Source organism: Hippopotamus amphibius, chromosome 17 (assembly GCF_030028045.1).
Source record: "Hippopotamus amphibius kiboko isolate mHipAmp2 chromosome 17, mHipAmp2.hap2, whole genome shotgun sequence".
NCBI classification, from domain to species: Eukaryota; Metazoa; Chordata; class Mammalia; order Artiodactyla; family Hippopotamidae; genus Hippopotamus; species Hippopotamus amphibius.
In genome coordinates, this window is record NC_080202.1 from 40575708 (window position 1) to 40644461 (window position 68754).

The 68754-nt window shown below is 53.8% G+C and overlaps 4 protein-coding genes and 1 pseudogene across 5 annotated transcripts; 1 reads left to right on the forward strand and 4 right to left on the reverse strand.

Annotated features, from left to right (window-relative positions):
• Positions 1-1978: 1978 nt before the first annotated feature.
• On the reverse strand, positions 1979-6520 carry LOC130840048 (keratin, type I cytoskeletal 13-like). The gene is made up of 8 exons (XM_057715083.1): positions 6002-6520; positions 4839-4921; positions 4153-4309; positions 3807-3968; positions 3591-3716; positions 3276-3496; positions 2643-2665; positions 1979-2304 (listed from the first exon to the last, which is right to left on the reverse strand). Exons 1-8 carry the CDS (start codon positions 6473-6475, stop codon positions 2228-2230), a joined length of 1323 nt encoding a protein of 440 aa, XP_057571066.1. The 5' UTR covers positions 6476-6520; the 3' UTR covers positions 1979-2227.
• A 7141-nt stretch (positions 6521-13661) lies between these two features.
• Positions 13662-18289, reverse strand: KRT15 (keratin 15). 2 transcript variants are annotated; one of them, XM_057715144.1, is made up of 9 exons: positions 17883-18289; positions 17585-17810; positions 16658-16740; positions 16418-16574; positions 15782-15943; positions 15571-15696; positions 15175-15395; positions 14707-14732; positions 13662-14032 (listed from the first exon to the last, which is right to left on the reverse strand). In XM_057715144.1, the coding sequence occupies exons 1-9, from the start codon at positions 18110-18112 to the stop codon at positions 13953-13955; spliced, it is 1311 nt and encodes a 436-aa protein (XP_057571127.1). In that variant the 5' UTR covers positions 18113-18289; the 3' UTR covers positions 13662-13952. The 2 variants fall into 2 exon arrangements, with proteins under 2 accessions (XP_057571127.1, XP_057571126.1); XM_057715143.1 differs by having other exon boundaries at positions 17585-18288.
• Positions 18290-23509: 5220 nt separating this feature from the next.
• On the reverse strand, positions 23510-32250 carry KRT19 (keratin 19). The gene is made up of 8 exons (XM_057715150.1): positions 32231-32250; positions 30445-30511; positions 26741-27237; positions 25121-25203; positions 24736-24892; positions 24270-24431; positions 24032-24157; positions 23510-23897 (listed from the first exon to the last, which is right to left on the reverse strand). Exons 3-8 carry the CDS (start codon positions 27158-27160, stop codon positions 23643-23645), a joined length of 1203 nt encoding a protein of 400 aa, XP_057571133.1. The 5' UTR covers positions 27161-27237; positions 30445-30511; positions 32231-32250; the 3' UTR covers positions 23510-23642.
• A 29880-nt stretch (positions 32251-62130) lies between these two features.
• LOC130840070 (keratin, type I cytoskeletal 14) lies at positions 62131-66725 on the reverse strand. The gene is made up of 8 exons (XM_057715142.1): positions 66000-66725; positions 64647-64729; positions 63926-64082; positions 63600-63761; positions 63392-63517; positions 63076-63296; positions 62940-62983; positions 62131-62391 (listed from the first exon to the last, which is right to left on the reverse strand). The coding sequence occupies exons 1-8, from the start codon at positions 66555-66557 to the stop codon at positions 62297-62299; spliced, it is 1446 nt and encodes a 481-aa protein (XP_057571125.1). The 5' UTR covers positions 66558-66725; the 3' UTR covers positions 62131-62296.
• Positions 66726-67924: 1199 nt separating this feature from the next.
• Positions 67925-68754, forward strand: part of LOC130840076 (reticulon-4-interacting protein 1, mitochondrial-like) — a 2951-nt pseudogene continuing 2121 nt past the window's right edge.

Below are 68754 nucleotides of genomic sequence, written 5' to 3' on the forward strand. Positions count from 1 at the left end.
GACGAGAACTAAGCCACACCTCGTTCCACAGTTGGGGTGAGATCTGGGATGAGTGGATGGCGACACCTTTCCCCTGGCTAAGCCAGATGGGCAGGTCACCTCTGAGCGACCACTGTGGACTAAATCAACTGCCCGGAGCCCAGACAGGCTTGGGGTAGAGGAAGAGGAGGAAGATGATGAATGAGGGCAGTGACTATAGGGGAGTGGGGGGACCTGCAGGGGGAGGGTGAGATGAGGAGGGGGCAGAGAAAGGGCAGTTGGCCAGAGTGGCAGAGCACCCCCTACCCTCTGGCCTACAACCCATGACAAAACTCAGATGGCATCTGAGAGGCACTCCTCCAGTTTACTCACTGGTCTCTCTCCTCAATAAGCATTGGCTGAGCCCCAGCAGCCCTGCCCCCTTGGCGCACACAGGCAACAGTCAACACCCGGGTAGGTGGATGCAGATGTGCGAACACCTGAGTGCACCCCACTCTCTCTGGGCGCCGCAGAGGAGGGGGTGTCCGTCTCAGTTAGATGGTTGAATAAAGACCTGGTGGTCCAATAAAACAAAGAGAACAGGGAAGAAAGGTCAGATCAGACCACGGTCACTCATTGAACAAGGGCTGAGGGGTCTAGCCACATGGCTGGGTCACTGAGAACAGTTTGGAGTGGCAGGACCTCAGGGTGGGCCGGGGGAGGCTAGTGTAGAATTCAGGGCCAGAGAGAAGCCAGACGAGGCCACGCGCCGGTGTCCTCCTGGCTGGTGAGGAGTCTGGGTTTTCCTCAGCGCCCTGTGGGGAGCTATTGCAGCATCTCTAAGCCAAGAGTAGGACTTTCCATTTCCAGCAATGGCCCCGGCTGGTGCGTGGAGCACAGATGAAGGGGGAGCTGAAACGAGGCAGGGAGGCCAAGGAGGCCATGGCAACCTTCCCAGCAAGTTAAGACTGGGCAGGTGTTGAGGACATTACAATTAAAACAGCCTCCATGGGAGGGACTTGGGAGGGGGCTAGAGAGAGGGAGCCAAGAGGACTCCCAGTCTCCTGGTTTGGATGTCTAGGTCCTCTGAGATGGAGGACCGGGAAGGCCCAGATGTGGGAGAAGGAGGGATGCTCCTTCAGACTAGTGGGTCTGAGGAGGTGATGGCTGGCTCACTTGGGTGTGTGAGACTGGAGCAGAAGAGAGGGGACTCGATGGAGCATCATCGGGACATACTAGTAATCGTGACCACGGACATGTGCCAGATGGCCCAAGGAAGGGTGGGGTGAAGAAGCAAAAGAGACGAGTGCCTACGTCAGAATCCAGGGCACCCATCCCTGTGAGGAGTAAGCGGGGCCAGAGCAGGCTGCACGTGAGCTGGGAGGTCCAGAGAAGCAGGGGGAACAGGGGTGCAGAGGGGAGGCCGGGAGGAGGGTCAGCACCAGCCCAGGCTGAGGTCACTCCTTGAGCCGTGCATCTGGTCACCGAGTGGCTTGGAATGGCAGGACCTTGGGGTGAGCCGAGGGCCGGGGGGACTGCAGGTCAGGGGGCCCAAAGGAAGCGTTCTCTGCAGGAAGCAGGGAGGCAGTGATTGAGGCTGGGGTAATTGTCCTAGGCCTCCTTCTCCCTGAATCAGCCCCGCACGAGCCCGTTGCATCCTGCCCCAAGCCCTCTGTACCGCTTTCCCACATCACCCCATCACTTGACTACCAGAATCCCGTTGCCGCCTTATTACTGGATGTCCTATGGGATGTTGAACTGGCCCAAGTGCCCCTACATGTCCATATTAGCAGGGCACCATCGTCTGTGGGGCGCCTGTGTTTGTCATTATCGTACCTGTGGCTGACGGTCGGCCCGGGTACATTGTGTCCCTCCCAGCTAGGGGCTCTCTGGGCCAGGCCTCGTCGGGGTGGGCTGCTCAGCCCGCCCAACCTCACCCACACCCCACCACGCCCCGTCAGGGCCTCGGCAGGTGCCACCCTCAGAAACCAGGCCAGAATCAAAAATACATTTGCAAGAAGATGGGAAACTTTATTGAATGAGCCTTTCTTTTCAGTAGAGAAGCAGAGGGGTCAGAGGAGGCAGGTCAGGGAGAAGAGGAAGCTGACCTGGAGAGAAGGGCAGGGAGTGGCCGCCCTCGGGAGAGTGGGGGCCGGGAGCAGAGTGGCTGAGCCTCGGGTCCTGCAGTCCCTCCCTCACTCCTGCAGGGAACGGTCAGCTCTCTCATCCTCTGGGTGCTGAAGACAGAGGGAGGGGCTGCCAGGCAGATTTAAGGCTTAATTTCTGCAGTGCGGCGAGTGGAGATGGTGCTGCTAGAAGAGATGGTGGTACCATGGCTGACGTTTCCTGGAGATGGAGGAGGCAAAAGACCTTCAGGCTGGAGAAGACCCATCTCAGGCCAACTCGGGCCCCCCAGGAGGGGCCCAAACCCCTAGTGGGTCTGGTGGGGGGGAGGGTAGTTGATGGGGACTCTGTTATTGTCTGGGGGACTCTTTCCACGACAGCCCCATGGGTCTATGGGTCAGAGCCACCTATTTTGAAAGGAAAACTGAGGAGCAGGTAACCACTTCTGCTCCAGCACGGTTCCCCTTCCCTACACTGGGGAGCCCAGCACTGCTGCCCTACCCGCCCGCAGGGCCATGGACAGGAGCCCGATTGCCTTTCCCTCTGGATAATTTCCTTACCTCCTGTGGTGAAGCCAGTCAACCTGGGAGAGAGGAGAGAGACAGCCATGAGCGGTAGGCAACCAAGGACAGTGGCCTACCTGTGCTCAGGTGGAACTGCTCAGCTCACCCCTTGGAGCCCCTGAGTTGGGCTCTTTTCCCAGCTGTGCCCCCAGCCCACTGGACAGCTACACCATGTGACTTCCAGACCTGTCCTATCTATCCGTCTGCCTGTGAAGCCTCAGGAGGTGACATTATTGGGCATTTGCTGGAAGTTTTGTTCTCCCTCTGCTTCACTCGACCCCCTACCCCTCCCTTAAGTGCACAAGAATGGCCTGATCCCTGCAAATAGTCTGAAGGCAGTTAAAACCCTATTTTAATAGCTTTTTTGGGCTGCCCTGAATCTAAGCTAGTAACTATCCAATGTGAGATATTTTCTCCATGGTCCCCAGTCCTACCAGTCTAAGCCAGAGGCCCAAATTAGAAAGTTAAAGGAAATGCCCCTGTAGTCTGATGCCACAGGACAAGCAGGAAGCTCTGGTCCTGGATCTCGGTCCAGGCAGTTTAAGTTCAGACAGATGCCCTCCCCTTCCAGACACAGGAGCCTGATCCCTATGGCCCGGGGGCCCTTAGTCACTTTCCGACGTGACCTACTTGGAGTCCTGGCCCTCCAGCAGGCTGCGGTAGGTGGCGATCTCCTGCTCCAGCCGTGTCTTGATGTCTAGCAGCATCTTGTACTCCTGGTTCTGGCACTCCATCTCGCTGCGGAGCTCACTCAGCTGGGCCTCGATGCTGCTGATGAGGCCCTGGATCTGCTGCAGCTGCAGGGCGTAGCGGCACTCCGTCTCTGCCAGCGAGCTCTCCAGCCCGGCTTTCTGGTGGGGGCAGCGGAGGAGAAGGTCTGAGGGGTGCCGGGCCAGGGGGTGGGGCCTAGAGGGGGCAGCCTCTGGGCAGGGGCAGCAGGTGTACCATGCTCAGTTGGGACTGCAGCTCGATCTCCAGACTCTGGAGCGTACGCCTGAGCTCCGTGATCTCCGTCTTGCTGGTCTGGATCATGGCCGTGCTGGAAGTCACCTCCTTGGTCAGCTCCGCACTCTGAAATTCAAGCAGAAGCAAGGTGGTGGAGGCGTCCAGCTGGAAAGCCCAGGGCATCCCCTGGCTCAGCAAGGTGAGAGGGCCAGGTACCTTGGTGCGGAACCATTCCTCGGCATCCCGGCGGTTCTTCTCTGCCATGGCCTCGTACTGCTCCCTCATCTCCGCCAGCACACGGGTCAGGTCAATGCCTGGGGTGGCGTCCATCTCCACGTTGACCTGGCCGACCACCTGTTTGCTGAACTCCTTCATCTCCTGTGGGGATGGAAAAGGAAGACGCGTGCAGCTCCTCAGCCCACCTCTCCTCGGCTCTGAATGCTACTGGAATGTCCTGGAAAGTGCTTCCAGGTCCCACAGTGGAGGGCAGAGCCTGGCTGCAGAGGGCTCCCCGTTCTCGCTGAAGGTGATTCAGCCATGGCAAGCACAGCCCCCCTCTCACCTCCTCGTGGTTCTTCTTCATGTAGGCCAGCTCCTCGTTCAGACTCTCGATCTGCATCTCCAGGTCCGTCTTAGTCAGGGTCAGCTCGTCCAGCACCCTGCGCAGGCCATTGATGTCGGCCTCCACGCCCTGGCGCAGGGCCAGCTCGTTCTCATACCTAAAGGATTTTTTTAATTGAAAAAACAACATAGAAATGACATTAGGAGTTTGGGTTTTTGAACACAGATCACCTGTTTTCCTTACTTAGCCCTGCAGTAGACCCTTCTCTGCTTCAAAGGAAGGAAGGAGAGAAGAAGGAAGGAAGGGAGGGAAGGGAAGGGAAAGAGAGAGAGAGAAAGAAAGAAAGAAAGAAAGAAAGAAAGAAAGAAAGAAAGAAAGAAAGAAAGAAAGAAAGAAAGAAAGAAAGAAAGAAAGAAAGAAAGAAAGAAAGAAGAAGAAAGAAAGAAAGAAAGAAAGAAAGAAAGAAAGAAAGAAAGAAAGAAAGAAAGAAAAGAAAAAAAGAAAGAAAGAGAAAGGAAGGAAGGAAGGAAGGAAGGAAGAAGAGTATTAGACACTCGCCTACCCCCACACTGGACTCTGCTACTTCCCCAAGACCTTCACTCCTGGGACGCTCTGATTACATTGTTCAGAGGAACATTTGTCTAAAACAAGAACTGCTGGGAAAGGAATGAGGGAAATAAACTCACTTGAGCCTGAAGTCGTCGGCAGCCAGTCTGGCATTGTCAATCTCCAGAACGATCCGGTTGTTCTCAATGGTGGCCGCCAAGATCTGCAAGACATGGAAGGTAACCACGGGAGGGTCCACGAGCTTGGGGAGCAGGACTGAGGAAACAGGTGGCCGTCAGATTCTGCCTATTCCCTGCTCCTGCGAACTGGGACAGGGCACTTCCCTCCAGGCCTTGGTTCCTCTTCTGTAAAGTGAGAAACAGGACGGGTCCCACCCCCCCCCCACCCAATTTGTTCTGTCACTCCGGCATTCTATGTCTGGTCATGGTGGGGAAGATCCGGAGGTGCGTTTCAGGGGAGCGACCCCACAACATCCGTGGTTAGTCGTGTCTCTGCAGCCTCAGACTGGCAACCTCTCGAGGCCACTGTCTTAAGAGGCTTCCTTCTCCTTAAGATCATGACAGAATCAGCCTGGCTCCCCACAGTTCATAATAACATCACCGAGGTTAGCCTCCCCTCTCCGCAGGGTGGAATTCCAACAAATATCCCCATCCGTTTGAATTTCTTATCTAAACTTTTGTGTTCCAGAGTACTTAAAATCCACCCCACATAGCTGGGACTCGGCCCAGGCAGGTGGATTTCTGTCCCAACAAGCTGGCATTACAGTGTGATGGACAGGCCTCGACGGAGGGAATCTCAGCTTAGCACTGCCGAAGCCTCTGCCTACATCTCCACCCCCTGGTCGCGGTCAGTTGAGAACGCCAGTGTCAAGGAGGCCCCTACAAAATAAGCTAGTGTTCCCAAACCAATGAATGAATGTGTATTCCTTTGTTGATTTTAGCCATTCTCAGTGGCTTTTAAAACTGTCACAGTTTCCAAATAACCCAGTGGATTAGAATTATAGAGATCAAGTCAGTAATAACATAACTGTTTGGAAAGCAGTAAAAAAAATGTTGGCATGAGTAAGAACAATAAAAATGAATAATGGGAGAAAACGCACAGCATGAGAAAGCCCATTAGGAATAGAGACACTTGATAGGTAGTAATAAACTAGACTGTCACCCGAAGGAAGGGTAAGAATTCCGTCCACACAGCATCTTCTGGTCCCTGAGGACCCTGCTTTTCCTGGCTATGGCAGCTCTGCCCGGCTCAGAGGAAACCTCCTCGACCTGCAAGGGCTCACCTTGACCCGGAGGTCGTCGATGGTCTTGTAGTAGGGGCTGTAGTCACGCTCCGGGCTGGTGGGGCTCTGCTTCAGATGCCAGTCACGGATCTTCACCTCCAGCTCCGTGTTGGCCTCCTCCAGGGCACGCACTTTCTCCAGGTAGATGGCCAGGCGGTCATTGAGGTTCTGCATGGTGATCTTCTCGTTGCCAGAGAGGAGGCCGCCATCGCCACCGCCAAAGTCACCAAAGCCACCACCGAAACCCCCATAAAAGCCACTTCCAAGGCCACCTCCAAAGCCACCCCCAAAACCGCTACCAGCCCCTCCACCGAAGCCGCAGCTTAGGCCACCCCCAAAGCCCCCAGCTGATCCCCCAGAGACAAACCGAGTTGAGCAGGTAGAGATACTGCGACCTCCTCCCAGCTTGCAGGAGCCACCCCCAAAGCCACTTCCACCGTAGCTGGCGGAGGAACTCTGCAGGCGACAGCTCATGGTGAGAGCGAGATGGGTAGAGAGCACGTGCGGTAGGAGTTTGACTTGGCCTGGCCGGAGACTGTGGCTCTTCCCCAGAGTGCATGCCTTTTATACACCTCCCAGGGGGTTGGACGGTCGCCCCATCTTTTCTCCTCCCTTCCCCACCCTCTGACTGGTGCCAACTGCACATCTGTTTCCCATAAGCTCAGTTACCTCCATTCTCCAGGGTGGGTTGTGCCTTTGGGGGAAGGGGGGCCTTTTTTTTTTTTTTTAATCCTTAACAAAAGGGATGATTCAGAGGGAACAGTGTTCTACTTGAGACTACCCTTTGACAACTGAATTCTGTCTCACCTCTCCACTTAGGGAACTCACTCCCATCGGCCTCGCCCAATATTACAACGGGGACTGAGCTGCACAGCTCTGCCAGGGAGCCTCTGCAGAGGAAAGGTGGCTGCAAAGCGGCCCCGTGTTGTCACCTCAGCCCTCTGCCTCCCTTCTTCCTATTTCTACAAGTTCTGACTGGAATGTTCTGCATCCTTCTCAGCAGTCCATCTACTTCAGTGCTTCCAGCAACGATGATAAACTGCTTGGTCCTATAGCATCAATGACCTTGAAGGTGTTTAGGCTAAAAAAAAAAAAAAAAAATGGCTCCAAGACCATCAGATAAAGTCATGGTGCAAGGAACCTTAGAGACCATCCAACACAGCCGGGGAAACTGAGGCACAGAAAGAGCAAGTAGCCCTGGACGTGATTGTAGCTGACACCCTCAGAGCCCTCACCGTATGCAGGCAGTGAGCCAAGAAATGTATAGTGACTGCCTCGTTTAATCTTTGCAGCAGCCCAGCAAGGGGGGGTCCTCCTATTGTCCCCATTTTACACAGGAGGAAACTGAGCCTAATTAAGAGCAGAGTCAGGACTGAAACCCAAGTCTAGTTCTGTCTGACACTAAGGCTCATTTTTTAGGTATGTTTTTCAGAAGCTGTCCAATTTAATGCATTTTTACCCATGTATGAAATTTTAAGCATGTGTTCACTTGTGTAACCACCACCCAGAACATTTCCAGCACTCTGTAAAGCTCATTGTACCTTTTCCCAATCAAATGCCCCCCATACCGTGCCCCTAACATGACAATAATTCCAACTCTGTCACCATAGATATAGTCAAACCTCCTCAGCCAGCAGCTATGTTTCTCCCCAAGAGATATTTGATGGGGTCTGGAGACATTTTGGGTGTCACCACTGAAGGATGCTACTGGGATCTGGAGGATAGAGACCAGAGATGCTGCTAAATATCCTACCATGCACGGGACAGCCCCTGTCACAAAGAATTCTCCAGCCTGGAAGGTCAGGAATGTGGAGGTCGAGAAGCCCTAGGTCAGGCTGGCCCATAGGTTTAGTTACTCCATCACAGCGGCAGGTGCCAAGGCATGGCCACGTCCAGAAAGGAAGTCTTGTAATACTAAGCAGGGCTCTTTCTAGCCCCCCAACCACATGCCACCTGCCTCCACTTGTGGATGTTTGACCAAGGGGCCGCGTAGAGGATGCGACCCAGAGCCTGAGGCCAGGGTCTCTACCGAGCAGCCTGAGATGCAGCTGAAATTCGGGGTCTGCTTAGGAAGCCGGCCAGAGGAGGCGTCACCACTCAGGTCGAAAGAAAAGAGCCTTGAGCTGGCCTCTCAGAAGCCTGGGATTGAAGGAGAGGTTCCAGGGCTGAGAATGGAGGACCCTGGACCCAGGCTCCAGCCTCCACTCACCAAGGGGGCCAGGGTCCCTGTGAACAGCCTCCCAGGAGCTGCCTTCTGCGCACAGCAGCCTGAGGGGCTGGGTGGGATGGCCAGGGGCTGGGGTGACGTGGCACAGGCTTGAGGTTGTCCTGGAAACCCCTTCACTGATTCAGCAAGACCAGAAAGGAAGGCTCTGAGTCAGGGCTTTCTTGGCCTTTGTTTTTGTGGGTGGGGAAGTAGGCCTGGGTCTCCCCCAGCGGGTGTCAGCATCAGGGAGAAAGCCAAGACCACAGGGAGTCCAGAGAGTCAGCGTGACCCCTGACCCTGCCCGGCCCTCCTACCCCAAACTGATGGCTCAGCTCTCTCTCTGAAACAGTGTGATTCAGCCCAAAGCAGGAGCCCTCGCTCTCTCAGTGGGGATCAAAACTGACAAGAAGGTGATTAATGGAACCTGTCAGGCCTGGAATGATGATCCTCCCGGGGCTGAAGAGCAGGTTCAGCCAGCGCCTCTTAGAGGAACAATAACCACAGATCCTCCAAAGCCCCACGGTGGCCAGGACATGCCTCTCTCACAGGGTCAGGGCACGGCCTCTCCCCACCCCTCCCGTGCAGAGTACATGATACCTCGACACAGGAATGCCTCCTCTGACCCAGAGTGAACCCCAGGGCCCACGGGGCCAGGGGACACATGCCTGCCCTCCTGGAGGGAGCTGGGCAGAGACCCATCCTGGGGACCCAGTTTCTCTTCTCCCAGCCCTGGTCCAAATGGGGCAGGACAGAGTGCTGGGGCTGAGGCACTGCTCACATGTCTAAAGCTTCCTTCTTTCCTTTCTGGCAAAAACACACTAAATTCAGTCCCCTCCCCTATAACATGGTACCAGGGAAGGGGAGGGAAAGCCCCATTTATGAGTAACCCCTGCAGAGGAGACTGAGTTTAACAGGTTGTCACTGAGTCTGCACAACAACAGGAGAGGGGTTTTGTTGACCCCATTTTATAGCTGAGGCAGCTGAGGTTCAGGGAGGCTAAGTCACTAGTCCAAGGTCACCATGAAGTCAAGATTTAAACTGGCCTCTGGCTCTCTCTACCCTACCAGTTGGTGTCTTGGAGCCTTGCTGTAAACTCGGTGTCTGATCCCTGAGTGTTCCATTCTCTATACGTTGTTAAGATAATAAAATAACACTAGCTAACTTTTTTCTACACTGTATGAAACACTCTACGTGTGTGACTTCATTTGGTCCTTGAAACAACTCTACTATTTTTATCATATCCTTTTTCCAGATGAGGAAATGAAGGCCCAGAGAGGTTAACTACGTTGCCCAAACTTGAGTATGTCAGAGCCAAGATTCAAACCTCTGGCTCCAGGGTCTGCACCCTTAACCACTGCATGGTCAATCCCTTTCAGGCCAGTGTTAGCACCATCCCATCCAGAGGGTCTCCATTGTTGCCCTCTCCATTCTCAGGCCTCCTGTCACCCAAGACCTAGCTGGTGGATGGTCCTGCATCCCACAGTGGTTAGGCCTCTGCAGCTGATGGCCTGATGATCAGCCTGATGTGAGCTCCAGAGCTCAGGTGCTTATACGGGTACTTAACGTAGAATGTCAAAGCCTAAATTGTCGTGGGAACTTTCCCATCCAGCCCCCTCATTTCCCATGTGGGGAAACTGAAGCCCAGAATGCCAAGCCCCAGGACAGTGGGAAGGGAAGAGAAATGCATGAATTTCTGGCTGTACCACTGATTCGCTGTGGGCCTTACGTCGAAATGACCTCTAAGTTTCCTTCAGCAATGCCCTCTGAGGTGCTGGTTCTCAAAGACTTACCCAGAGTCACCAGGTTGTTCACCTGCAGAGCTGAGGCCTAGACCCCATCCCCCAGCTCCTAACCCAGGGTTCCTTGCTTGAATCTTGGATCAGGCTCCTCCCTCCTTCCCCCTCTCCCAGGACCACAGGGGGCCTGCAGCCCAGGCTGAATGACCACCTCCCAAAGGGTCTTAAGGCTCCCCCACAGGGACAGGCCTCTTGTGAAAGGCAGACTCTTCCCAGACAGTGGAGCAGGGCCCTCTGGGCAGCCCTCCACCTTCAGAGACACCAGCTTGACACAGCAGTCCTCAGGAGCTCCTCCAGGCTAGCTTCGAGGCCTCAGGGCCTTATATTTCTACATACCCAGCTTTTTAAAATCCCTTTTATACCACCAGGGCTCCTCAGAAACCCAGTGAGGCCAGCAAAGGCTTTGAATTAAGTGGACCTGTTTCAACCCTAGGTCTGTCATAGACTGGCTGTGTGACCTTGGGAAAGTTACTCAACCTTTCAGTGCCTCAGTGACCACAACTGAAAAACAGGCACAAGATGAGTTAGTATTTGAGAAGCACCTGACACACAGGAGCTCCCAGCAGGTGGAAGGTTCCTCTTCCCTCCCTGTTACAAATGAGGAAAACGCAAGCTTCTCATTCTTAGATGACCTGTTGGAGAATTCTTCTGGGCCCCCCGCCTCTGCCAGCTCACTGTTTTGCCTCCCTCTCTGGTTCCTGCAGCCAGCACGGCACCTGCAGCAGCCAGACAGGTGACAACTGGTGGCATTCCTGTCTCATTTCCCCCACTCAGTCTTACATTCCCTGAAGACAGGGGCTTTGTCAAATATACCTCCGAATACCGCTCCTGGTACAGGGGGGCTCTGGCTCACTGCCTGGGAAGCTGTTTCAGAGACACACTGTCTGCTGGCTTTAGGTGAGAAGGAGTATCTAGCAGGAACGGCAACCAGTGGGGTCACCCCACTTCCAAATCTCATGGGAGAAGCTGCCACCTCCTTATTTCCCCTCGTGCCACCAGCTGCCCACAGAGGGACAGGTGACCCCCAGGTGGGCACATGCCCAAGACATGGGTGAATGTCCAGAGCCATGTCTAAGGCATGAAAGAGCAAAAGAGAAGAAAGTTCATGCACTCGTGCAACAGATATTTATTGAGCTGCCCCTCTGAGGACTCAGCAGTGCAGGGAGCAGACACAGCCCCTGCTGTCACAGATCCCACAGCCCAGGCTCCCCTCTCAGGTCCCAGGATGCAGAGCAGCTCACAGAGAACCTCAAGATCATCTTGTCCAATCAGACGCCTACATTTAAAGATGCAGTAACTGAGAGCCGGAGGGGGATGGGGCCAGTCAAAGTCCTCAGGGAGAGAGGGGTGGGCATGCCCCACTCCTGCTCTGGAAAGGCCAGCCTAAACACAGGACATGCCCACAACCCTAATCCTTAGACCCTAAGATGCCCTCTCTGTGGAGAGGAGGGAGGCCTGCTGCCTGCTTCCTGGATTGGTTGGAAACCCAGCCCCACCTCCGTCCAGGGGCAGGCAGGAGGTGGGTCGTCTCTGCCCGAAGAGGATTTAAGGGCTCAGCCAGGCATGTGCTATCCCTGGGCGTGGGCATCTCACTCCAGGGTCAGGCAGGGGACAGGACTTGGCAAGTTCCAAGGGCCTCTCTAATAGTCCATCCCCGAATCCCAGCAGAGCAGGAACAGGAGCTCCGGGGAGATAGAAGCAGCCTCCCCTTCCACCACCCCCCACCCCCAGCTCAGTGTCTGGCCCAGAGAGAAGGCTCACTGGATGAGGGCTGAGCCCCTATGCCACCCTACACCTTTGCAGATGTGGTTATTTTTGCAAGCAAAGAAGACTCGTCTGTGGCTGTTTAGAAGGCCTGAGACCTCTCAACAGAGGCCCGGAGGTCAGCGAGGCAGGAGCAGCGGCCCAGCCACAGTGGGGTTGGAGAGTTTCCAAAAGGAGCCTGGCTGATCCCAGAATGCCTGGGATGTGGCACCTGGTGCTCTGGGCTTGAACCACAGCATGAGAGACCAAGATCCCACGTGAGGACAGCGTTTCTGACTGACACTTGAACAGGCTGCCCCAGAGGTTAAGAAATGGGTTTCAGACCAGCACACCCTCCAAGGAAGGTGTTGCCAGCTTCTGTCACCCTCGTGGCATCAAGGAAAAAGCAAGGGTCTGGAATCAGAGAGACCGTACCAGACCCAGTTTCACTGTTTCCTAGTTTGTGGCTTCATTCAAGTGACCCAGCTTCCCTGGGTCTCAGGTTCCTCTTCTGAAAACTGCTGCTGATATCTGACCTCCAACTTCAAAAGCTGTCAGGAGAGTAAATAAGATGCCGTCCACTGAATGCCCAGCCCAGAGCCTGGCTGGGTGCAGACGCTTAATAAATTGCCTTTCCTGCCTCCAGCCCCAGGGAAATCTGGCCTCGAAGTGTGTACTCAGAAGACACATTCTAGATTAAACCTCCCTCAGAAAGAATAGGTGCCACCTTCTCTCCACTCAAGGTTGCTGGGTGAGGAGTTATACCCAGTGAGAGTCCCTACAGGGGACCTCTCCGAAGGCCTGGCCCTCCTCCCACGTAATCTAATTCTCAGGAGCACAGCAGCACCTCCTACCTGCTTTTCCCAGCAAAACAAAGAAACCAGTTCTCCCTCTCCCCCAAGTCCTCACCCAAGCCCAGCCCAGCCACAGACACCCAGAGTTCTCCACTTCCTCATTCCCTGCCCTCTATCAGGGGCTATGAATCCCAGAGGAAACAGCCCCAGACCAGAAGCAACAAATCAGGTGTGCGTGGATGCCTCTGCTCTAGTGAGCCCTCGGGTGGAGACTGGGAACAGAGGAGCAGAAGCAGGATTTGGACAGAGAAAGCCAAGTAGGGATTGGTGTTGCTTTGGACTTAAGCTTGGAGAAATCAGGGAGGGCTTCCTGGAGCTAGTGTCTTTCCCTCTGGGCACTTTCAGTGCCTTGTGGGGAGACAGCAGCTTTGTGGGGGATGGGGACCAGCTTTGCAGGGGGGCAGAGATGGGAACTGGCTCAGCCGCTCTGGAGCTCAGGTGCGCCTGGCTGCAAAAGATGGGAGGCTCAGGGGGTACATGTGGTGAGGGCCAGAAGCAAGGAGGAGGGTCCTGGCAGTGAGCTGGGAAGAACCAGGGCCTGGTCTCCTGGAACAAGTCATACAGGTGTGGGGCCCTGCTGCTTACTCTCCATCCACGAGGCCTCTGGGCAAGTCATCAGCCTGACTTCCTCATCCATAAGCTTCTCATCTTATCTCTAAATTCCCTCATCTCTAAGATGGAATAATAAATCCTGACCACCAGCAGTTGTATTAAATGAGACCCGTGGGTAGGGCTGCCTAGCCCAGTGCTAACCACACAGTGGTGAACCAGAGCCAACTACACAGTCAGCCATCTGGTAAAGTGACTAGTCCGGGCGTCCGGCTCTGTGCTAGGTATGCCACACTGCCCTGAGGAACCCCATCTCCTGCTTCCGTGATCACTAAATGGGGTAAGCCAGACAGCAAGTCATCTGAGCCGCCTCACTTGTCCCAGGCACCCCAGGTACCCCAAAGAGTGACGGTGCAGGGAAGAGGTCAGAGTCGGGGGGAGATGGCAGCCCACGGGCCCTGGGCTTCCTTGGAGGCACCACCAAGAAAAACTGGACATATCTTGAATATTTGCAAAAGGAAAAGCAATTCTTTATTGCATTGACATGGTACAAACCATGAGCTTCTTACACAATACAGCTGTTTCTTGCACTTCCCTGCTCTGCAGGAGGTGGGAAAGCTAGAGGGGGGTGGGGCAGAGCATGCGAAGCACCCAACTAGGAGACGAGGGACCCCTGGACCCTCTGAAGGCAGGGCCTGGAGTTTGCTTCTCCAGTCCCTCCGGAAAAGCTGTCTGCTCAGCCTGGGGTGTGTGGGGGTGGCGGGGGGCGTCTCTCCTGCACTGGGCACTTAGATCTCTCTGTTTCAGGAAGAAACCACCTTCCCATCCACAGACTCCTCAACATTGATGCGGACTTTGCCGCTTCCGTCACCTCCCAGGGAGGCTGTAGAAAGAAGAGACAAGCTTTAGAGTGGGAGACCCTCCCTGGCCTCCCTTCCAAGGGGGCCAGGACCTTGGCTTAGCTCTGGGAGAACTAGACAGCACCCCTGAGGATGGCCATTGGCCAATCCTTCCAGAGTTGCCAGGAGGACTGGTGCTGAATTATTCATCAAAGAGATGGGTGGTGGCAGTGGCAGGTATGCCCTGCAGTGAACAAGAATGTCAGGGTTTTTAAGCTGCACATAAACAGGAAGTAATCATGGGCATCTTACCATAAGTGCATGAAGGTGGGGTGGGGGGCCGGGGAGTATGCCCTGGACAAAGCGTGCTGATCCTGGAAGGTTCTTAATAAATCCTCAACCCCAACACTACCCGGGCTGATAGAGGGTCCCACTGGGGAAGAGGCTCCTGTTGGAATGGGCATGTCCCCACCCTACTGGGATGCTTGGCCTCTTTCACCTTCCTCCCCATTCCAAGAGGAATTGTGGCTTCCACAGCTCCCCCCCACACCCCCCGCCAACTCAGAAAGAGTTAAGTCTCTTGGACATCTCTGACGGTCCAGTGGTTAAGACTCCACACGTCCACTTCAGGGGCCATGGGTTCAATCCCTGGTTAGGGAACTAAGATCCCCTCATGCCATGTGGCATGCCCCCCCCAAAAAAAGGGTAAGGCTCTTACCTTCTCTGGTACCAATGCTAGCCATCCTGAAAGAGAGGGAGAAGCAGGTATAAACAAAGGACAAAGCTCAGGTGTGCCTACAGGGAGACAGCGAAGCCCTCATACCACCCCCACCCCCACATCTGACTTCTCTAAAGGCTGGGGCATCCTGAGAGCCCTCCACACCAGCCACCCCCAAGCAGGTAGATTCAGATCTATAACACCCCACCTATTTCATTCAGGAAGTGGAACCAGCATCAAATCCAAGACCACTAGCCCAATGGCTATCATTTACAGAAGACACACAGGTCCAGAGAGGTGACATGACCTGCCCAAGGTAACAGCCAAAGACCAGAACGCGGAGTCCAGAACCTCTTACGCCTTGTTCTGCTCTCTTTTCACTGTACATGCTGCAGTGCCCTTAAGATGACTCTCCACCCCAACCACAACTGGCCCCTCCCTCACTCCCCTCTGCACCCAAGTCCCTGCCTGGCATCCTGGCCCTCCAACAGGCTGCGGTAGGTGGCGATCTCCTGCTCCAGCCGCGTCTTGATGTCCAGCAGTATCTTGTACTCCTGGTTCTGTGCCTCCATCTCGCTGCGGAGATCGCTCAGCTGAGCCTCGATGCTGCTGATGAGGCCCTGGATCTGCTGCAGCTGCGTGGCGTAGCGGCACTCGGTCTCTGCCAGCGTGCTCTCCAGCCCAGCTTTCTGGTGGGGCAGCAGACCAATAGACATCACATCAGGCTAGACAGGAAGTGGTCGAGGGCATAGGGAGAGGGTGAATGGGTTGCAAGGAACGCCCCCAGAGGGAGCTCAGGAACTCCAAGGCTTATGCAGCTTTGGAGGGCAGCAGAGGCTGGGGTGGGTGGGGCGGGAGCCAGACCATGCTGAGCTGGGACTGCAGGTCGATCTCCAGCCCCTGTATCGTGCGTCTCAGGTCTGTGATCTCCGTCTTACTGGTCTGGATCATCTCTGTGTTGGAGGCCACCTCCTTATTCAGCTCCTCTGTCTGTAGGACACACACAAGACAAGTGAGCTCCATGGGCCTCCCAGGAGCTCAGGGAGCTGGGGCAGGGCTGGCAGGTCAGGCCCACCTTGCTGAAGAACCAGGCCTCTGCATCCCGGCGGTTCTTCTCCGCCATGGCCTCGTACTGCTCCCTCATCTCCGCCAGCACGCGAGTCAGGTCCACGCCCGGTGCTGCGTCCATCTCCACGTTGACCTGGCCAGCCAGCTGGTTGCTGAACTCCTTCATCTCCTGCGGGGTGGGTGGGCCCCATTCAGAGACAGAGGGCAGAAGCCAGAGCTGAGTCTGGGGTCTCTCGTGCCAATCCTGGCTCCATCCCTAACTCACCACGTGACCTTGACTCTGCCCTGTACACACGCCAGGCCCCTGTTTCCCACTGCACATGAAGAGGTTTGATCGCACGGGCCCCTCAGTTCTAAGGGTCTCTCCTCCTCTCTAGGTCCTGCCGAGGGAGGACCTCAAGACAGTAGGGCCCTTGTGTGAGCTCACGATGCAAATCAGGGCAGCAGTGCCCACTGGCCACCTGGCCTGGCTATGGATCAGAAAAGTAAAGGGGTCTGGGTCGAAAGTGCCCCTTCCTCTCCATGGGGACTCCTGTGTTGGGGGCATGTATATCTGAACCACGAAGCCCTTCAGCCAACTACGAGGGGGCCCCAGGGGCCCCACTCTGCCTCCCACCAGCTCCAGCCCCTGCCTGGCTCTCACCTCCTCGTGGTTCTTCCGGAGGTAGGCCAGCTCCTCGTTCAGGCTCTCGATCTGCATCTCCAGGTCGGTCTTGGCCAGGGTCAGCTCATCCAGCACCCTGCGCAGGCCGTTGATGTCAGCCTCCACACTCTGGAGCAGGGCCAGCTCATTCTCATACCTGAAAAGGAAGCAGGAACCCAAGTGAGGAAGGGTGAGGGGTCTGGGCTGCTTGAGTTGCAGAAGGGAGCAGAGGGAGCGTACTTGAGTCTGAAATCGTCTGCAGCCAGCCTGGCGTTGTCGATCTCCAGGATGACCTGGGAGTTTTCGATGGTGGCCGCCAGGATCTGCAGGACACAGGAAGCTGGTGTCTAGAGGACCCCTCCCCCTTGCCTGCTGCTCTCCCCACCTGCACTCCGGGCAGGACCGGTCACTGACCATCTCCCCTCTGACACCAGCAACGGAAGCTTGTAGGGCCCCAGAGCAAAATCCAGCCTCTCCTTGAGTGCCCACTGCTTGGTCTGCCCCACACCACCCTCCTCATCTCCAGGACATTAAAGACCAAGGAGCCAGGGTTGCAGGGGACCCCCTGTGGGAACTGCCTGGCCGGGAGCAGGGTGCCCTCTTGGGGATTCTCCACCAGCCTCCCATGTGGACAGCTCGTGGTCACTGGTCTCCCGCACACCTTAACACAGCCATGCATCTACAGAACATTCCAGTCAGTGGGAAACTGGGGGGCAGCTGCAGAAACTGGCGCAGGTGAGTCAAGGGTGAGTGAGTGGCCGGCAGAGCCTGCACCCAGTTCCGGGTCTCCTAATGCCCGACAGTGCTTTTGCCACCCAAGACATTCAAAGGATGAGGCAGGCAGTCCTGGCATGCAGGACTCCTAGAACCTGAGGTTCATCTCTACACCCCCCGTTCTTGCAAAAAAAGAGCAAAGGAACGCTCTAGGCAGAGCCCTGCAGGGTGTGACCGCTGCCCCCACCTTGCCCCCTATTGGTCCAGACCAGATTCCCAGGATCCCCAGCACGGCCAAGTTGAGTGGATGTGTGTTGGCACCCACACCTGGAACACATTCCCCAAGCTCCAAGTTTGCCGAGGTTCCACATCATCACCTGGGCAGAAAAGGATTTCCCCCAGGCAGCTGGCACCCAGCCACCTGCTCCCCACTCCCTGACACCGAGGACTCACCTTGTCTCGGAGCTCTTCTGTGGTCTTGAAGTAGGGGCTGTAGTCGCGCTCCGGGCTGGTGGGACTCTGCTTCTGGTACCAGTCGCGGATCTTCACCTCCAGCTCTGTGTTGGCCTCCTCCAGGGCACGCACCTTCTCCAGGTAGATGGCCAGGCGGTCGTTGAGGTTCTGCATGGTGATCTTCTCATTGCCAGAGAGGAGGCCACCATCGCCACCGCCGAAGTCACCAAAGCCACCGCCAAAACCCCCACCAAAGCCACCTCCAAGGCCACCTCCAAAGCCACCTGCAAGGCCACCTCCAAAGCCTCCACCCAAACCACTACCAGCCCCTCCACCGAAGCCACCCCCGTAGCCCCCTGCTGAGCCCGAGGAGAGAAACCTGGCAGAAGAAGCTGAGATACTGCGGCTCCCACCTCCCCCACAGAGACTCCCCCCACCAAAGCCTCCTCCCCCAGCCAGGAGGGAACCCCCCCAGGTAGAGCCACCCCCAAATGTGGAGGAAGCAGTCTGCCGAAATGTGGTGCTCATGGCCAGGCAGCAGCCCCGCGCTCTCCGCAGCAGGAGCGAAGCTGGCGGTAGGCTGAAACCCAAGGGCTGAGCCTGTCACCCCCAACCCCAGGCTCTTTATATACGCCTCCCAGGCTGTTGTGGGACCGTGTCTCCTCCCCCGAAGGGAAGCCAACTCCTTCTGCGTTTCTGACAAACACCGCTGCCTACACACCTCAACATAGCTGGTGTGGGGTTTTTCTTTCTTTTCTTTTCTTTGCTTTTTTTTTTAATGCAACAAAAGAGATGATTCAGAACGAATGGTGTTTTGCCCCGGGCCGTGGTTTTAACACTTGGATTACAGGTTCATCTCTACACTCCAGGAAAAAACCCAAAGGAGCAAATGCGCATCACGTCTGCCAGGCCTCCTCCTGCACTGTTAGAGGCTCAGGCCAACTCTGCCCTCAGCTGGACTTCGCTGTCCGCAGCCTGGGACCCTCTCCCCTAGGCAGCCAGCTCCCCAATCTCAGTGTGAGAGTCCACTTCCCACCGCTGTCTTGTGTGGTCCCTCTCTCAGCCCCTACGTGTGAGCCTGCAGGGCTCTGGGGGTTGGCGGGCAGAGGCACACAGAGGAATGCAGGGCCCCCGTGGACAGGCTGAGGACAGGAGAGGATGCTGAGTCAAGTTCCAGCAGAGGCGACCAGAGGGGCCAGCATCTGTCACTTCCCTGATGCTGCAAATGGACCCTTCTCCTCCACCCCCCCCACCCACAACTCCCCTCCCGCTTCTCCAGCTCCCCCCTGCCCCCAGCCCCCCTGCACTCACATTCTCACAAAAGCCAGCGGGCTCAGGGCTGACAAGGGATTGACTGATAATCCCACCACCTGCCAACTACATGTCACTGAACATTTGCTCGCTCCTGAAACGAGTTGGGGCAAATCTCTGCAGATAAGATGGAAGCAAGTTCCAGAAAGCCCCTGCCTTCTCCAGGGAGAGGCATGTCACTGCACAGCAGAGCCAGATTTAACCCCGTTTGTCCTGTCAAGCACCCCGTGGGGCTGGGGAGGGACCTGACCCAGAGGGCTGTACGTGCCTGAGCACCATGAGAAGGGAGGAGATAGAGAGGCCTGGAGGGCTGGCTGGAAGACACCTGGGAGATCTTGAAGGTCAAGGCACCACTTCAGAGCGCAGGACGCTGGGGCCAGAGAAGGGAGTCCAACACTCAGGAGAGCCCTTTGCTCCACCGCCAGCTCAGAGGCCTGCTTTTCAGGGACACCTGATACCTGTGGGCAGTGCCACTGGAGGTGTGGCCTGGCCCCCTGGCCTTGGCTCCAGGGTTTAGGGAGAGCCAGGGGTGGGGAAGTGAGCAAGACAAGGCTGGAGAGTCAAGAGGGGGATTCCTGGCCCAGGGCTGCAGCACCGTGAAGTAGGCAGAGCTCTGGAGCCCCTTGGACCTGCTTCAAGCCTGGCTCTACCCATTGGACACAGTACCTTTCAGGGCTCAGTTTCCTGTGGCAACGGGCACTCTCAGCTCCCACTCTCGGGGAAGCCCTGAGTCCCACGAGCCCCCATCCTGCCTCTTCCTTGCTCCCCGCCTTCTGAGGGGCCAGATAGCAGGGTGCACATCCAATACTTAGGGCTCCCAAGTGCCCTCCCCTGGGGGGACTTTTTTTCTGTCCTTGGGCTTCAGCTCTGCCCTGGGAGTGAGCCTCACACTCGGCCATCTTCTTCCATAACCAGCACCTCTTGGGCCATGCAGGCCATTGCTATTATTGCTCTGATAACAGTAACCGCTTAACTTCCACAGCACACGTCACAGTTTACAAAGCACCTCGCATCCAGGCCTCCCCTATTCCTCACAACTCAGAAGATGATCCCTGCCCCTATCTCAGAAGGAATGAAACTGGCGCTCAGAGAGGGAAGTGATTTGTGTAACATGCCACAGCTAGTCACGGGGCATCGCCAGGACTCCGTGCGTCCTCTGACCTCCCCCACGCAAACAGGGGACAGGAAAAGAAGGTGCTCCCCCACCCCCAGACCCCAGGTTCCTGTGCCTGAGCTGGGGTGGTGGAGGGGGATGCCATCCTCGTACGTGGGGATGGGCTTCTCCTCCCCCACATCACAGCGAGCCGGCCTCTTAGTGCTGGGCCCAGACAGCGCAGCATTGTCGTGCGGGTGGGAGGATATTGTCTTCTCCCCCGAGAGAAAAATAATCATACTCAGATCAGCCATAGCTCATTAAAGCCGCTGCAGACATTACGGCCCCAGCAATTACCACAGGAATAATTACGCACCATCACCCCAGGGTGAGGGAGGGCTGGACCCCAGCCAGCCTCTCTCTGCACCCTGACTCCCCTCCAGCAGCCCCTCCAAGGGCCCAGGCCAGGCGGCAGCTGCCCCAGTCACAAATCCCTGGTTTCGGCCCAAACAGTTCCTATGAGCTCAAGGTCTGGGCGGCCGAAGCCTGCTCATTATCACCAGGAGGGGACAGCGGGGCGAGGACAAGGCTCCATTTGGCTCCAGCCCAGACTGCAGCCCCGGGCCCTGCCCCAGGCAGCCCGCCCAGGATGCTGTGCCAGTTCCTGTCCTTTGCCCACTACGGGCAGACAGGCTGTCCCCAGAGCTGGCCTTCCCTCCTTGAGATGGGACGATGCAGCCCAGTGGAGAGAGCCTGGGCTGGACTCCACCTCTGGGTGTGACACAACATCTCCAAGCCAGGTTGCCAACGTAAAATTGGGCCATTTTCAGGAACTTCCCTGGTGGCTCAGTGGTTGAGAATCTTCCTGCCAATGCAGGGGACACGGGTTCAATCCCTGGGCCAGGAAGATGCCACATGCCACAGAGCAACTAAGCCTGTGTGCCGCAACTACTGAAGCCCGAGTGTCTAGAGCCCGTGCTCCACAACATAGAAGGCATCACACTAAGAAGACTGTGTACCACAACGAGGTGTAGCCCCCATTTGCTGCAACTAGAGAAAGTCTGCACGCGGCAACGAAGACCCAACATAGCCAATAAGTAAATAAATCTATAAAAAAAAATGACCATTTTCCCACTTACACGAGGTACAAAGAGTCAAAATCATAAAGACGGAAAATGTAATGGTGATTGCAGGGGTGGGGAGGGAGAATGGGGAGCTATGGTTTAATAGCTATAAAGTTTCAGTTTCACAAGATGGAAAGAGTTACAAGGATGCAGGGCGGTGATGGTTGCACAACAATGCCACAGAACTGTACACTGAGAATTGGGTAAGATGGTAAAGTTGATATTATGTGTATTTTACCACCAAAAAAAAAACCAAAACGCTGACCCCATTAACACCAGCCCCAGCTACAGGGCCACAGTGAGCATTCGATGTCACAGAGGGAGTGAGGGTCTCCATAGACGTTAGCATCCTCCCTCACCTCCTCCGCTCCCCAGGGAGAGGCTGGGGACAGAGAGTGCATGCCCTGGGGCCTGGAGAATTCCTCATTTCTCACTTATTAGTTATGTGGCTTTGGGTAATCGAGCCTCCTCTCTCTGAGCCTCAGTCTACCAATCAGAAAAATGGAAATAACTCTGGCCCAGTGTGACTCAAGGGGATGGAACGAGAAGATGGACCAGAAGTGTCTGCAAACTGAATTGGTCGTGATGACCATCAGGGCTGGAAAGACCCTGCCCCCACCAAATCCCCTCCCTCTTCCTCTTGCTCCCTTTCCTTTATCCCACCTGCTTCTATCAACACGGTACCCCTAGTTTCAACTCCCAGACTGATACAGAAAATTGTCCCCACCCCCCCACACACACACACACAAAGAAAGGCTTTATTCCTGCCACCCAGACCTGCAACCCAGCCACCAGCCCCACCTGTGTGGCCCCAGACCCAGCCCCACAGCCACATTCCAGGGGCCTCTAGGGCACAGGGGAAGGTTGCAGCTGTGACAACAGAGGCTTTCATGAACGGAGAACAAATATCTCTGGGCAGTCCCGGCCTGGGGGTGCAGCCAGGCCACTGGCCTCTAGCTCCAGGGCCTCCTAAGCTAAGTGGGATTGGAGGAGTGTACGTGCTGATGCCCAGAGCAGAATAGCTGGGGAGATGGCAGAAGGGGCTCCTGGCCCAGGGCTACGGCAGGGGAAGCCTGTGATTTGGAGTAAGCTAATGAGCCTACCAAGGCCCAAGGAAAATTGCAAGAAAAGCACCTCCTTCAGAATGAACACCAGGTATGGCAGGGACCAGACCTCCTGAGTGCAGTGCTGAGCACAGGTGGCAGCAAGCACTGGTCTGTCCCCCTACAGAAGACCTTCTGCCTCACTTGGCCCCCTCCCTCACAGGGTCGGCCTGCTGTCAGATAGATCCACGGGGCCTGAAAAGACCCACTCAGCCTGAACCTCTCAACTAGGAAAAGTGCGACATGTACCTTTAATTGGCCTCCATTCTTGGCAGTTGAGCTGTAAACCACAGGGGCAGGACTATACCCACCCAAGGACAGAGTTGTACCAGGAAGCTGAGATGTGTGTTCCTTTGCGGGCCCAGGACCAGCCCCAGGCAAGCCAGTTTGGGGGTCTGCGTGGGAGGTCTGGGTCACAGCTGGGTCCTATTCCGGGCTCTGGGCCCAGGTATGGGCTGGTGGGCGTAAGGGGCTTACACAGGGCTGCCAGGGGATGGATGGAGGTGTCAGTGCTTGCACACTGCGGGTGCCCTCTCCAGCCTGCCTCTGAGCTGATGCCCGCCCCCTGGCCCCAAAGCCCCAGTTCCTCCTTCATTTAGGTGGAGAAGCTTATCGGAGGATCTCAGTTCTAGGCCTTCACACAGAGCAAGACTGGAATGTACCAAGGAAATGGCACAAGCAGTGTCATCCTAGGAGACAGGGATGCAGAGGTGGCACTGTGGCTTAAGAATCAAGAAATGCAGATTCTGGCCCAAGCTCTCCCATGTAGTCGCTGTGTGGTCTTGGTCAAGTTACTTAACCTCTCTGAGACTGTTTCCTACTCTGTAGGATATAACTCATGCTACCTTTTATGGTTGTTTGATTAAATGGCATTTAGTAGGTGCTCAGTAAACATTAATTACAGATACACACACACCAACCCTTGGGGGGGTGGGGACTACAGTGGAAAGAAAACTAAATCTGGAAGCAAAAACCACAGTTTCAAATCCCAACTTTGCCATGTGTTAGGACAGTTTTATGTATACAACAAACCACCTCACCTCTCCAAGCCTTAGTTTATCCCTCTGTAAAATGGGAGCAATGTTTATGTAATGAGCTTGTTTTTAGGGAACAGGTGAGATAAATGAAGACTTCTGCAAACAGGAATTACCATAACAGTTGGAGCTGGTGAGCACCTTCCCCTCCCTTTCCTAGGACAGGGTGGACTCTGGTCCAAATGAAACCTAAACAATAAAACCTAAACAGTGCCGAGGCCTGGCCCACCTCCATGGGCTGAAATAACAAACCCAATGTCCTTCCTCCCTTGGGCCATAAAGTTTTATTGGCAGATCAGCGGGAGAGCCAGGGGTAAGGGCCCCTCCCCTCCCACACCCCTACCCAGGAGAATCCCTCTGCATCAGAGCAGGAAGGCCAGGAGGCTGCAGGACTCAGAGGGCCTTCGGGGTGGACAGATTGTTGTAATAGGCGTCCTGGCCCTCCAGCAGGTTTCGGTAGGTGGCAATCTCCTGCTCCAGCCGGGACTTGATGTCCATGAGGTGCTGGTACTCCTGGTTCTGCCGCTCGGTGTCGGCACGCACGTCGCTCAGCTGGGCTTCGATACTGCTGATCAGCGCCTGGATCTGGGCCAGCTGGGCTCCGAAGCGAGCCTCCGTTTCTGCCAGTGTGCCTTCCAGGGCGGCTTTCTGAGGGCAGAGAGAGGGAAGGAGACTCAGCGGAGCCTGGTGCCCAGAGAGGGCATGGACACAGCTGCCACCACCCAGGCTATCCAAGGCCACAAGGACACGAGTGTGCATCCCACGGGGCAGAAGGCACACACCATGCTGAGTTGAGACTGCAGCTCAATCTCCAGACCCTGGAGGGTGCGCCGCAGGTCAGTGACCTCCGTCTTGCTGATCTGCAGCTGCTCCGTGTGGCCAGCGACTTCCCTGTTCAGCTCCTCGGTCTGCAGTGAGAGGAGGCAGAGGAAATAAGCACTGAGTCAGACCCTGGCCTGAGGGCATTAAACCCGCTCTCCTTGCCACCTCCTTAAGGGGTACCTGCCTACCCCTCCATACCTGGCTGGTGAACCAAGCCTCAGCATCCTTCCGGTTCTTCTCAGCCATGACCTCATACTGGCTTCTCATGTCGCTCAGGATCTTGGCTAGGTCGATGCCCGGAGCGGAATCCACCTCCACACTGACCTGGCCACCCACCTGGCCCTTCAGGACACTGATTTCCTGGAAAGATACACCAGAGATGGGCATGTCGGGGCCCAGAGCCTGCTGGGCCTAAGTCACGTCACTCTTCCTCCATCCCCCAGGCCATAAGGGGCTGGTTTTCAGGTGCAGACCTAGGAGCCAGCACCAGGGGACAGACAGGGTCACCACCATCCTCTGCTGGAACCCTTGGGAGCCACCCTCCACATTAAGAGTCAGGTCAAGGGTGCAGCAAATGCGCCCACGTCAGAGGATACAGGATAAAAAAGTGCTCAGCTCTGGGAAGCTGGGCTGGGATAGATGGGGGGCCCAGCTTGAGACCCACCTCCTCATGGTTCTTCTTCAGGTAGGCCAGCTCCTCCTTCAGGCCCTCAATCTGCATCTCCAGGTCGGTCCTGGCCAGGGTCAGCTCGTCCAGCACCCTGCGCAGGCCGTTGATGTCGGCCTCCACGTTCAAGCGCAAGGCCTGCTCCGTCTCAAACCTTTCAGAGGAAGGACCTGCAGTCAGGCCGGCATTTCCTCTGCACCTCTGAAGACGTCCCTACCTCTCCTGGGCTCAGAGGGTCCATGGGGGAGGGGGGTGTGCTTCAGACCAGCTGGGGTGGGTGAGGGCAGAGTCCATTCCCCCCATGGCCCTGAGCCCCATTAGGGCTGAGATCTCCCCCCTGCCCTGCTCTGGCTTCTGCAGCCCCCCAGGCAGAGACGCTCACTTGGTTCGGAAGTCGTCTGCCGCCAGACGGGCATTGTCGATCTGAAGGACTATCTTCGAGTTCTCAATGGTGGCACCAAGAATCTGGAGGGCGGAAGGCAGGAGATTGGCACCAGTTCAACATATGGGCACTGTCCACCCACTTTCATCCCAGAGGAGAGAGAGGAGCAAAGGAGTACACATGCCCCAGCCCCCCGGAGACCAAAGCCCCAGCCACCCCAAGCCGCCCATCAGCCTGCTCTCTGGGAGGCCTTGGAATCAGTCCAGGCCCGGGAGCTGGAGCAGGAGAAACTACTGCCAGGGAGGCTGAGCCAGGGGGTAGGAGATGGGCAGGAAGAGCAGGGAGGTAAGTCTGGGGCAAGTCTCCAAGACCTGTCCCCAGGGAAACTCTAAATGCTCTTAGGGAGGCAGCCTCTAGCAATCCGCAAACCAGATGCAGGGAGCACAGGGGTTCTGTTACCCCATGGTCCGACCCCCACTCAAACCACATTCTGTCTCAGGGAAGGGAATGCCTTTTGCTGAGCATCTATTATGTGCTGGCACTTTGCACCTCCTCTTTCAGGCAAAATGTATTCCCTAGCGAATGTGACAACTTCTAAAGTGTGAAAGCACTATCCTCGTTGTTTACACCTCTAGCTCTCCCTCATCTCCCCCCTCCAGTCTAGGCCCCTGGAACCCAGCACCACGCCAGGCACCGGGTGGGTCCTGGGCTATGTTGTGGGGGCTGTGTGTTTGGAGATCCAACATGTGAGGCTGTCAAATGTCCCACTGGCTTCTGAAACTTTTCTTCTGGACCAAGCTCCCAGCTCCCAGCTCTTCCCTGTGGGCAGAGACCAAGCCCTACCCTGAAGGACCCTGAGGGCCCCCCAGCAAGAGGCTGTAGCTGGGACCTGGGGGGTCTCCACCCACAGAGCACTGGGCCTCCCCATTGAGGTCTTCACAAGCTCGGCATTCGTCCCTCCTTTACCCAGTCCAGGGGCCACAGCATATGTCCCTTCTTGACCAGGGGCCATAGTTGGCCTCTCCCATTCATCCTGGAGCTTGGCAAAGCCCCAACTGGCCCCCTGGGAGGGGGAGGGGCTTCAGCCTGAGCGTGATGGAAACCAGACCCGCCCTTGCCAGAGAAAAGGAATGCAGAGGCCCCACCCAGGGGGCAGCACAAGGCAGGTCTGACCCGGCCGCGGACCAGATTCCTCCCTGGCCAAATTCTTGCGTTTCCCTATTGCCACAGCGACTCAGGTCCAGACCTCAGGGCAGCCCACAGCGTGCCTCCTCTCCTCCCACCCCTTCCGACCCTCTTTCCCAGGCCTCGCCTACCCACGCGCCTTCTTCCTCCCGCCCTCCAGCCCTGCACACTAACCCGCCCCCCAAATCCCCGTCCCCTTTCCTCCCCACAGGCCTCCACTCCCTGCCCCACGGTCCTGCTGCTCCTCACCCGCTCGCTTCCCTCGGCCCCACCCTGCGGGCCCTCCCACATGCTAACGGGCCCGCTCCCGCCCCGGCCGGGCGGTGGCTCGGGAGATGGCTCGGGCACCCGCCGCGCCCGCCTCGGGCCTCGCCCAGCGGGCGGGGCTCAGGTACCCGCGGCAGGTGCACTTCCCGCGGCTGGGCCGCCGCCCACCTGGTCCCGCAGGTCCTCGATGGTCTTGAAGTAGTGGCTGTAGTCGCGGGCGGGCCCGGGCCCCTGCTTCTGGTACCAGTCGCGGATCTTCACCTCCAGGTCGCCGTTGGCCTCCTCCAGGGCGCGCACCTTGTCCAGGTAGGAGGCCAGGCGGTCGTTGAGGTTCTGCATGGTGAGCTTCTCGTTGCCCGCCAGCAGCCCGTCGGAGCTGCCCAGGGCGCCCCCATAGCCGCCGCCGTAGCCCCCGGAGGAGGACGAGGACACGAAGCGGGCGGAGGACACCGACACGCCGCGGCCGCCCGAGCCCCCGTGGATGCTGGGCGCGCGGAAGGTGCCTCCCGCCCCGAAGCGCACGGAGCCGCCGCCCAGACCCCCGAAGGACGAGGTGGCCGACGACTGGCGATAGCTGTAGGAAGTCATGGCGAAGGAGGACGCGGGCGACACCGGTCGGAGTGGCTGCGGTCGGCAGGAGGAGTGGCGAGGCCCTCACCTGGCGCCTTTTATGCCCGGGGCGGGCGGGGGAGGGGAGGGGAGACGGTGTCAGGCGGATATCTGAGCGCCCAGGAATGTGCAGGCTCCTGAGTGCAAATACGGGCGCTCTCCCCATTGGTCAGTTCCTGGCGGCTCTGCTTCGAACTCTCCCCTCCCGGGAGCCAGAGGCGCCTGCCCTCCAGAGAGCTGCCCCACCCCAGCCCACTCCAAGCCCCAACCACACACCCCGCTAGCACACTCACCCCCACCACACACACACTTAGACATCCCCGCAATTCACATGCTGGCCCTCCCGCATTAAGATCACCCAGAGTTTCACACACACACACACACACACACACACACACACACGCAGGAATTTTTCTGAGAGTACACTCCTAGATGTCAGTCCCCCCGCCCCCAGTGATCACTCACTCAGAGTCCCCCTATCATATTCTGAGCCGCTTCCTTGTGATCAAAATTAACCCCACCAAAGTACATTCACCTGATACCTACGCCCCACTCGGGATTACAGCCTCTCAGAACCTGCCCCTTGGGGATCACCCACACCCAGACTCCTCCTCAGTCCCCCAAATGAGGTGCCCTGCGCTGAAACTTCCCAAGCCTCCTGAGACAAAGCCGCCTCACCCTGCTGTGACCATACAAAGCCCCAAAGTGACAATAGGCTCTTGGGAGCTGCTGCTAGGAGGGGTTCTGCAGCTGGACCGTGAAAGGCACCTTCTGCCTGACCACCCCCCCCCCCCCCCGTCCCGGGGGCTGACCCCCCCCTCAGCGACTCTCCCCTCAACAGGACAAATCTCTACCCTCCAAACCCAAAAGCATACATTCAGCACAGACTTACTGAAGCACTTTAATGATGCTGTGGTGAGACACCTGAACCTAAGGGAGGCGAGTACCTCACCCATGAGACTTTTAGCACCTACACCCAGAGACAGGATGGAATCCCTCCCTCCTCCTGAGCATCTCCGAGGAGGGTGTCAGAGGCTCAATCCTCCTGTGCCTAACAGTCTGTCCTAGTACGTGGGTGAATGAATGGATTGCTGGGGGGGGCACCCACGCACAAAGTAGGGTTTCAATAATAGAGGAAGGAGCCCCTCTGCTCTGCACACAGCTCCTAGCCCCGCTCTTCATCCAGCTCAATCATTTTGATCTCCTTGGAGGCCCCTGTCTGCCACTCACTGCATGGCCCTGAAGCAACCTCACCCCAGTTCCTGTCCCCAGCGACCTCACCCCTCCTCAGAATTGTCCCCACAGTTCCTTCCCATCCTTACATGAGAGCAGCCACTCAATCTAAGAACAGAGGCCCAGTGGCCTTTGATAGGGTGTTCGGAAGATGGACCAATTACCCTCCATTTCCTGCGAAATCTTAGCCCTCCTCTGGGCTTATCATCAGTGACGACTTTTCCCCAGCCTCTGAAACCAGTCGCCAATAAACTATCTTCTGGCCACCAGTTTATCCAGGAACAGGGGCAGCAACACCCCCCTACACACACACACACACACACACACACACACACACACACACACACACACACACACGCACACACCCATGCATGCACATGTAACCCACCAGAAGCAGCCCCAAGCCACTAGGAAGCCAGCCTGAGGCCGTTTAAACGAGTGACTCAGACCTGCAAGTGGGTCCTGGGGCTCCAAGAGGGAAGTAGACTCAAAGCCAGCCCTGAAAGCAGGGTGTGGCTGGGCCTTCACAAAGGTTGTAGCCACCAGGGAGGGTCTGATGTGAGTCACTGTTTGGCCCTGAGGAGGAGGCCTGCTCCAGGTGGGGGAAGGGAGAGATTAGCCAGGTACTTGCTAGCACACCAAACCCCAGCTGGGATCTCTGCTTCTGTGGCCTAATAGGAGGGTTTGGGAAGGGAATCTGCATGAGGAAACAAAGCATAGGACCAACAGTTCTCCTCCAAAGATGAAGGGGTTGTGAGTTCACTAAACTTCAGAAAAGCTTAGAGTCCCAGCCCCCTGTCCCAGAGCCATAAGAACAATTGACTGCAGGGTAGTACTGTTTACAAAGCCTTTTCAGATCTCAGTGGATCCCCACAGCAGGCCAGGGGAAAAGGTATTCTTATCCCCATTTTACAGATGAGGAAACAGAAGCTACTAGAGGGACAGTGATCTGCTGGGGGTCCATAGCCAGACTGTCAGATTCTGGCTTCCGACCTCTTAACCCTCAGCCCCATGGCCTGGGTTCCTGAGTGCAACAGAGGCTGTGCTCACCCTTCCAAGGAAGTCCCAGCTCCAAAACAACTCCTTTGGGTCTCTTTCTTCCAAAATCCTAGGCTAACTCCAAAGACACTCAGGCCCAGACTGAACTGCAGGTGGAATCTGGGAGCATCTCCTGCTCCCACTCTCTGGCCAGAGCAGTGCCTAGCACCTTCCACCACGAGCTGTGTGGCTTTTAAACACTTCTCTGCCACATCAAGAACTCAAGAGAACAAATTGTAAAGGCTGTCCTCCCCAGAGATGGAACTGAGGAATCAAGCTGAGGTTCCCATTCAGTAAACAGACTGCCCATGAGCAGAATCCTTGATCTGCCTCTGGCTGCATGAAGGCGAGAGCCTGCAGAACCTGATCTGAGTAGCTCCTTTCCCAAGTCCTGATCTCCAGGCTGGGGGTCTGCAGTCTTCAGGGGAGGGGCACACAGGGTCAGGAGTGATGAGAAGGGAATGTTTGAGCATGAAGGGATCCCAGAGAGGAAACTGGTCAGCCGTCCCCCAGCTTGTTTCTGCAGAGCTGCAGCCCCACGACACCCTTGCGGGAAAAGGGGGTCCACTGTCAGATAGGATCAGAAACACTGCTGTCCCCACTCCCTTTCAGAAATTCACAACATGCCATACCAAAGGCTGTGGAAACCTCAGTCCTTCGTTTGTAAAATAGGAGTGATAATAATAATGTTAATAACCTAGTTCCTGGAGTTGTTTCAGTGGTTACATAGATGCTTATTAGATAGTAATGTACTATTTAATAATAATAATGTAACACGATAAATACTTAGCATTATCATTGTATTATATATAATGTATTATATGTACGTGTGTATTATATTATTATAAGTATTATTATTTAACTTCGTTTAATCCGCAGTTCCCAAATATACTGGACCGTGGAGTCTTTGGTCAGGTAATTCCTATTAATAATCCATGTCACAAGAAAAGCTGATCCAGTCCAAGGATGCTCAGAGAGGCAAAGTGACTCACCTGAGGTCACATGGCTAACTTGTGTCCAAGTCCTAAGGCCCACAGTTCTCTCTGCATCTTCATTACCCTAGAGCAAGTGCAGATTGCAGTTCCCAGAGGGGAGAGATTCGAGGTAGGGGAGTTTTCATCATCCCTGAGGATATGAAATAGTGGTTGGGGACCACTGGAAAGAAGTGAGAGTCCTAGTCCCTAAGAGGAATGAAATGGTGTAGCAACGATGAACATAATGGCGACAATGGTGATGACGAAGGTGACAGTGACAACAGCCAGCATCTACTGTGCCAGCCACTAGGTTAGACACTTTGTATACATTATCTCAACTCATCCTGTGACTTAAAATAGTATCATCCCCATTTCACAGACCAAAAAACTGAGGCTCAAAAAGGTTATCAACTTGACCAAAGTCACACAAGTACATAGTGGACCCAGGATTCAAGCCCAGATCTTCAACCCCCTAAAGCTACAGTCCCAACCACTAACGCTGTCCCTCCTCTCATGGGTTGGGGTTCAAGGTGCCTGCTTTCACTGGTCTGGGGAAAGGGTGTTCAAGTTGGGAAAGGCATAGTGTCATCTACCAAGGTCCTAACTGTCCTCCCTGCTTGGGTACACAAGTATCTATTTGGTCAGTTAGTGGATCATACAAACAAGGCTCAAAGTTCATCCTCGAAGATGAGATGGGCTTATGTATGTAAACAGAGCAGAAGTCGTAAACTGAAGGAGAGAAAGGAAAAGAATGCAAGACTTCATGAACTTGCTTGTCAGGTAAGTTGGTAACCCTTCCCTAAGCACCATCCCCTTCCCAAGGACCATCAGCATGAGATGCTCAGGTACTTTCTTACTCACCCCTCCATTCAGCGAACGTGTACCAAGTCCTGTCCCCCATTTGCCAGGCAAGATGCTAGATGCTAGGATACAGAAGTAAATACAAGCCTTTCCTGCCTCTAAGAGGCTGACAGTCTGGCAGGGGATTATAGAGACATTCGTTTTGATGAAATGGTAGATTGAATACCACATTAATTTTTGCTCCTTTCTAAAACGCTGTTAAGCTGACAGTAAAGGCCGATTTTAAAAGAAAAAAAGAAGAGACAACAGACGATGATAAATGGCCACAAAAATTTTAAAGCTCGAAAATGGTAACTAAAAGTGGACAAGAGGAAGCTGAGACCTAGGGCTTGGGAGCGTAGGGAGGGGACAAGGAGGGGAGGGGAGGGGAAGCAATCCACAGAAGCAAGCAGATTCTCAACATGAAACCCAGAAGCTCGGGAATTGGGCCACCAGGGACCCTGAAAGGAGAAGTAGAAGATGCGACTGTGCACAGGACTGGCTAGAAGTTTCCATAAACAGCACCAAATTAATTTGAAAAAGAATAGATACATGTCCATGTCTAACTGAATCACCCTGCTGCATACCTGAAACTAACACAACATTGTTAATCAACTATACTCCAATATAAAATAAAATTAAAAAATAAAGTAGGAGTTGGGAAACTATGACCCATGGGCAAAAAAACAAAAACAAAAACCAGCACCAAGTGTCCATCTCAGATCCCCAGCCCAACCAAGGGCAACCAGGAGAAGATGGGAGATTCACTCTTCCCCATTAGACTGGAAAATTACAAAGTTTGATAATGTCAAGTGCTAGGGAAGGTGTGGGCAAGTGAACTCCCTCAAACACATTAGTGGGAAGCTGGTTGCAGCAACCACTTGGCAGGGCGGTTTGGCAGTGTCTTTCATTAAAACAAAATGCACACACTCTGCAAGCCCCAGTTCCACTCTTCCATACTTACCCCAAAGAACACCTTGCTCGTATATTCAGGGAAACATGTAAAAAGATACTCTCTGAAGCATTATTTGTAACAAAGGAAAGATGGAAACAACCACAGGTAGGGGGACAGTTGAGTAAACTATGTAACATTCACATGTGAGAAGAAATTAAACAGAATGAGTCATGTCAATATTTAGTGAGGTGGAGAATCCTAAAGAACCAGTTGTTGGGTAAAATAAAAGCAGTGGGAGAGCAATACATACAATTAATGCTGACATACACTTAAAAGATGATATTTCTACAAGTGCATATGAATATGCATATAAGCACATAAATAAGGAAAGAAACACACCAGACTGACAACAGAAATTTCCTTGGAGAGAAGCTGATTGAAGGATAGTAGGGGAACCCAAGCTTGTCTCTGCTACTGTAATTTTTACAAGAGTGTATTTGTGTATTACTTGTTAATTAAAAATGATTAATTGCTAATTAAGAATAATTTCTTAGGAAACACCATATAATGGACATTTAGAACTGGCCACATTTCATATAGTAAATCCCTCTTCCCGTCCCTGTACACACACCACCAACCTCTGTGTCCCTACTCATACACACTGACATTCCAGTCTTTTTTAATTAATTTATTTTTAAATTTATTTATTTATTCATTTATTGGCTGTGTTGGATCTTCATTGCTGCAAGTGGGCTTTCTCTAGTTGTGGCAAGTGGGGGCTACTCTTAGTTGTGGTGCAAGGGCTTCTCATTGTGGTGGCTTCTCTTGTTGCAGAGCACAGGCTTTAGACGTGTGGGCTTCAGTAGCTGTGGCGCAGGGGCTATGTTGCTCTGTGGCATGTGGGATCTTCCCAAACCAGGGATTGAACCCGTGTCCCCTGCATTGGCAGGTGGATTCTTAACCACTGTGCCACCTGGGAAATCCCTCTAGTCTTGAGTTAGGAAAGGAGACAGGAAGTTTTGGAAAGGGGAGCAGCAGAAGTGGGGAAAAGAGAGCCCCCCACAAAAGGTTTCTAGGCTTCTGCCCCTACCCCTGGGTCCTTTGCTCTGATTTTTCCCTCTTTATGAAGCAAGAGGGTAAGAAGGGAAGAAAAGAGAAGGCGACAGAATTTTTTTTTTTTAATTTATTTATTTATTGGCTGTGTTGGGTCTTCGTTGCCGCACACGGGCTTTCTCTAGCTGCTGCGAGCGGGGGCTACTCTTCATTGTGGTGCACAGGCTCCTCATTGTAGTGGCTTCTCTTGTTGTGAAGCATGGGCCCCAGGCGAGTGGACTTCAATAGCTGTAGCACATGGGCTCAGTAGTTGCGGCTTACAGGCTCTAGAGCACAGGCTCAATAGTTGTGGTGCATGGGCTTAGTTCCCTGACCAGGGATCCAACCCATTCCCCCTACAGTGGAAGCTCAGAGTCTTATCCACTGAACCCGCAGGAAGTCCTGCGATAGAACATTTCAAGAGGCTGGGTGCAGGAGGGCTCCTTCAGCTTGGATGACTTGAATCTGGGTTGCCGGGGCGGCGGGGGGTGGGGGGAGGTCCGTTCTATTCCCAGTCCCCAACCATTGGAAGCCTTAGGAACATCCAGTGTCGCCCTCTGGCAGGGACCCGGGGGTTCTCATGACAGGCAGCCAGCCTCCCCAGGTAATGCACGTGGATGGGTGGGCTGGAGCAGGAGTGACCCCCACCTGAGCCTGCAACATGGGAGGCATTTGGGGGAACTTTCTGAAACGACTGGGGGGTTTCTAGGGGTGCTGGAAGGAGCAGCCCCGATGTGGGCCACTCTAGAACTATGGAGCCAGTACGCACTTGGACCTCAAACAAATATCAGTGCAATCCTGTGTGTGGGTGCTGAGAATTGTTCCTATGCAGGGGCAGGTGGGGGCAAAGGAAGGGAGCCCTCATTTCTGCCTGGGGGCGAGATGTTTCACAGAGGCACCACCCTAGAGCAAGAGGCTGAAAGACCTCTTTGGTTCGGAGCATGTGGGGGAGGGGCGAGGCCAGGGAAGACGTCACATGGGGCTGTAAGCTCAGCCAAGGAGCTGATTCATCCTGAAGACAGTGGGAAGTCATTTCAACCAAGGATGCGATGTGGTCAATTTCATTTTAGAAATTGCCGTGGGTTCCATGTGTTGAATGGGTTGATGGGATGAGCGAGGCATGGCCAGGGGTAGGGAAACCAGGTGCGTCAGGTCTGTGGAGATAGTCCCCAATAGAGATAAAGCGGGCCTGGGCTTAGTCCCAGGAGTGATGATGGAGAGTAAAGGATGAAGAAATGACTGGCCATGCTACGAGCAACTTGCCCCAGGCCAAGTGGGTGGTGTCACGGGACGGAGGCCAGCAGTGTGAGTGGGAGCTCCCCCAGCCCAGGTCCGGCTCCCTCTGCAGCAGCTCATCGCTGCCGCTTCCCACAAGCGGGAACCCAGAGAAGGTGGCACACAGCAGGCTGGGCCAGGATGACCCCTGGTGTTCCGCATGCAGTCCCCTGGGGGAGGAAAAACCAGCCTGACGGGAACCAGGGCCAAGCTTGGGGGAGGGGAGGGAGCGCTGAGTCCTAGGGAACCGCCCCAGGTCCAGGCCAGTGGGGGAGGGAGAGGGTCAGCCTCCCCGCAGGTGCCACATTCCACAACCCGGGAAGACAGGACGGGCCTCTCCCTGCCCTGCCCTTCGCACAGGGCTAAGTCTACGTGACCAGGTTCAGCTCCTCTCCAATACATGGAGGGCCCTGGCCGGCCACTTAGCCGGGGTGCTGCTCTCTGCCTCTGCCTTGACTCTGGGCTACTTGGGCCCCATTTGGGTTTCTGTGCCAAACCTCGGCCCGTACCACTTGCGCTGGTGCACCGGGAGGGCCAGACTGGGGACAGAGAGAAAGAAAAATGTCCCATGCCTGCCCTGATATCCTAGAGCTCACCGTGGTCCCTTGGTTGGTCTTCTGCTAACTTCCCTCCCACCAGCGTCCTCAAGGGAACCAGCGCTGCCTCCCTCAGGGGCAGAGACTCCAGAACGTGGGATCCTTTCCATTTCTAAGCTGATCCTGTGAACCCTATAGAGCCCTTGCTGACCTCCCCGCAGCAAGGTTCCTGTCCAGGAAGTGAAATTGTCTTCCCCAGAATCAGGTGTGTCTCCTGGACACGAGCTATCTCGACATTTTCCCCGAACACCTGCTGTGCACTAGAGGCTGACACGTGGCCATGAGAGCCGCCACATCCCTGCCCTCCAGGAGGGGAGCAGGCCCTCCCTCAGGCCTGGAGCATCCTCCCTTCTCACCTGCCTCCTCCCTTTACCTGGATGCCAGTAACTCTGGTTCCCCTTTCAGCGCTCAGCGTGGGCATCACCTCCTCTGGGACGCCTGCCTGATCCGCGCAGGCAGGGCCAGTTTCTCACAGCCTCCCCCACCCCAACCCCCAGATTCACCCCATCACTCGCCCTGGCTCTGTCTTCTCAGCTAGACAGAGCTTCCGCTCTGCATCAAGCCCCAGGCTGATGTCAGCACTGGTAAACGCTTAATAATTATTTGCTGGAAAAGATGAAAAAAAGGAAGAAGACTTTTTTGTTTTCGTTCCACCAATAATTACACACCACCCTCTTATGTGCCAGTCACCTATCAGACTGGGCTTCTAGAAAAAAAAAAAAAGGTCAAAATCTCCCTGCCCTCCTGAGCTTTCCTTCTGGGTGGGGCAGACATTGTGGTTCTAGGAGTGAGGGTCCCACAAGTGGAACTCCATGCAGCCTTCCTGGTACAGACCTTCCCGCATATCCTGCTCCAGCTCCTCTCCGAATTACCTAGATAAGAGCATTTGATGCACATTTCCTGAGCTGTTTTACAGTTGTGAACCCCGCCCCCGCCACCACCTCCAAATGGAAGATGTTAACTACTTGATGACCGTGAGCCCATAGCCCCAGGCCTCCTGGAGCTGAAGGACTGATAATGTTAAAACCCCTGTGACACCACCCTGTTCCCTCACCAGCAGCCAACCAGAGATGCATGAGCTGATCACATACCCTGGGACCCCCTCTCCCTCACCTGGCTTTTAAAAATGCTTTGCTGATACCCTTCCTGGGAACACAGGGCACAAGCCACCTGTCTCCTTGCAGGGCCCTGCCATAAACATTTCTCTGCTCCAAACTCCGACATTTTAGTGTGTTTGGCCTCCCCGGGTATTGGGCACATGAACTTCCGCTAACATGGGGAGAAGCAAAGCAGGGAAGCAGTGAAGGGTGAAGGGTGATGGCGGGGGGGGAGGGGGGGGAGCATGCATGGAAGGGAGGCAGAGAAGACCTCTGAGAAGGTGCACATGGACAGAGAGACCCGAGCCAGGCAAAGGAGCCTCCAGATCCCTGGGGACCGGGCCGAGGGCACAGCAGAGGCAGACTCCCTGAGGAAGAGTGCCTGCAGCTGAGAGGAAGGTGCCAGGGGCGGGCGTGCAGGAGGGGAGGCCCGGAGGAGGCCAGGCACACAGGTCAGCAGTCTTATTAGGGAGCCGGGCTTTGTTCTGACAGTAGAGGGGCTTTGATCAGGGGAGCCCTGGGATCCCTGATCCCGCTCTCCAGATCACAGACCAGAGCCAAGGGAGGCAGCTGGAGAACTGATAAGAGACTCCTACAAAGTCCAGGCAAGAGAAGCTTGGGGCTGGTTCTGAGGAGATGTGAGAGGTTGGTGAGGCGTGGCCTGATGTGGGGCAAATGCTGGATGCAGAGCCAACAGTTGGAGCTGATAGGATCGCGTGGAGGAGCACGAGGGAAGGAGAGGCACCCAGGATGGCTCCTAGCTTGGGGCCTGAGGCTGGGATTTGCACTGCAGTCGGGGGACTGGTCTGGAGCCGTGGCTTATCTGATCCCCACCCCAGAAGGCCAGTGGTCACCCCCCAGGCTCATCCCTGGGTCTGCTTTGGAAGAAGTCCTGGCAGCATTAGGTTCTAATTGGGTTCTACTCACCAAGCACTCACTGTGCCCACGTCTGCCAGCGCTGATGCCCAGCGAGGGAGGGGGAAAGACAAAGGCTGTGTCCACGCAGACCCTGCCCCCACGGAGCCCACCGTCAGGGCCAGGAGTAGGGAGGTGATTTCTGACCAGAACCTGCGTTTTCCAAAATTTCAACAGAGCAACAAAGAACGCCTATCGCCTCTATGATTGGGGGTGGAGGGTGTTTATATATTCTCAATTCTGACTTGCCCCAGGCTCCGCTGGCCTCACGCTGGCAAGTGGGGCCCGAGACTGGGGGAAGGGTGGTCAGGTTAGCCGAGTTCCTGGAAAAACTGCTTCTCCCCCAGGGAGGAGGGCAGGTGGAAGGGTGTGTGTTTGGGGGTGGGGATACATTCTTGAGAGCGGCTGGAATTTAGAGCTGCCTTGGAGACAGAACGCTGAGCCTTGACCCCTCCGGGCCCCTCCTGGCTCCTCTTGGCTCTTCTGGTCCCTCCTGGCTCCAGCCGGCTGCAGGATAAACATTCATTAAGCAGAAACCACAAAGAATCCCATAACACGGGGCGGGGGGCCAGAAGCTAGGAACAAAGGAGGCCCCCAGGTCTGGGGTCTGCTGGCGGAGATGCCCTTCGCCCAGAGAAAGAACAGCTGAGGCCCGCTCCTCTGCCAGGGGCCTGGTATCCAAGGGGCATTTTGGTCAACCGACAGTCAACTGGGAGAGAGAACGCAGCCCGCCCAAGGTGTGAGCGTGCGTGTGCGTGCACACACACACCCCACCACACACACACACCCCACCACACACACACACCCCACCACACACACACATCCCACCACACACACACACCCCACCACACACACACACCCCACCACACACACACATCCCACCACACACACACATCCCACCACACACACACACCCCACCACACACACACACACACCACACACACACCCCACCACACACACACACCTCACCACACACACACCCCACCACACACACACCCCACCACACACACACACACCACACACACACACACCCCACCACACACACACATCCCACCACACACACACCCCCCACCACACACACACACACCACACACACACACACACACCCCACCACACACACACCCCCCACACCACACACACACACCCCACACCACACACACACACCACACCACACACACCCCACACCACACACACACACACCACCACACACACACGCCCCACCACACACACACACACACACCCCACCACACACACACACCACACCACACACACCCCACACCACACACACACACACCCCACCACACACACACACCCCACCACACACACACCCCCCACCACACACACACACCCCACACCACACACACACACCCCACACCACACACACCCCACACCAAACACACACACCACACCACACACACCCCACACCACACACACACACCCCACCACACATACACACACACACCCCACCACACACACACACCACACCACACACACCCCACACCACACACACACACACCACCACACACACACACTCCACCACACACACACATACCCCACACCACACACACACACCACACCACACACACACACCACACCACACACACACCACCACACACACACACACACCCCACCACACACACACACCCCACCACACACACACACGCACACACCACACACACGCACACACCCCACCACACACACACACCCCACCACACACACACCACACCACACACACGCACACACACACCCCACCACACACACACACCACACCACACACACACACACCACACCACACACACGCACACACCACACACACGCACACACCACACACACGCACACACCCCACCACACACACACACCCCACCACACACACACACCCCACCACACACACACATCCCACCACACACACATATCCCACCACACACACATATCCCACCACACACACACACCACACCACACCACACACACACACCCCATCACACAAATGCACACACCACACCACACCACACACACACACCCCACCACACAAATGCACACACTGCACACACACACACACACCATTAATGGAGGACAAAAGCTCATTAGCTCCCTTGGGCACGTCACTGCCGTTCCAGGCAGGACCTATGGGATGCCAGCCCCGGCCCTCTCTGGGTGCCTGAAAAAATACAGCCTGAGTCCTCCCAGCGGCCACCAGAGAAGGCTGGGGAATCAGCTCCGGAGCCACAGGCCCAGGAAGCCTTGCCGCCACCCCTGCCTGGGCCACGGCCCCCTCCAGTGGAATGTGCTGAGGTTGGGGAGTGGGTGGGGACTTCCTTTGCAGGCCTGGTCTGGGACTAGGGCAGGGGCCTGCGGAGACCAGACCATCCAGCAAAGATATCAATCCTAGCTCAGTAAACACACAGAGAGGCCCCCAGCACACAGAAACCAAACCAACCCCTTCAGGCAGAGAGATCTGTATCTGGGGTTTCAGAAGGAAGGGCTTGCGTCAGGGAGGGGGAGGGGAGGCTCTGGGAACCTGGAACTTGCCATTCCTGCCAGGCCCACTTTACCGTGTCCTTACCCTCATCTTGACCACTAAGAAATACAGTAAACCTCCACCACAGGCTCAGCGAGATGAATCACAAGAAACTCCCACACCTGTAGGACGGGAGGGCAGAAGCCTCCTCGTCCAGGGTTTTCAAGTCCGGCCCGAGGAGCCCTCAGCAGAGATGCCAGGGGAGCAGACCTGCCACTGACCACACACACATTCACACACACTCACCCACACTCACACTCATACATACACACTCATTCACTCATTCTCACACAGGTGTGCACACACGCTCACTCACACCTATACATACGCATGCGCACACACACATGCTCACACACTCTCCACACTCGATCACGTGCTCACACACACACTCACACACATACACACTCACTCGCCCTCCTCCATCCAAAGCAGCTCTGCTCTCATTGGTTTCGCACGGCCAGCTTCCTGTAAGGTTTTGCTTGAACAGAGGGGTCTCCCTCTTCTAAAGCTCAACGACTGATGCTTTCGCCCAACTCCATCAGTTTGCAAGTCAGGAGATGGGGACCAGAGAGGGAATTGGCCTCCCTGAGGCCACAGAGCTGCTTTCCTGCCTGAACTGAGACAAGCAGGCAGGTGCCCTGGATCCAGGCTGTCTGCACCCAGAGGAAGAGCTGAGTTCACAGAAGAGAAAGGGGTAAACACTGCAGGCTCCCGAGGAGAGCAGGTGACAGGCCAGGGGCAGAGGAAGGACAGCCTGGGGTGAGCAGGGAGGGCCTTCTGGAGGACGGAGGGAGTGAGCAGAGCCCAGAGTGAGCAGAGTGAAGACACCGAGGTGACAGATGGGTGGAAAGTTTCAGAAAGGACCCTGTAGAAACAGCCCCGATGTATTGAGTCCTTACTACATGCCTGCCTCTGTTCGAATATGTAGCAAGCACTGACTTGTTTAAATCATCAAAGCTCCCCTGTGATGTCAATCCTGTTGCAAACAGCAATATCCCCATTTTACTGACTGGGAAACTGAGGGCAACTTGCTTAAGCTTAAAGTTTGGTAAGTGGCAGAGTTGGGATTTGAACTCAGGAGTTCTGACCCTTTGCTTGGTCTAACCTCTGTGCCAAAGGAGAATCAGGAGGCTGCAGAGCTGGCTAGACTCAGACAAGGAAGCCTGACCTTGCAGGTCAGGCTACTGCATTTGATTTTTTTTCCCCTGCAGGAGCCAAGGATGGTTTTTGAGTCAGGAGGTTTAACACATGCAAAGTGTTGGATGAGTCAGACATCCGGGAGCAGGGTGCCCTGAAGCTGGGAACACAGTACTGTCATTCCAGGTGACTGTCCCAGCGCCTCCTTCACTCCTTCCCTCTGCCATCACCATAACCCTAGCCTCATCCTTCAAGTCCAGACAATGGTGGTGTCGCCCTCAGAGCTGATCGCCAGCGCCTCTCCCCAGCATCAGGCTCATCAGTCTCAAGCCAGCTTTGATCAAGTCACTCTGCTCACAAACCTGCAGCTGCAGTTGTTCACAAACAAAAGCAGTGACTCTCAGCGTGTAGTCCTTGGACGCACCGCCCCCCTTCGGGACAGCATCACCTGGGAAGCTTGTTTAAAATGCTAATTCCTGGGTTCCACCCCAGAGTTACTGAATCAGATCTCTAGGGGTAAGCCTACATTTTTAATGTCTGCATTTTCAATACACTCCCCAGGTGATTCTAAGTTTCACTGAAGTTTGAGAACCACTAGCCCCAGAATGAGATCCCTCAAACTCCTGTGTTGAAACCACGCAGGAGATGTGGGAGAGACCCAAAGATAAACCAGCCATGAGAAGCCTAGTCGTAGGCAGCTTACCTGCTAGCAAGGGAAGGCTGTGCTAGCGTGGCCAAAACTTGGGGCATGGAGTAAGACACCCAGTTCCAGGCTCAGTTTTGCTGCTTTCTATCTGGATGACCTTGGGGGCCTCCAATGAACAAAGTCTCACTTTGCCCAGCTACCAAATTATAAAGAACTATAAGGGTCTGAGATTCACTCTTTTCGCAGGCTAACAAGTTAGCCTGCCACAGTTTTGTGGCCTCTGGCAGAAGACACAAGACTTCCAGGTCAGAGACAAAGAACCACATTACTCTCTGCACAGCAAGCAGCTTGAGCTTCATGTTCATATTAATCCTCTTGCCCTCCCCCCAACCCCAAGTACCAAGGGGACAAAGCAAAGCTTGATCCAGCCGGCTGCCACAAATACAATGGGTTTGAATCACCGCTAAGAAACACCAAGCTTGGGGAAACCAAACCTGGTATGATGAGTTATAAGTAAACATGTCTGATCTTTCCTCCAGGGGAACTGTCATCGTTTATACAGAATAGTTAAAACAAACAAACAAACAAAAACAAAACAAAACTACAAAAAAAAACCTGCCTCTGCTCAAGAAGGAGATGCTATCTCTATCTTCCAAGAAAGTTTACTACTTTTTAAAAAATTGAAATGTATTCATTTCAGATGTACAGAGAAGTGATTCAGTTATCTATATTTTGTCAGATTCTTTTCCATTATAGGTAATCACAAGATATGGAATACAGTTCCCTGTGCTATACAGTAAATCCTTATTGTTTATTTATTTTATATATAGTGGTGTGAATCTGTTAATCCATACTCCTAATTTCTGTCTCCCCCTACTTCTGCTTTGGTAATCCTAAATTTGTTTTCTATGTCTGTGAGTCTGTTTCTATTTTTTAAATAAGTTGATTTGTGTTATTTTTTTAGATTCCGCACATAAATGATATCATATGATATTTGTCTTTGACTTTTTTTACTCAGTACAATATGCTCTAGGTCCATCCATGTTGCTGTAAATGGCATTGTTTCGTTCTTTTTTGCGGCTGAGAAGTATTCCTTTGTGTATATACCACATCTTCTTTATCCATTCATCTGTCGATGGTCACTTAGGTTGCTTCCACGTCTTGGCTATTGTAAATAGTGCTGCATGAACACTGAGGTGCATGTATCTTTTTGAATTAGAGTTTTTGTCTTTTTCAGATATACACTCAGGAACTGGATCGCTGGATCATATATATGGTAACTCTATTTTTAGTTTTTTAAAGAACCTCCATACTGTTTTACACAGTGGCTGCACCAATTTACATTCCCACCAACAGTGTAGGAGGGTTTCCCTTTCTCCACACCCTCTCCAGCATTTATCATTTGTAGATGTTTTGATGATGGCCGTTCTGACCAGTGTGAGGTGATGCCTCACTGTAGTTTTGATTTCAATTTCCTTAGTAATTAGCAATGTTGAGTATCTTCTCATATGCCTGTTGGCCATCTGTACGTCCTCTTTGGAGAAATGTCTCTGTCTAGGTCTTCTGCCCATTTTTTGATTGGGCTGTCTGATTTTTTGATACTGAGTTGTATGAGCTTACTTTGGAAATTGTCAGCCACATCATTTGCAAGTATTTTCTCCCAGTCCATAGGCTGTCTCTTTGTTTTGTTTATGGTTTCCTTTGCTGTGCAAAAGCAAAGCTTGATTAGGTCCCATTTATTTATTTTTATTTTTCTCTCTTTTGCCTTGGAAGATTGATCTAAGAAAATACTGCTACAATTTATGTCAGAGAATATTTCTCCTATGGCTTCTAGGAGTTTTATGCTGTCATGTCTTACATTTAGGTCTTTAAACCATTTTGAGTTTATTTTTGTGTATGGTGTGAGGGAGTGTTCCCACTTCATTGATATACATGTGGCTGTCCAGCTTTGCCAACACCACTTGCTGAAGAGACTATCTTCTCTCCATTGTATATTCTTGCCTCCTTTGTCAAAGACTAATTGACGGTAGGTGTGTGGGTGAAAGTTCACTACTAACACACGCTTGAAAACACAGACCAAAGCAAAAGCTGTCAGTGCCTCTGGTTGCAAGATGAGAACAAATATAAGATTTCCATGGAAAACTGTCTCCCAACACTAATAAAAAAATCAACCTTCACCTTGCATGGAGGTTATAAGCTTTAAATGAGATTATATGAGTGAAAATTACTGGGAATATGAGGGATGGTTACAGAGGAGATAAATAAGTTGGCAAATAACTAGAGTCAAAGGTGGAAAGAGATAAGCAGGAAGCCTTTCACTACAGAACTTGCAGGAATAGCTAAGGGGAAATATTTGCAAGCTATATCATGAACCCACAACCAACAGCCTTAAGACATTTAAAGAGTTCCTCCGAGTAACCAAGTAAGAGATCAACAACCCAGAAGGAAAAAAGAGCCAAGTATGTGAGCAAACATTTCCCAGAATAGACATATAATATATCCTGAGATATACAAATTGCATTTAGATATATGAAAATGGTCAACCTCACTCACAAGACAAATGCAAATTTAGACTATCTAGATTTCTCATTTTTTACAAATCAGATTGGTAAAGATGAAAAAGGTTGATAGCTTACTATTTGTTGGGCATATGGGGAACTGAAAAATCCACCCATTGTTGATAGCAGGAAAATCAGTATAAACTCTATGAACAGTGATGTCCAACTTCCATCAAAATTTTAAATATAATCCTTTGACCCGTTAACTTCTCTTACAGGTATTGATATTTATATTTCAGGTGTATTTTTGCACACATGCAAAATGACATGACATCCTAGGATGTTCATTGCAGTGTTACTTGTTTTAATAAATTTATTTAGTTATTTATTTATTTATTGGCTGCGTTGGGTCTTTGCTGCTGCACGCGGGCTTTGCCTAGCTCTTTGTGGTGCACGGGCTTCTCATTGCAGTGGCTTCTCTTCTTGCGGAGCACAGGCTCTAGGCACATGAACTTCAATAGTTTTGGCACATTGGCTCAGTAGTTGTGGCTCACGGGCTCTAGCGCACAGGCTCAGTAGTTGCAGCACATGGGCTAAGTTGCTCCGCAGCATGTGGGATCCTCCCGGACCAGGGATCGAACCTGTGTCCCCTGCATTGGCAGGCGAATTCTTAACCACTGCACCTCCAGGGAAGTCCCTGCAGTGTTATTTATAATAGGAAAGGTGAAAACATCTAAATATCCATTATACGATACTTCGACACAATAGAATAGTCTGCAACCATTGAAAAGAATGAGGCAGCTCTATATGGAACTGATAGAAAAGACTTTTCAAATATTTTGTAAGATGAAAAACTAAGATGGCAGAGCAAAGAATATAGTTTGCTACCCTTTGTATGTGTGCTCCAGGGAAGAGCTTGGATACACACGTATTTGTATATGCACAGGACAGCTCTAGACAAACACACAACAAAGTAATGGCAGGGAATGCTTCCTAGGAGGAGAGCTAGGAGACTGGATTCAAAGGATGCAGGAAGACTAACATTTCGTCGTATGTCCTTCGTACTTTTAAACGTGGTACTATATTGTGCACATAGTACCTCTTCCAAAAACTACACACAAAATACATTTGTTTAAAAAAAAAAAAAAACTTGGGTTTTCAGATCTGCAAGAAATTTGGATGGTGTGGGACCCCAAGCCTGGGCCCAGGAGGGTCTCAAGACTGTGGCCCCTCTGGATATCAGTGGCTGCAGGTGGCTTCCCTGAGCTGTGTCCAAAGCCATACCCAGAAAGCATCATTCATTGTCTCGTTCACTTGTCTGCTACGCGTGTGTTCTGAGCCAGGCCCTGCACCAGGTGCAGAATACAGAGATGAAAGAGACCCAGGCCCGGCCCCTGGCCTGTACAGGAGGCGAGGTGCAGGCGGGAGGAAGGAAGCTCTTTACAAATAACTGTAGGGCAGAGGCTAAGCAGTGTAGTGCAGCAGTTAAGATTAATGAATGACTGTGTAGTGGGACAGTGACAAGCTGGCCTTTGAAACACGCCACACCTCTGTTTAAAAGCTACTCATTAGCCTGATCCAGTTGTTTCACCTCCCCGAGCTTCAGTTTCCTCCCTTATAAAATGTGGCCTGGGTTTGATCCACTATTTATTTTAAGGCCATGTCCTCCAAGACCAGTTACCAAACCTCTCAGAACCTCAGCTTCCTCATCTCTGAAATGGGGCTAACAGCACCAACCTCAGAGGGTTTGTGCGAGATAAATGACAGTGCCTGGCACAGGGAGAGCCTTCAATAATTGATAGCTCCTAACACCAATAGGAGGATCGAATGTGATAAGCTCCCCGGCCCTGCGTGGGCAGCTGCTCAGCAGGTGCAGATTTTTGCCAGTGAACGCAGGGCACGCAAGAGCTGGGAGCAGTTCAGTGTGTCTGCGGAGTGACGCTGGAGGAGAGGATCACAGGCTGGGGAAGGCCATGGAGGGGAGACAAGCCCAGACCTGCACGAACACGGGGAAGAGAGACCTGACAGCTGCTGGGGTCGCATGGGTGGGAGGGGGGCAGGGCTAAATGGAGAACGACCACTGAGGGACAATTACAAAGGCCAAATTGGCCATGACCGGTGCCTCAGTAAAGCAGTAGAATGAATGCTAAACAGTGATGCTAACCAGTACCCACAGGGCCCGGCCCAGCCCCACCCTCCCTCTGGGCCAATGTTTGCCCCCAACTCAGAGGCCAACTACCATCTATTTGGAAAAGGAGCAGGCACTGGCCTTTCAGCTTTTCTGGGCCTGTTCCCCAAAACCGCACCTTCCTGCAGCCAGACACCAGATGCTGGCAGGAGCTGCTGATGTCCTCACGCCCCTGCCACCGCTCGGCCATCCCCTCCGCCTGAACTGTCCTCACCTTCAGCCATCAGAGCTCGAACCCTATCCCTTCTGAAGTGCCCAATGTGATAGGCAGATAGTGACCCTCCAAAGATGTGCAAGTCCTAATCCCAGGGCCCTGTGACTATGTACCTCACATGGCAGAAAGGGACTGTGAGGATGTGATTAAGTTAAAGATCTTGAGATGGCGGGATTATCCTGGATCATCTGAATGGGCTTGGTGCCAACACAAGAGTCCTTATAAGAGGGAAGCAAGATGGTCAAAGTCAGAGAGAGGAGATGTGACCATGGAAACAGAGGTTGCAGAGATGCACTTTGAAGAAGGAAGGGGCCATGAGCCAAGGAGCGCAGGCAGCCTCTAAAAGCTGGAAAACACAAGGAAACAGATTCTCCCCTGAAACTTCCAGAAGGAACACATTTCTGCTGCCACCTTGATTTTAGCCCATAAGACCCATTTCGGACTTCCGACCTTTAGAACTATAAGATACTAAGATTGCACTGTTTTAAGACACTAAGTTTGAGGTAACTTTTTCAAGCGGCAATAGGAAACCAATGCACCACTTCCTCCTTCAAGCCTCTGTGACCCCTGGCACCCTCCCCACTCCAACTCCTTCCCTCCTCTGAGCCCATCTGGTGCTTTACCTGACCCTCTCCCAGGGCTGTCCTCTCCCCACCCGATGAGGGTTAGCTGGCTCTCATCTCCTCTACTAGACAGTGAGCCCCTTGAGGGCAGGGTCTGGCTATTTATGTTTGTGTCCCCACCACCCTGATAATTCTTCTGCGTCCTTCCAGATCTATTCTCCACCCTTCTTGGCCCTGCTCTGTGCTCCGAAGGCTGATCTCTGGCTGCCGCATTGGATCAACCAGTGCGAGGCAGCTGCAGGAGATGGACAGGAGGGAAGACAGAGGCCAGGCATACGCTCCCCCCACAGGGCAGCTGTGGTCACTGTTCTGCAGAGCAGCCCTCCCTGGCCTCAGCTCCCACCAGCTCCCATCACACTGCTCCCCTCTCCACTAGCCCTTCAGCTCCCATGCTCCCCCCTGGTTGCTACCCCATCCCTGCTCCTGTCCAGACCTCCGAAAACAGTTCTTTCTCTAAAGTCTATTCAGCTGACCCCGAGAGTCATTGCATCCTGCAGGCACCCTGACCCATGCAGGTGTGGCTCAAGTCCAAGTGGAAAGTCACCTGCAATGGGCCTGGTGCTCGTGGGGACATGAGCTTTGGTCTGTCCTGCCTTAGATGGTGACTCCACCAGGGCTGGGAGAGACCCACGTGGCATCCTCCTCCACCCCCAGCCATGAGGACAGGAAGAGCAGGAAGAAAAGCCTTAGCGAGGGGGGCGGGCAGGAGGGAGGGGCAGCAGGCGGAGGAAAGCAGCCTGGCTCTCACCCCCATCGGGTTCTCTGGACCCCACTCCCCACACAGGCCCCCACATTGAGAAGTCCCAGCCACATTTCCTCTTTGGCTCCGCCCCTGTTCCTGGGGCACAAGGGCTGGGCAGGAGCTGGTGGGGTGGGGCTGGCGAGGTGCCAGGCCCTCGCCTCCTTCCACAGGGCTGCCACGGTGCCTGGTATCTGGTGTCTGGTGCCGCCAGGCCCGGCCAGCCCCCGCACGCCTTCCCCTTCCCTTCCCAGGGTCTGGGCTGCTAAGTGACTCACCCTACATCCCTCACACCCTGCCCTGCCCCTGACCCCACCAGCCCCGGCCCCGTCAGCCCCATCTCCACGCTGGCTCTGACAGCCTGAGCAGTGCTGCCCCATGCTCTGCGCCCCAGAGTCCAGGGAAACCAGCCCCTGCCTCACGAGGCACAGCGGGGCTCTGACGTCCCAGCAGGGACCCGGCAGCCCCCACATTTCCAACACTGGTTACCCTAGACCAGGTGCGCGGACATAAGCATTATATCCATTTCTACAAGCTCCCCAGCCGCCTGCAGCTCCCTTTGTCCTCAGCGCGCTGAGCAGGCTCTGCCGGCGCTGCGGGCGCCCGGGACCAGGCCAACTCGGCGCCACAGCGCCCTCTGGGGGCCGCGTGCGGACTCGCCGCCCTGCCCCCTGAGACGGCCCTCCCCTTTCTGCATCTCTGACTGTGCTCAATTCTGAGAGGAGAGGAAAGGTCAGAGGGGTCTGTCTGGGCAAGCGCAGGCCCTACACTCCAGCCTACTCCCTGGCCTCCCTATGGAGAGCAAATGGGCACTGAGCTGAGAGTGGTACAAGAGAAAGAGTCCCAGAGTGCTGGAAATCCAAAGACCCAGATTCTAGCTGTGTGACCCTGGGCGTGTGTCTTTCCCTCTCTGGGCAACAGAGGAGCGAAAGAGGCCATCTAAGGAAAGGTACCTCCCCTCCCAGTTCTAAAATTGTCTGTCTGACACTCAGTTGCCTCTGGCGCAAAATGGCCACAAGGGGCCGCTACAGCCACAGCTGAGAAGGAAGCTGGAGCTGAGCGAAACTGGCCGCACCTTCCCCGCAGAACTACCTGCCCCCCCCCCCACGCCACGCCCCGCGGGCGGTCAGCCCAGCCTCCCTCCTCCCGGTACCATCCCTGCTGGAATGAGAATGTAACCCAAATGTTTACAGCCTTCCCAGAATAGGACAGGCCCCTCAATTCATAGTACTACTGGGGGTGGAGCTTAGTGGGACCATTAGATGGAGCTACAGAAAGCTGGGCAAACCAGGAGCATATATCCTGTGAGACCTAGAAACATCCCTAAATCCCTTGCAAGGGGCTGAGACAAGATGCCAAAAGGAAATCCCATGCAAACGGGCTCAAATCCAGGAGGGTAGGGAGTCCCCAACCAGCTGTTGGTCCTTAGACAAGTTATTGAACCTGTCTGAACTTTGATTTCTCCCCAGAACCACCTGATAGGAGGAAACACCCTGGAGATGGGGGTCAGTATTTGAACTGCGGGGCCCACCCCCAAGCTCCCCCATCCCCAGCAGTTGCCCTGCACAAATAGGAAATGTGGGCATAGGCAAGGGGCTCATAGCAGCCTGAAAGCAACCCCTAAGATCATTCTAGAAATTTGACATTAGAAGATTCCTCAGCCTAACCTTCCTACACTGTTGTAGGGAATGTAAATTGGTGCAGCCACTATGTAAAACAGTATGGTGGTTCCTCAAAAAACTAAAAATAGAGTTGCCGTGTGATTTAGGAATTCCATTCCTGGGCATATATCTGGGCAAAACTCTAATTTGAAAAGATACATGTACACCTGTGTTCATAGCAGCACTATTCATATTAGCCAAGACACGGAAGCAACCTAAATGTCCATCGACAGATAAACGGATAAAGAAGATGTGGTACCCATACACAATTGAATACTACTCAGCCATCAAAAGAATGAAATCATGCCATTTGCAACAACATGGAGGGACCTAGAGATGATCACACTAAGGGAAGTAAGTCAGACAAAGACAAATACCATATGATATCACTTATAAGTAGAATGTAAAATATGACCCAAATGAACGCACATTCGTAGAGAACAGACTTGTGGTTGCCAAAGGGGAGGGGGTGGGGAAGGATTGGATTGGGAGTTTGGGATTAGCAGATGCAAACTATTATATATAGAATGGATGCACAACAGGGTCCTCTTGTAGAGTGCACGGAACTATATTCAATATGCTGTAATTAACCATAATGGAAAAGAATTAAAAAAAGAAGAAGAAGAAGGATCCACAGCATGAACACGGGACTCTCCTTGGGTACCCCCGTCCCCAGCATGGCTTTCAAAACCCTTTGTGATCCAGCCCAGCCTACTTCTCTACCTTCAGTCCTCATCACTCTCTCCCTCCCACCATTCCAAACTTCTGGCCTCTTGAATGTGCCAGGCTGGCTCTTCCCTCCAGGCCTCTGCATGTGCCCTCTCCCTCACCCATTCCACCACCAGCAGCACCTCCACTTTGTCCTCTCCCACCTGCATCCCCTTAATCCTTTCCCTGGTCTAGATTGGGAGTCCCTGCTCCGAGCTCCCCAGCCTGTATTCCTCCCCATGTTTACCTGTGTGTCCCTGGTAGGTGGCCAGGTCCATGGGAATGAGGGGCTGTGTGCTCACGGAAGATTTGCCAACTGCATGGATGACCTGGGAAGGAGACTGAGGACCCAGCAGGAGCAGCTGTGGACACAGCCTCTTTTGTTTTCTTTTACCCTTAGTCCCACAAGCTTCACTCCATTCACGGGGTCTCAGAGGCTCTGAATACTCCTTGTTCATTTCCATAAAGTCCTCCCTGGGCTTGCCAAACTTTTCCTCTGAAAATTCCAAAGCATCTCAGACATTCCTAAGAAGAGAAGGGGAAGGAAGAAAACCAAGAGAAGAAAAAAGAGGATTTTGTTTTGTTCATGTTTGGGTCTAAGAAAAAACTAGAACAGCTTCCCCTGTGGCTGAGGGAAGCCATGACATTGGAGAGAGATGAGAGGCCCCAGAGGGAAGTGAGAGCTTGAGGAATGCAGATTTTCTCTGAGAGTGATGAATCTCAGAATCATAAATCAGTGGAGCGAGAGGGTCCCCAGCCCTGGCCCCTGTTTTTTCATCAGTCACTTCAACATGTGTTCAACATGCACAGACCTCAGCCCCTCCACAGAGGAGAAGGGGCTGGTTTAGAAGTCAGCACAGCTGGTTCTCACCTATCTGAACCACTGTCATCTGAGAACTGATGGGAAGTCTTCTCTGCCACTTTGAAGCCAGGCCAGACCTGGTCACTTATATGCTAAATGACCTTTAGCGAATTGGTGAACCTCTAAGACTCAGGATCTGGAGACAGCAAGACCTTCCTCAAATCGTGATTGTGAGAATTCATGAAATAGCATATGTGACGTGCCTGGAACAGTGCTGAGACCTAGCTGAAGATCAACCAATGGGCATCATTTACTTGTTTTGTTGTTGTTGTTGTTTTGTTTTGTTTTTAGTAGTAGTAGTAGTAATATGGTTCTTATAGCACACATTACAAGACAGAAGGTTCCAAGCTCAGGGGCATAATGTGCATGATGGTGAAAACATCAGTGAAAACAAGGTGTGATAAACTGACACAGACATCTGTTGGGACAAGGCTCTGCCTTGATAGTTGCTGGGAAGAGACATATGCTGGGAGGTGGTGGTGGAGGCAGGGAATCTTCCTACAATTCCACACACTCAGCTTCTGCAGACTGAAGTAGAGCCACAACTCTGTTTTCCCTCATCCCATGTGCCCTGGGGCTGGAGTTTCTCAGAAACTCAGAGATGGCCTGTGTCCATCTTCAGTGGGGGCCCCTTCTAGAAGTTCTCTGTCCAAATGAGGAAGGTGGGTTGGGGGACCCCAACCACCCCATCAGCATCCTTCAGAGATCGGCAGCTCTTCGCACCCTGGATTCAGCAAATTGATGAGGGAATTCTGGGTAATGTTACCTCCTCTTGGAAACTCACAAAGCACTTTAAGAAAACAAAGGCTGGGCTTCCTAGGTGGTGCAGTGGTTAAGAATCCGCCTGCCAATGCAGGGGACACAGATTCAATCCCTGCTCCAGGAAGATCCCACATGCCACAGAGCAGCTAAGCCTGTGCTCCACAACTATTAAGCCTGCGCTTTAGAGCCCATGAGCCACAACTATTGAGCCCATGTGCTGCAACTACTGAAGTCCATGCACCTAGAGCCCATGCTCCACAACTAGAGAAGCCACAGCAATGAGGAGCCCGCGCACCACGACAAAGAGTCCCTCATTCACCGCAACTAGAGAAAGCCCTTGTGCAGCAACGAAGACCCAACACAGCCTATAAATACATAAATAAATGCATTTTTTTAAAAGAAAAAGAAAACAAAGGCTTTAAGAAGCCCTGCAAATACAGAAAACAGTTTGACTTGTTTACTTTCATGAATTTGCGCTCAAGAGTTTTGGTTGGAGGGGGGATTTTTGTATTTATTAGCACCCCAGGGAAAAGACATTGGAAAATTGAGAGCCTCAAAGAATCTAGGAAGGGGCTCCTGTTAGGAACTATTATGAAGAGGATGCTTTGAGGAAGCCCACCCCAACACAAATGCATACTTTTTGCACCTCATACAATACTATTTGCAGTGGGTTTTGAATTTTGTTTCCTTTGTATTTATCTGCGGTATCTGCCAGTGCTGACAGAAGTTCCCTTGGAAAATCCTAGCATGTCATGTTGAAGAGAACAGAGGGAAGGGATTTGCTTTGGTTCATGTTTAGGCCTGAGAGAAAGAAGATGGTACGGCCCTGAGGCCGAGGGGGTGGCATCGAGACAGATGGATATAAGACCCCAGAGGCAGAGAAAATTCAGAGAGATTATGAATCCTGGATTTCCCCAGCTCATAAAGTCTGTGGAAACCACGTACCCCAGTGCCATCATCCCTTCATTGTCACTCCATCTGTTCCACACATCGAAGGCCTCTAGTAGGGAAACTGAGGTCCAGAGACAAGAAACAGCTGAGACAGGGATTCATTGTTCATTTGTGGCTGCTTGCTTCCTAAGAAGAGAATTTCCAGAGCTTTCCTGCTCATGGCAGGTGTTCATCTCTGCACTCAGTAGAAGCCCTGGGATTATTGTAGAAGGCAAGAGATGATAAGAGTGGGCTTCAGAGTCAGACCAACACAGATCCTTCATCAGCTGAATTACGTCATCTGTCCGAGGCTCAGTTTCCCATCTGTGAAGCTGGGCGGTTGTGGGAAATCAAGTACATGACTTACGTAAAGGCCTGCCACAGGGCCGGCACAGAAGAGGTCCAGTTGCAATCATGACGAGGACATGAGGATGGGGTGGAGGAGGAGGACAAAAATGACAAGGAGAATTATAGTTACCATCAATGGAGCATAACCTTGGAGAGGGGAAGGGACCCGACTCAGGCACAGCACTGTAAGCTGGGGGGCGGGGTCCTCACCAGTGGTGGGCGTAATGGGCGTACATAGGGAGATGTTGAAGCCATGATACAACTCAGCCATGGTGTTTACTCAGAGAAAGCAGGTGCTGGGAGTTTGATAAATGATGCTCCCCAACTCTAGCACAGCTTCCAACCAGATTGGAGACCGCTGTCTTCTTCCCAGCCTCATCCTCTACTAGGAAGATTTCATCCAGGCCAAAGTTGGTGGGCAGCAACAAAAATGGCTGGCAGTCCTTGGCCAATAGGGCCTGGTCCCCCATGCAGGGCTGGGAAAAGGTGAGTGTAGAGGGCTTCCCTGGTGGCACAGTGGTTAAGAATGCCTACCAATACAGGCGACACGGGTTCGATCCCTGGTCTGGGAAGATCCCACATGCCGCGGAACAAGTAAGCTCGTGTGCCACAACTACTGAGCCTGCACTCTAGAGCCCGTGAGCTACAACTATGGAGCCCCCGTGCCACAATCACTGAAGCCCACAGGCCTAGAGCCCGTGCTCTGCAACAAGAGAAGCCACCGCAATAAGAAGCCCGTGCATTACAACGAAGAGTAGCCCCCGCTCTCCGCAACTAGAGAAAGCCCTCGCACAACAACAAAGACCTAATACAGCCAATAAATTAATTAAGTAATTAATTTTTTTAAAAAAAGATGAGTGTAGAGAGGGCATGGGCTTATCTGGGGCCCTCAGCATACAGTTTAATCTCCTCCCCTTCACCAAAAACACCCTCCCCTTGTCCCACCCCCACCCCATGAAAGCAAGTTCCAGTTCCTCCATTGGGCCACACTCAGTGTCACCTCCAGAACTTGACAGGTACAGTTTCCCCTGCCCAGGACACTGGCCTCCCCCCAACATACACATGTGCATGCGCGCGCGCGCACACACACACACACACACACACACACACACACCCACCATGGTCTCATCAACTTTCACCTGGATAAATCCAACCAGTCCCTCAGGTCTCAGCCCAGCACCTGCTCCATGGAATGTTCCCTGACTCCTGAGGTTGGGTTAGGACTCCTCCTGCTGTGTGCCCCAGAGCCCCTGGACTTCCCAGAGTGGAGCTCAGCACCCTGGGTTGTGCTGCTGTTACTCGTTGGTCTCCCCCATAAGACTCTGGGGCAGAGCCTGTGTCTGCCTGGGTCCCTGTTGTAGCCCTGGCAGCCAGTAGCGTGCCTGGCACAGAGCAGGCCCTGGGTGAGTGTGTGTTGTGAATGAAGGGATCGATGACTTGGTAAAGGTAGACAGGGGCTCCACTGGGGGCTCCCCATGAACTGGAGGCTCAGAGGAGCCAGCTTCCTTCCCACCCCCACCCCAACTTTGGATCTCAGCCTTGACTCTTTCTTACAGGTTTTGAGTTTTTTTGTTTGTTTGTTTGTTTGTTTTTATAAATTTATTTCTTTATTTATTTTGTTGGCTGTGTTGGGTCTTTTTTGCTGTGAGCGGGCTTTCTTTTAGTTGTGGTGAGTGGGGGCTACTCTTCATTGTGGTGCGCTGGCTCCTCATTGCCATGGCTTCTCTTGTTGGGGAGCACGGGCTCGAGACGCGTGGGCTTCAGTAGTTGCAGCACATGGACTCAATAGTTGTGGCTCACGGGCTCTAAAGCGCAGGCTCAATAGTTGTAGCGCATGGGCTTAGTTGCTCCGCAGCATGTGGGATCTTCCTGGAGCAGGGGTCGAACCCGTGTCCCCTGCATTGGCAGGCGGATTCTTAACCACGGCACCACCTAGGAAGCCCAGGTTTTGTGTTTTTTTGATTCACTTTCTTGAGGTTTCCCTCTCTCTTGACGAAAATACTTCTGACAATGGCCCACATATCTCAGTCATGCTGAGGGGAACTGATGAGAGGGATCACAGTTGACTGGGTCTGGCCTGAGTTAAGGTGAGAAGGGCAAGTCCCTGAGACTGAGGGTGCTGGTGGCAGCAAAGATGGATCAAGAGTCTCCTGGACTAGAGATTCCCCAAAGCTCAGGAAGATCAGGAGCATCAGAGCCACCTGAAGATGAGTGAGCCTCAGAACCAGACAGTGTTGGCGCAGAGGGGTCCTTAGGGACCATCTGGTCCAAAACCCTCATCCTTCCTTAGTGTCGTTCGCTCATTCGTTCCTTCAACAAGCTCAGACAGTAACGCAATTATATTCCAATAAAGAGCTTAAAAAAAAAACACACACACAAGCTCAGACAAAGTGCCTTTGGGGGGAAACTGCAGCCAGATATCACAGAGCTTGCTTAGTTATTTGCACATTGTCTCAAAACAGCTCTTCTCTGCTCTTCCGAAGCCCATCTCTGACCTTAGAAAGTGCTAGGATAAACCATGATGGAAAAGAATATGAAAAAGAATATATATATATGAATCACTTTGCTGTAGGGCAGAAATTAACATTGCAAATCAACTGTACTTCAATACAACAATTTTTTTAAAAAAGAAAGAAAGTGCTGGAAATTGTTAGAGGCCACACAGGCAGTGCTAGGCGTGCAGGATGGAGCCAAGCCAACCTTGGTGTGCGTGACTTGGGAAACACTTCCCTCTCTGAGCCTCGGTTTCCTCATCTATAAACGGAAACGACAATATCTACCTCTCACAGCTGTCGCGAGAAGTAACGAGATGATAAGGAACACCCCTGTCTGACGTCTGTCATAGGGAGCCTCCCCGGCCACCCTGGTCGGGTCGGGGGGCCTGCGTGCGCTCCCAGCCCCTGTCCCCTCCACATCGTCACCGACTGTACTCATCCAGCAATAACCAGTCTGCTTATCTGCCCCCAGCACTAGACTGCGAGCCCCACGGGGAAACAGGCTTCATCTGTTTTGTTCACAATTTTATTGATTTCCAACCCCTGACCCAGAAAAGGCACCGATAAATATTTGCCGAATGAATCCACGGACGAATGAATGATCTGAAGAAGTGATAAAATAGAAGGAGACTCCAGTTAGAGATTTTCATAGAGGCGCACCGCCCACACACACACCCACCTTTCCTCACTATATTTTAACCTGTACTGATTCTGCTGGGTTTTATTGGTTGATGATGGTGGTGGTTCATTCCCTCAAACTTTATTTTCGGTTTCACAAGAACCCCTCAGATAGTCCCAGTTGTCAGTCTAGTAAGAGTTACAGACAAGGGAACTAATTATGTTCCTGTTCGGGCCTGAGATGGAGAGAGAGCCTCAGGGCCCCAAGGCCAAGAGGGCCAGCAGCAGCCTCGACACGTAGGAGAAACTCAAAGGGGAGGTAGACTCAGGGAGATCAAAGCACTTGGGGTTTATGAGTGTTGCAGTAACAGATGTTGGAGCCAAAAGGATTCTCGGAGACCATCCAGCTGTCACTCTCATTCCTCCACTATCTGTTCGGCTGCCCACACTTCCCATTGGCCAGCACAGAGCCAGGGCCCTTGGGGGTGGGGGGAACCTGAGGTCCCAGGGAAGAATCCACCTGTGTGAAGTCACCTGTCTTCTTCCCAGCCCTTTGTGCAGTCATTGCCTCCCACACAGGGCACTTCTGACAAGCCTCTGCCTATGGGAGTTGTCTCTGTATTCAGTGGGGGCTCAATAACCATTTGAGGATAGAGAGGACAGGAAAAAGTGCACCTGCTTTGAAGCCAGGCCAAACTGAATTTCAGTCTTTACTCAGTCACTGATAAGCTGTGTTACCTCAGATGCATTATTTAACCTCTCTATAAAATGAAGAAACTCTAGCTCAGAGAGGTTAATAACCCCTGCTTTGTTGGATCAGATTTCCCATATTCAAATCCTGGCTCCACCACTTAGAAGCTGTGTGATATTTTGGGCAAGTCATTTAATCCCTCTCAGCAAGTCTGCTCAGGTGTGAAATGAAAATGTGAACAGCAGTGTGAGGTTGCTGTGAGGATTGAATAAGGTCACATATATAAGTGCCTGGCAGGTAGTAAGTGCTCAATGAATGCTTGTCCCTGCCCCTTCCTCTTGTGGACAATTGTTCTTACTCTTGGCCACCCAACTCCTTTGAAAAGGAATTCTCCATCTGGTGGCCATGCTCCCCATCATAGGAGCCAGAAATTAGCCTTCCAGCCTCGAGCCAGAAATTAGCCTTCCAGCCTCCCTCACTGCTGGTACACAGACATGTCAGGATCCTCCAATGAAACACATCACAAAAGCCTGCAGCTGGGATCTAATGTCCTAAGAAGGAGGTGCTCCATGGAACCCATCTGGCAGGTGTGGCCACAGAGACATCCAGCTCCCAGAAGCAGCAATGCCAGAGATGTAGCAGTAGCCACGAGTGGAACATGCCGCCATGTCTGTGCCCACAGATGGTGGCAGAAGTGGGATTCTTCTAGCTGTGCAGGCTTCAAGCCTTGTTCTCAGGAAGTCCTTCCCGAAGATTCTAGGACTTACCTAACATCCCTTAACAAACTGGCTTCGAAGTGAGGGTTCTGACCTTTGCAGGTAAAAACCCTGATGGATACGGAATTTAGTAAAAGGAGTGATTACAGACAAAAGACACCTAAGAAATCTCCACTTGGACTTCCCTGGTGGCTCAGTGGTTATGAATCTGCCTGACCCACCCACCCCCCCACCCCCCAATGCAGGGGACATGTGTTCAAGCCCTGGTCTGGGAAGATGCCACATGCCACAGAGCAACTAAGCCCATGTGCCACAACTACTGAGCCCATGTGCCACAACTACTGAAGCCCGTGCACCTAGAGCCCATGCTCTACAACAACAGAAGCCACCACAATGAGGAGCCTGCACACGACAACGAAGAGTAGCCCTTGTTTACAGCAACTAGAGAAAGCCCATCTGCAGCAATGAAGACCCAACACAGACAATTAATTAATTAAAAAAAGAAATCTCTACTTGGGGGCCTGTCTTAGTCTGCTTGGGCTGCCACAAAATACCACAGACTAGGTGGCCTGCACAACAGAAATTTATTTTCTCACAGTTCTGAAGACTGGAAGAAGTCCAAAATCAAGGTGTTGCTGGTTTGGTCTCCTCTGAGGCCTCTCTCCTTGACCTACAGATGGCTGCATTCTTGCTGTGTCCTCACACAGTCTTTCTCTGAGGAAGCACAACCCTGGTGTCTTGTAAGCATTCACCATCCAATCCTTATAAGGCTGATTGGATTAGAGCCACTTCAGTGGTCCCACTTTAACTTAATCGCCTTTTTAAAGGACGTGTCTCCAAATACAGTCACATTCTGAGGTACTAGAGGTTAAGGCTTCAACATATAAACCTGGGGGGACACAATTGAGCCCATAACATTGTCTAACAGACCCTGTAAATTCAGCATGTCCAAAACAGACTCATCTTTCACCCCAGCCACCTCCACTCACAGCCTTCCCATCCTCGGTAAGTGACAAGCCCTCTCATCCAGTTCCTCAGACAAAAAACTCAGAGGCATTCTTGACTCCTCTCTTTCTCCAAGAATCCTGCTGGCTCTACCTTCAAATTTCGAACTGCCTCTGATCATCTCCCAGCAAGTGCCATGATCTCTCACTAAGATTACCTCCCACACAACTGGTCTCTCTGTTCTACCCTTGATCCCTAGGCCTCTTACCAAACAACAGCCAAAGAGAACCTTTTAAGCCATAACTTAGGGCTTCCCTGGTGGTGCAGTGGTTACGAATCCACCTGCCAATGCAGGGGACATGGGCTTGATCCCTGGTCCGGGAAGATCCCGGGCTCGGCTGCTTCCTGTCTGTATAACCTGGAGCAGGCCACTGTGCCCCGAAGAGGAGGAGGCTGGAGGAGCCATCTCTGCAGCCCTTTCAGCACTGCCCTTCTGTGTTCTGACAGCGGAGAGAGGATCACTCCTTCCTAACTGCTTTGAGGGAAGTCAAGCCAGAGGGGCCACGTGACCAGCCGCAGGCCTCTGAGAGGCAGCTCCTGCTACGTCCACTAGACTGCGCTATGGAGTCGCTTTCCCAGTTTCCTATCATCTAGACCTGGGGTGGTGGGGGGGCAGGTGGTCTTGCCTTCATCAGAGCGAATGGCCTGGGGTCTTTAGTTGGGTGGGTGCTTGTGGCACCTGGGCCCGTGGACAAGCGCACGGGTCAGCAGCTGGACCCAAAGTGCTGGCTCCACTCTTCCTAGTGGGGTGTGGTGGTGAGCCCGTGGGACAGCTGTCCTGTCTGCTCCTTCCCTCCAGGACCCAGCATGTAGGGTGGGACCACCTCAAAGCCCACTGCTTGACTTCCTCCCCACCCAATCCTAAGCCTGCTTCCCGTCAGGTGACCCCCAGCTGCCCCCTTACTGTCAAGCAAACCCCCACTCCCTGGATTCCCTCCAAACAGTAATGGCAGCCCCTCTAGAGGAGAGGACGCTCACCCCACCACAGCCGGGTGTAAGAAATCTCACATTTCTGTAGTCCTCTAAAGCAGATCTCCTTTGGGGGGTGGAAACTTTAATCTGGCACCACCTCCAAGGCAGAGTGATGTCTGGGGATGCTTTTTTTTTTTAATTAGTTCATTTATTTACTTATTGGCTGCTTTGGGTCTTCGTTGCTGTGCACGGGCTTATCTCTAGTTGCGATGAGCAGGGACTACTCTTTGTTGTGGTGCGAGGGCTTCTCATCGCGGTGGCTTCTCTTGTTGCAGAGCATGGGCTCTAGGCATGTGAGCTTCAATAGTTGCGGCACATGGGCTCAGTAGTTGTGGCTCGTGGGCTTAGTTGCTCCGTGACACGTGGGATTTCCCAGGCCAGAGATCGAACCCATGTTCTCTGCATCAGCAGGCAGATTCTTTTTCTTTTTTAATTTATTTATTTATTATTCTTTTTGAGGTACACCAAGTTCAATCATCTGTATTTATACACATATTCCCATATCCCCAACCTCCCTCGACTCCACCCACCCTCCCCATCCCAGTCCTCTAAGGCATCATCCATCCTCGAGTTGAAATCCGTTTGTTATAAAGCAACTTCCCACTGGCTATCTATTTTACAGTTGGTAGTATATACATGTCTATGCTACTCTCTCACTTCGTCTCAGCTTCCCTTTCACCCCCGCCCCCCAAAACCTCAAGTTCTCCAGTCCATTCTCTGCATCTGCATCCTTGTTCTTGTCTTGTCACTGAGTTCATCAGTACCATTTTTAGATTCCGTATATATGAGTTAGCATACATTATTTGTCTTTCTTAGGCAGGCAGATTCTTAACCACTGCGCCATCAGGGAAGGCCCTGTCTGGGGATTCTTAATGCAGTCTGCATGCTACTTGAGCTCATTGCCCAGTCAGAACACGGGTCCCCAGGGTCCAGTATCCCTTGGAATATCACACAGCTCCTACCCTCCAGGGTCCTATCACTTTTAGGGCCATAAAACCATCCCTCCCTGTCTCTGAGGAAGATCCTTCAAATCTCCCACTGCCCTGAACTGTCCCCTCCTTCCTCCAAATCTCTGTCACTCACCTCCAGAATTGCCCACCCTCACCTAGAGATCACCCCAGATCAACCCTGTTTAGAGCTAAAACTCAGGGGAAAAAGACATCCCGGAGTCTCAGGCCTTTCTTCCCCGAGGTGAAGATGAGGTCAAAGAAACCAACTTTACTTCATTCCTTCTCCTAACAACTCACAGTCTTACACTTGCATTTATAGAACACCAGCTATGTGCCAACCACAATACTAAACTCGCTCCTGCATGAGATCATGTAGTCCTCCATGGCCCCATGCAGTGAGGGCTTTCCTTCTCCGTTGTGCAGAAGAGGATCTTGCCCAGATTCTTCCAGGCTAATCAGTGTAGGATCCATGACTCCAGCTCAGGATGTCTGATTCCAGCCCAGGTTTTAGTCCCCTTGCCTTCAAAGACTAAGTCCTTGCTTTAACCCTAGCCCCACCTTTGACTCCCCCCTCCAAGCTTCCTTCATGTGGCCAAATGAATGAGCGGTTGAAATTGACTCAGTGACTAGTCAACTCTTCCCTCGCTTAGGGTGGGGAGCCCTCCCCACCTCTGGAATCTCCACTGCTCAGGTGAGGTCCTCCCCTTCCTCCTCTTTTTCCAGGCCCCCAAAGAAAGGAAAAGACACTCCCTACCACAGGAGGCTCCTACACCCCTGGCACTTCATCTACTCACTCGCTGATTCCCATAGGAACTCCAAGTAGCAGAGTTCACCATGCTTACTGGATAAATGGGGAAATTGAGACTCTCCAAGTTCACAGAGCTGATTCAGAACAGAGCCACGGTTAGAAACGAATCACTCTGTTCCCAAAGCCTCCAAAAATGCCCTCATTAAGGATGAGAGTCACCATGCACCAGAGGAAACCTACACAGTGTCACTCACACAGCTGTGCCCTGAGCCTACTCTGTGCCAGGCACTGGGCTAGAGGCCTGACATGCACATCCTCCTAACAAGCTCCCAGGATGGGTACTGTCATTGTGCCCGCCTTACAGATGTGGAAACTGAGGCTTGGAGGTGCTCATCCACTTGCTCAGTGTCAACTCAGAGCAGGCAGGATTCAGACCCAGCTCTGGAGGCAAGAGCAGGTAAAATGGAGGGAGACAAAGCCCTCAGTAAAACATGAGTTCTCACTGGGTTCAGGGACTCCCCTGAGGAGCGTTAGGGGACCAGTAAATCTCACAAATTGTATGTAAATGTGTGTCTGTTTACTGGGGGTGGCAAGACATCTATAGGTTTCAATATATACTCAGTGGAATCCCTAAAGACCAAAATATTAAGAATCCCTAACTTAGCACAGTGACTGGCACACAGAAAGCACTCCGTAATATCTGTTGAATGAATGAACAAGTGAATAAATGGATGCGTGAGTGAATGAATGAGTATTCCTCCATGCCCCAGAAGACACACAAATGACCTGAGAATCCCATCTATCTTCTGCCATGGTGAAAGCAGTCCTGGGACCTGAGCCCGACCTGCCCCCAGGTCCTTTCTCCCAGACCCAGAGGCCACAGCCAGGTGCTATGAGAGCTACAAAGAGATGCTTCCCCCGCTTTCTCCCTACCTCCACGCCTGACAAGGACCAAGCAGAGGCAGGAGTGGTGCAACTCAGGTAATGAAGCTTTATTGATTGCTGGGAGGGGCAAGGGTGAAACAGGCCTCAGGCGGGAAGTGCTTGGGGGCGGGGGGAACAGGAGAGGGGATCCCTCAGTGACATCTATGTCCACGTGGGGCGCTTTCTAGGCCTGAGCAGTGCAGAGCAGCCTTAGTTCTTGGTGCGGACGACCTGCTCGTGGGAGGACACCACCTTGCCATCGTGCACGTCCACGACTTTGGTGCGAATCTGGCGACTGGAGGTCACTGGGGAAGAGGGGAAAGTGGCCGGTGTCAGAGGTGGACAGGCAGTAGAGAAATCAGGAGTGTGGAGGCCAAGGAGCCGAGGGCACTTAAACGAACTGTCTCCCTGCTGCCCTCTCCCCTCATTACCACTTCACCCACGCTTCGTGCCCCAGCACTGATACCATCAGCACATTTCTTTCCGACTAGAACTCCCTAAGGTCAGGGGCAGAGTCTGTGTCCTCAGATGGGAGCGTCCTACTAACGCAGCCCAAAATGATTCCATTCCAGATCTGCCCAGATGGTCTGGTCTTGGTGGGAAGACCCATGTGGGGCTCTATCCGTGGTGCTGACCACCAGAACTATGGGACCTGCCACAAACAGGGGGCCACCCCCTCCTCGCCAGGAGGAGGGCTTAGAAAACGACTTCTTCTACCCACAGAGGTGCATAAGGGATACTGGGCGAGAAAACCCTAGCTCAACCCCTCCAGAAGCCCCCATCGAAGACCCTAGACCTGCTGGGACACAGGGGGTGGTCCTGAGTCCACGCTTGATGAGGAGGAAGGTCTTACCATCTCTGGATGACTGAGAGCCAGAGGAGAACTGCGTGGTGAGGCTGTGAAGACAGAAAGGGGCACGATCATGAGACACGTGGGGGGCAGTGAGTGGACAGTGGGGGCAGGACTTGGGGGCTCCCCAAGCACTCACTGGGCATCCTCGCCCTCCAGCAGGCGGCGGTAGGTGGCGATCTCCTGCTCCAGCCGGGTCTTCACGTCCAGCAGGATCTTGTATTCCTGGTTCTGCTGCTCCATCTCGCAGCGCAGCTGGGCCAGCTGCTCCTCCACGCTGCTGATCATTTCCTGGATCTGGGCCAGCTGCATGCAGTAGCGGCCTTTGGTCTCCTCCAGGCTGTTCTCCAGAGATGCTTTCTGTGAGGGACGGAAGGAAGATCAGGAATCAGTGAGGGTGGTCATCCTCTCCCTCCAGGGCCCTGGGCACCCCCCAGGCCTGGCAGCACCCCTACCATGCTGAGCTGGGACTGCAACTCGATCTCCAGGTTCTGCAGGGTGCGCCGGAGCTCGGAGATCTCGCTCCTGCCGCTCTGCACCAGCTCGCTGTTGGTGGCCACCTCGCGGTTCAGTTCCTCTGTCTGCACAAAAGAAAACATCACTCGCACAGGAAGTTCCAGGAGGCCGTCGTCCTGAGTGCCTTCCATTCCGAATGCCCCCCACCTTGCTGAAGAACCAGTCCTCGGCGTCCTTGCGGTTCTTCTCTGCGATCTTCTCGTACTGGTCTCGCATCTCGTTCAGGATGCGGCTCAGGTCCACACCGGGGGCAGCGTCCATCTCCACGTTGACATCTCCGCCCACCTGGCCTCGCAGGGCGTTCATTTCCTGCACAAGGGAAGCACAGTCCGCAGTCAGGGGCCTCACTATGGCAGCGGGTTAGGGTTCCCTAGTCCGAGGTGTTCATGTCTGAATGTGGCTCTCCACCATCTCAATTCCCTCTCTTCCCTCCCAGCTAACCCTCCAAGCTGGCTTTTCCATTTAGCCCTCACCTCCTCGTGGTTCTTCCGGAGGTAGGCCAGCTCCTCCTTCAGGCTCTCGATCTGCATCTCCAGGTCGGCTCTGGCCAGGGTCAGCTCGTCCAGCACCCTGCGCAGGCCGTTGATGTCGGCCTCCACACTCAAGCGCAGGTTCAGCTCTGTCTCGTACCTGGAATGACCCAGGAAGAAAGGAATGAGACACCCTCCCCGGTCACATTGAAGGCTCTGTCTCTTCCCCCACCCAGCTGCTGCCCATAGTTGGCATCCTGTGGGTGGTTTAGAGAGCCAGTCTTGAAAATGGCACAGATGGACACAGGGCCCATTATTCCTCAGATCTGAAATTCTGGGGAGGGGGGACAGTGCCGGGAATAAGACAGTTCATGGTGCTATAGAATTCACGGAGGGGCGATGCTTCTGGCCAACCAATAGCACACAAGGCATCCAAATATGACCACCTCCTGCATTTCGGGGGTAGGTGGGGAAGTGGGAGTGCCTCTCCCTAAAGCAGCGGCTCCTTAATCAGACTGTGAATCAGAATCACCCAGGTAGCCTATTAAAAATAACTGAATCTGAACTCCAAGGGTGGGGCCCAAGGGTTTTCTATTTTTACAAGCACCCCAAGGGGTTTTCACACAGCCATCGTGGCACTCGCCAGCTCTGTTGAGGGAACGCTTCTCCAAAGGTGCCCCACCCAGGGGAGACTGGATGCTCTGAACCACCACTGCAAACTCACTTGGTGCGGAAGTCATCAGCAGCCAGACGGGCATTGTCAATCTGCAGCACAACGTTAGCATTGTCCACAGTGGCTGCGAGGATCTGCAGGTGGAAAGGGCACAGGTCATTGGTCAAATGGACAGCACCAGCCAGACCTGACTGCAGCCTGCATCAGGCTTTTGCTGTCATGCTTCTGCCTGAGTCCCTGCTACTCTCCACAAGCCTTTGCCACAGCAGCCTGAAGGATAACTCCCAGGGGTCCAGCTTTGACCCTGGACGTCACTGACTCGTGATCAGCAGAATAGGGAGAAAGAGCCCTGGCCTTAGAATAAAAAGCCCTTGAGTTCTGGTCCTGCATCTACCACTGACTTGTTGCAAAAAATGGCAAAGCCTGAGAAGGGTCTCGGGGCCTTAAGTTCCCTACCCACAGAGGAGGGCAGTGACCAGGCTCTCCAGACCCACTTCCTGATCTGAATTCTCCCCTCTCTGCACAAGCCAGCCCTGCCAGTCCTCTGTAGGCACACACACTCCTTTTCAAGTCCTCAGAGCACAAGACCTCAAGTGGGGATTTTCCAAAAGTTGAGATCCAGGGGACTCAAAAAGAAGAAGAAAAAGGAGGAAAACAAAACAATTGAACGCTAGATTGGCTGGAGTTCCCTCCCTCATCATCTAACTACCCTACTCTACTCAAATCATCAGAGCCCGACACCAAGAGAAGCAGGATCCGCAGACTCCTGGGGTTACATGGGAGCAAGGAACAGGGGGCTGCAGTTAGATGACACAGGCACCCCAGGCCCCCTCCTGTGCAGGGCACGTAAGGTGGGCCACCACGGATTGTCTCTGTGGGCTTTCCATGCCCTCCTGGCTGTGGGGAGGGGCCGCCCATGCCAGGGCTCATGGGTGGCAGACGCCACAGCCCAGACTAATGAGCTAATGAGTGGTTTGGACGTCTAGCCGGGTCCCATTACAGTCTCGCTCCTCCCCTGTGCTGGAGAACAGGTCGCCACCTTCTGTACTGGCAGGTGGGCCACCAGGGCTCTAGCCTTGGCTCTACCATTCATTTGCTCTGTGACCTTGGGCAGATGGCCCAAAGCTTCAACTTCTTCGTCTGTAAATGTAAGGGTAAGAATCCCCGGTTTCTCGTGGTCTGAGGATCTGGAGCCCAGAGAGGCATGAACAGGATGGGGGAAGGAAACCAAAGGAGACCATCTTCCCATAGACCAGCTCTGCTGGGGGCGTCCAGAGCCAGAAGGAGGGATCCGGGGCTGGAGGCTCTCCCGCCTATAAATCCAAAGCGACCAGCAGCCCGAGGCATCTACAGCTCCCGAGTGAGGTGGCTGGAATGGCACCTCCTGCCACCTGGTCCACACACCTTGTTCCTCAGGTCCTCGATGGTCTTGAAGTAAGGGCTGTAGTCCCTGATCTCAGTGGGACGCTGCCTCTGGTACCAGTCGCGGATCTTCACCTCCAGCTCCGCGTTGGCCTCCTCCAAGGCGCGCACCTTGTCCAGGTAGGAGGCCAGGCGGTCGTTGAGGTTCTGCATGGTCACCTTCTCACTGCCCACCAGGAGCCCATCACCACCACCAAAGCCACCGCCTAAGCCACCACCAAAGCCACCACCCAAGCCACCACCCAAACCACCACCAAAGCCACCACCCAAGCCACCGCCATATCCGCCACCAAAGCCACCACCCAGGGCCCCGCCAAAGCTGCTGCCGCTGCTGAAGCCGCCGCCATAGCCGCCCCCTAGCCCGCACACACCCCCGGAGGAGTAGCGGGAGGAGGAGACAGACAGGCCCCCGTAGGCGCTGGGGGCCCGGCAGGAGCCTCCGGCCAGGACGGAGGACACACGGCTGGAGCCGCCACCGATGATACCACCGGAGCCCTTGATGGAGCTGGAGGAGGTGAACTGGCGGCTACAGGAGGTCATGGTGCCCGGGAGGAGCGAGTGAGCAAGTGAGTGCGTCGGAAGAGAGGAGAGAAAGGCGCTTAGGTGAGCTGGAAAGGATGCGAGGCTTTATACTCCTGCGTAGGGGCGGGCTTGGCATTTTCCATTCCCCTTGGCTTTCATCACCCAGGGGCCAGTGCCAACTCCCAGGCAGATCCCTCCTCTCCTCTGCCTCATCATGTCGGTCGTATTTTACTGGAAACTCATTGTTCAGGGTGTTTGGGGGTTCTTGTCCTGCCAGGTGTGATTCACAGGTGGAGGTGCAGGCCTGCAGGCTACACTTTCCCTTCAGGCCCTGGGAGTGCAGCTCTCAGAGCACACACGCTGGGCTCAGCCAGGTGGTGGGAGGAGGGTCTCTGCACCATAAACCGAGGGAGTTGTTCGTTCCCCATTAACTAGGTGGGTCTCTGACATCCACCTAGAGGAAGCCCACCACCCTGCGGGGCACCCGGCTGCGGGAACTCCAGCACAGCAAGGTCCCATCAGGCTGAGGTGTCCCCTCAGCATTACCATGTATAAAAAGAGACAAGGTTTGGGGGCTCTCCCAGGTCAGACCTGCTGGGCTGTGCCAAGGGGCCTGTCGCATCCCTGAAACACGCCCAGCCAGGAGTCGGGGGGCTCGGGCTTCTAACCCAACGCCCCCACCCTGCAAAGGGAAACCCAGGCAGCTCTCCCCAGCCCTGGGCACAGACCCTAAGATCCTCCACCCGCTTGTGGGTGGGTCCATGGCATTGGCTGCTCAGTCTGGCCAAGGGCAGGTGGTGTCACAGGAGACATCAGGGAAGAGCATGCAGTCAGACTGAGTCCTGGCTTTGCTCTTTACTCCTGTTGACCCAGGCCCTGACACTCCTTGGAGTCTCAGTTTTCCTCATCTGTAAAGTGGGAGCAAGTACCACCCACTCTGCCTGCTGCAGAGTCGGCACTCAGAATCCAATGTGGCAATGGATGGGAAAGGGTTTTGTAAGCCGAGCGCGGGTAGCATTGTTGTAGCCCAGTCTGGGCCCCAGAGCGGGTGAAGCAACACCACTGGAACAGGAGCTGACCCAAGGGATGTTTGATTTTTTTTTTCCAGGGGTGGGGGACGTGGCGTGCAGGCACCTGAAAGTGAATTCAAGTGTCCCAGACCACTGAGGCCCCAAGGGTCAGGGGACATTTCCAGGGGTCCATCAGGTTCTGCCTCAGAGGTTTGTGTGTCAGCACATCGGCCATCCCAGGTCTCCCAGACAACCTCCAAAGGCACCCCCTCCAGCCTCACTCCTCAGCCCCACAAACGCCGGCAGGCATGTTGGGAGGAATGTGGTCGTGTCTGGGGCTGCCTGACACATCCCATCTCCCCAGACAGGCCCCAACAGCCCCCGCTGGAGGCTCCAACACGCCTCCTAGGATCACTGCTCCCAGAGGGAAGCGGGGCCTCCTTCTACCCCCACCCCAGCTGCCACCAAAGCAGAAGTCAGGGAGCCGCCCTCCCACCCCCTGCCACCGGGGCTTAGGAGACAATGCTGAGACAGATACTTGAGGCTGCGGGCTCCCCAGAACTGCCACGCTGAGGACGCTCAAGGATGTGAGTAAGTGAGGGCCCCGCCCCGCCCCAACCACCCCTGACAGACACTCCTAATCTCCTTCCAGAGGATGGGCCCCGCCCCGGCCCAGCCCTACAATTTCCTCAGCAAGAGGCAGCAGGAATTTTGGCCAAAGGAGGAGATGCCTTTGTTAGAAGACATTGCTGTCTGCTGTGGGGTGGAGGGGTGGGAGTGCTCTCCAGAGAAAAATGCAGCCTCCAGAGGGACCCAGGGGGCACGCGTGGGTGCAGAGCCCAACACCCGCTTCCTCCGTGCCGCCTGCCATCCTGTCTCTCTCCACCGCAGGGAATCATGGATAGAATCCCTGGTGCACGGGACACGGGATAAGCTCTTCTTCCCTCCCACCTGATTCAGTGGAACCCAAAAGAGGCTCCCTCCTTGCCTTTCTACGGGGAAAGCAAAAGACAAAGAGGGTAGGGAACCCATGCCACATACATTCACAAACACAATCTAGGAAGAGACCTTTGCCAGCCACCTCCCTACCTCCATGGGCCCTGGAATCCCAGCATGGGAAACGAGTCTGATCTTCTCCCCGACCCAGGACTAGACCCTGGCGCAGATCCTAAGGCCCCTTCCCCTGCAGACAGGGGTCTAGGTGC

Excerpts from the sequence above, each read along its gene's own strand:
- LOC130840070 (XM_057715142.1), bottom strand. The coding sequence starts at position 66,557 with ATGACCTCCTGTAGCCGCCAGTTCACCTCCTCCAGCTCCATCAAGGGC. Across the intron at positions 63,297-63,391 it reads TGCAGTCCCAGCTCAGCATG|AAAGCATCTCTGGAGAACAG; the intron begins GTAGGGGTGCTG and ends CGTCCCTCACAG. Across the intron at positions 62,984-63,075 it reads CTGGAGGGCGAGGATGCCCA|CCTCACCACGCAGTTCTCCT; the intron begins GTGAGTGCTTGG and ends CTGTCTTCACAG.
- KRT15 (XM_057715143.1), bottom strand. The coding sequence starts at position 18,112 with ATGAGCACCACATTTCGGCAGACTGCTTCCTCCACATTTGGGGGTGGC. Across the intron at positions 16,575-16,657 it reads GCAGACGATTTCAGACTCAA|GTATGAGAATGAGCTGGCCC; the intron begins GTACGCTCCCTC and ends CTTCCTTTTCAG. Across the intron at positions 14,733-15,174 it reads TTGGAGGGCCAGGATGCCAG|GATGGCTAGCATTGGTACCA; the intron begins GCAGGGACTTGG and ends CCTCTCTTTCAG.
- LOC130840048 (XM_057715083.1), bottom strand. The coding sequence starts at position 6,475 with ATGAGCTGTCGCCTGCAGAGTTCCTCCGCCAGCTACGGTGGAAGTGGC. Across the intron at positions 3,717-3,806 it reads AGGAATGGTTCCGCACCAAG|AGTGCGGAGCTGACCAAGGA; the intron begins GTACCTGGCCCT and ends CTTGAATTTCAG. Across the intron at positions 2,305-2,642 it reads GACTGGCTTCACCACAGGAG|GAAACGTCAGCCATGGTACC; the intron begins GTAAGGAAATTA and ends CTCCATCTCCAG.
- KRT19 (XM_057715150.1), bottom strand. The coding sequence starts at position 27,160 with ATGACTTCCTACAGCTATCGCCAGTCGTCGGCCACCTCGTCCTTCGGG. Across the intron at positions 24,893-25,120 it reads GCAGACGACTTCCGAACCAA|GTTTGAGACGGAGCAGGCCT; the intron begins GTGAGCGTCTCT and ends TTCCTCTGAAAG. Across the intron at positions 24,432-24,735 it reads TGAAGAAGAACCATGAGGAG|GAAATCAGTGTCCTGAAGGG; the intron begins GTGGGTCTCAAG and ends GTATCTTTCCAG.